This window comes from Schistocerca cancellata, chromosome 5, assembly GCF_023864275.1.
Source record: "Schistocerca cancellata isolate TAMUIC-IGC-003103 chromosome 5, iqSchCanc2.1, whole genome shotgun sequence".
Lineage (NCBI taxonomy): Eukaryota > Metazoa > Arthropoda > Insecta > Orthoptera > Acrididae > Schistocerca > Schistocerca cancellata.
In genome coordinates, this window is record NC_064630.1 from 747,444,002 (window position 1) to 747,516,090 (window position 72,089).

Consider the following 72,089-nt stretch of genomic DNA (forward strand, 5'->3'; position numbering starts at 1 on the left):
GGCCGGCCAAACCAGTCCCATAGCTAATCAGTTGTGCGCCGCAGGACAAGGAAATAACGTTCACAAATTGTATATGCAGTTGGTATTTAAGGAACGAAGTTCATTCGAGAACGAAAATGAGAAATCTGTTAGCAGTTTCCTGTACCAGCTCCACGTTCCGAAGCCATCCAGGAAACTGTAGGTAGTTTTGTAGCGCGCCACACTTTCTGGCCACCCCGCATACATATAAATACTTCAGTTAGTCGTGAGTCACTCTAGAGACACGTGTTACGAAGCATCCCCCCCCCCTTTCCCCAGCCGGTACACTGGATTGATCGACTGTTTTTAGTTGCTGAGCCAAATGTTGACCGATTTTGGAAATTCAAAATGCTAACATAATCTCCATGAAAAGGGCTATTCTGAAAAATAATATCGAATAAAATCAGAAATCATTAGATATTACAGCATTACATTTAACATTAGATATTCAGTTTCTCACTTTAAAAATTCTCAGTTAATATTATCTGTCGTTCATGACATGTGAAATTCCTCTTTCCATACGTAATTATGTCGGCGATTGTATTCTTCGGTATTTTATCGCTGAATGCTGCAAATAATTTCGTAGTAGTCCTCTGAGAGGCCACAATATTCTTTCTGCGAGCCATGTTAATCACATTGATAAGTTAGTTCATTACAAAATTAAATGGACGTCTTTCAACTGTGTAACTCATTTAAAATCAAGAAATGAATCATATGCTTTCAGATAATTACTTAGTCGATCCAGTTTCCACATTTCTTGGGAAATATGTCATTACTTCCATTTTTTATATAAAAATTCGTAGGTTAACATGACTATATAACAGGGAATGAGTCAAATGGTTATTTTTTCGATTAGTTTCAGATACAACAAAAATAAAATAAGGCACATAAAATTTTACTACAGAAGTTAGGCCTGTAGATTTGTGTAAGTTGGCAGAGTTTTTGAAAACTGAAATGGCCAGCATTTTTTTTCCAGTTCCTATAAACAGTTTGTTCCTCCAGTTTGTGTACAAATGTATTGGTATCCCACGCCGTCACTGGCCTACCGTCTAGTTAGAAATCTCAGCTGTTTTTCTGTCTATCGTCGATAGCTATCACTTTGATCTTGTGGCGTTTATTCGACATCCACATCCATGTTTACTACAATTTTATTGCTATGTTTTAATGCACAGTGTACAAAGATTTTGTTACGGGAGGGTAGCGAGCAGGTAGGATCACAAAGCAGAATCATTGAACGACGCGCCAGTTACTCTCATAGCGTGTGATCGGCAAGGCGAAAATGAACTGTGTCGTACTGGAGCAGAGACAGAGAGAGAGAGAGAGAGACAGTGGGGATTCACCTAAACCTCTGGTCGTCAAGGACTGAATCTTTTGTTGTTTATACTTAGTGTTTATTTCTTGATATAAGGCTCCGCGCTGATGACTTTACTTACGCTGAGAAGTTGTTCATTTCAGTAGCACTCAATTACTGAGGAAATGCGAATTATAAATTTTAGTTAATATCATTGCTTATGATGAAAAGGATGGACCAAGTGTGCCTTGAGAGGGCAGGAGCAAAACTGCTAATATAGCTCTTTACTGGTCTACGTTAGGTTTCCCAGGATGTTACATAAGAATCGGTGTATAAAATCTGCTGTCATGTAAATACCGAACAGTCTGCTGAAATATTGCCTCGGATGACGCAATTGTGAGATGTTGTGTTAATCGAAGGTGGTCTACGATCCGGTCTCGAGGCGGCAACAAGCGAAGTCTTGTCTGAAGTGGATCTCTGCGTAAAGTACGATTTTATGTGCATTCGAAGATCGGTGCTCTGGAATTAGTGATTAATGACCGAAAAACTTGACATAAATATTAACGATAGACTGGCTATGGGAATCGTTTTACTTATTTTGCGACTGGACAAATAATGTAGAACAAAATCAGCCAGCATTCTAATTTTACGATTCCCTTACGCTTCGCACGAAACCTACTCACCTGCCACATTATTACGCACTGTTTATTGCACAGGGTTAGAGCCCGCGACCGTGGGTACCAAGTTGGCCACAGTTCAGTTACGAGAAGCTGAAGAGGGTTAGCGGGGGAGGGGTAGGATCACTAAGTGTTTTCATGTACGTATGCGGCAGTCAGTATTTACATCTACATGTACATGTATACTCTGCAAATGACATTTAAGTGCCTTAGAGAGAGTTCATTGAACCTGTGATGTCACCGCCAGACACCACACTTGCTAGGTGGTAGCCTTTAAATCGGCCGCGGTCCGCTAGTATACGACGGACCCGCGTGTCGCCACTGTCAGTGATTGCAGACCGAGCGCCACCACACGGCAGGTCTAGTGAGACGTCCTAGCACTCGCCCCAGTTGTACAGCCGACTTAGCGAGCAATGGTTCACTGACAAATTACGCTCTCATTTGCCGAGACGATAGTTAGCATAGCCTTCAGCTACGTCATTTGCTACGACCTAGCAAGGCGCCATTTATCCTTTGCTATGTATGTTGTGAAGCATGTACCATCAGACCGATGTACACCAATTATGGATTAAAGTTAAGTATTACATCAACTACGTACTTTATTTGCTACTATAAAGTCCCTTAACTGTTCCAGGCCTCACGCCAGCCTTTCGGCTTCCTCGCATAGTGACTTGGCTGTCTTGCCAAGTCACAACAGAACCACCTTCACAATTCTCTAATTATTCCAGTTTCGCGGAAGGAATGAAAAACTATATCTTTCTATACGAGCTCTGATTTCCCTTAATTTATCATCGTGGTCGTTTTTCCCCACGTAGGTCGGTGTCAAGAAAATATTTTCGCATTCGGTGAAGAAAGTTGGTGATTGGTATTTCGTGAGAAGCTCCGGCACAACAAAAAATGCCTTTGTTTTACTGATGTCCACCCCAAATCCTGTATCATTTCAGTGACTGTCTCTCCTCTATTTCCCGATAGTAAAAAAAAAAAAAAAAGCGTGGTGCCCTTCTTTGAACTTTTTTATGTACTCCGTCAGTCCTATCTGGTAAGGATCCCACACCGCACAGCAGTATTCTAAAAGAGGATGGACGAGCGTAGTGTAGGCAGTCTCCTTAGTAGATCTATTACATTTTCTGTGTCCTGCCAGTAAAACACAGTCGTTGGTTAGCCTCCCCCACAACATTTTCTACGTGTTCCTTCCAATTCAAGTTGTTCGTAATTGTAATTCTTAGGTATTTAGTTCATTTTACGGCCTTTGTATTTGACTGATTTATCTTGTAACCGAGGTTTAACGGATTCTTTTTAACACTCATGTGATGACCTCACACTTTTCGTTATTTGGGGTCAATTGCTAATTTTCACACCATACAGATATCTTATCTAAATAATTTTGCAATTTGTTTTGACAGCATCATCTGCAAACAACCTTAGACGGATGCACACATTGTTTCCCAAATCGTTTACACAGGTAAGGAACAGAAAAGGGCCTATAACGCTACCTTGGGGAACTCCAGAAATCTCTTCTGTTTTGCTTGATGACTTTCCGTCAGTTACTACGAACTGTGACCTCTCTGACAGGAAGTCACGAATCCAGTCACATAACTCAGACGATATTCCATAAGCAAGCAATTTCACTACAAGCCGTTTGTGTGGTACAGTGTCAAAAGCCTTCCGGAAATCCAGAAATACGAAATCAGTCTGAAATCCCTTGTAAATAGCACTGAATACTTCATGGGAATAAAGAGCTGGATGTGTTTCGCAGGAATGATGATTTCTAAATCCATGTTGACTGTGTGTCACAAGAGCGTTCTCTTCGAGGTAATTCATGATGTTCGAACACAATATATGTTCCAAAATGCTACTGCATATCGACGTTAATGATATGGTCCTGTAATTTAGTGGATTACTCCTACTACCTATCTTGAATATTGATATGACCTGTGCTACATTCCGGTCTTTGGGTGAGGATCTTTCGTCGAGCAAACGCTTGTATATGATTGTTAAGTATGGAGCAATTGCATCAGCATACTCTGAAAAGAACAGAATTGGTATACAGTCTGGATCAGAAGACTTGACTGAGTGAGGTGACGCAGTGGTTAGCACACTGGACTCGCATTCGGGACGACGACGGTTCAATCCCGCGTCCGGCCATCCTGATTTAGATTTTCCGTGACTTCCCTAAATCGCTCCAGGCAAGTGCTGGGATAGTTCCTTTGAAAGGGCACTGCCGACTTCCTTCTCCGTCCTTCCGTACTCAGATGAGACGGATGACAACGCTGTCTGATCTCCTCCGCCACAACAACCCAACCCAGATGACTTGCTTTTATTAAGTGATTCAAGTTGCTTCACTGCTCCGAGGTCCGGCCCGATAGCTGAGTGGTCAGCGTGACGCATTGCCCTCCTACTGGCCCAGGTTCTATTCCCGGCTGGGTCGGGGATTTTCTACGCTCAGGGACTGGGGGTTGTGCTGTCTTCATCATCATTTCATCCCCATTTGGCGAGCAGGTCGCCCAATGTGGCATCGAATGTAATAAGACCTGAACCAAGGCGGCCGGACCTGCCCCGCAAGGGGCGTCACGGCCGATGACGCCAAACGCTCATTTCCATTTTCCACTTGGCTGTAAATGGTTCAAATGGCTCGGAGCACTATGGAAGTTCTGAGGTCATGAGTCCCATAGAACTTTTTTTTTTTTTTTGGTCATCAGTCTACTGACTGGTTTGATGCGGCCCGCCACGAATTCCTTTCCTGTGCTAACCTCTTCATCTCAGAGTAGCACTTGCAACCTAAGTCCTCAATTATTTGCTTGACGTATTCCAATCTCTGTCTTCCTGTACAGTTTTTGCCCTCTACAGCTCCCTCTAGTACCATGGAAGTCATTCCCTCATGTCTTGGCAGATGTCCTATCATCCTGTCCCTTCTCCTTATCAGTGTTTTCCACATATTCCTTTCCTCTCCGATTCTGCGTAGAACCTACTCATTCCTTACCTTATCAGTCCACCTAATTTTCAACATTCGTCTATAGCACCACATCTCAAATGCTTCGATTCTCTTCTGTTCCGGTTTTCCCACAGTCCATGTTTCACTACCATACAATGCTGTACTCCAGACGTACATCCTCAGTAATTTCTTCCTCAAATTAAGGCCGGTATTTGATATTAGTAGACTTCTCTTGGCCAGAAATGCCTTTTTTGCCATAGCGAGTCTGCTTTTGATGTCCTCCTTGCTCCGTCCGTCATTGGTTATTTTACTGCCTAGGTAGCAGAATTCCTTCATTGACTTCGTGACCATCAATCTTGATGTTAAGTTTCTCGCTGTTCTCATTTCTACTACTTCTCATTACCTTCGTCTTTCTCCGATTTACTCTCAAACCATACTGTGTACTCATTAGACTATTCATTCCGTTCAGCATATCATTTAATTCTTCTTCACTTTCACTCAGGATAGCAATGTCATCAGCGAATCGTATCATTGATATCCTTTCACCTTGTATTTTAATTCCACTCCTGAACCATAGAACTTAAAACTACTTAAACCTAACAAACCTAAGGACATCACACACATCCATGCCCGAGGCAGGATTCGAACCTGTGAACGTATCGGTTGCGCAGTTCCAGACTGTAGCGCCTAGAACCGCTCGGCCACTGCGGCTGGCCATTTTCCACTTCTCCGAGAAAATTTTCTTCTACGTTACTCATGTTGGCAGCTGTTCTTTATTCGAATTCTGGAATATTTACTTCGTCTTCCTTCGTGAGTTCATTTCGGAAGGCTGTGTTAAGTAACTCTGTTTTGGCAGCACTGTCTTCCATAGTACCTCCATTGCTATTGCGCAGAGAATTCATTGATTGTGTCTTGCCGTTAGCGTACTCCACATGCGACCAGAATCTCTTTGGATTTTCTGCCAGCTTTCGAGACAAAGTTTCGTTGTGGAAACTATTATAAGCTTCTACACAACGAAACTTTGTTTCGAAACCTGGCAGATAATCCAAAGTGATTCGGGTCGTGTGTGAAGTATGCTAACGGAAAGATACAATTTCGGACAATTATTCCCCTGCCTGTGTGATACAACATTCGTGTGCTGATTTGAGGGAGGAACCACAGTACTACCTTCCTCAGTGAAACAGTTTCGGAATAGTGCGTCTGATATTTTAGCATTCTCTCTGTCATCCTCCGTCTGGCTTTGGCTACGTTTAAACCGGCAACTAAACCATAATCATCCGTATCCCAGTGCGACAGTTCTTCGGTCTTGCTGAAATCGTAGTCCCGTCACTGGAAAACAGGTGGAGATATGTATGGAAGAATGAAACTGGGCTGGTGTGGTTAAACACAGCACGGATGGCAACTGCCGAGTTCCGTGGCGGCATTCGAGGCCATGGCAAAGGGCCTGCAGGCAACTTATACTAACTGCGGCTGCCTGCAGCTTACGACCTCACGAGCTGACACAGGAGCGCAATTCTACTGGCTGCCGCAGCCAACAGGTGCTCCCGAGTTCTGCGACTGCGCATCGGCGATCAGCTGTGTCAGCTAGACCCTCTACCGCACGAGTCTGCGGTCACAGGGACAACGATGTCGGTGGATTGCACCGACGACCGACATCGGCAGACAACAGACAGTATTTTCAGATCACCACGGGTACAGCGTAGCCGATCACACATCCGAACTTACGGATTTCAGGGGACAATCGGGGAAATCAGTTTAGTTTCTTTGGTCATATCGGCCGACAAAACATGAGACACGAACTGTGAGTAATTTAGTTCATTTCATCCTGGGGATGAAAGATATCATAATCGGGATATAGTTCAGACAGATTCTATGGACTGAAATCGCAGGTTTATTCGAAACCATAAGTGGACAAAATCTTTATCGGAAATATTAGGCGCAGGTAATAATCACGAAAAATACTGTGCCCATTTGACAAGGAGCCGGCCGCGGTGGTCTAGCGGTTCCAGGCGCTCAGTCCGCAACCGCGCGACTGCTACGGTCGCAGGTTCGAATCCTGCCTCGGGCATGGATGTGTGTGATGTCCTTAGGTTAGTTAGGTTTAATTAGTTCTAAGTTCTAGGGGACTGATGACCACAGATGTTTAGTTCCATAGTGCTCAGAGCCATTTGAACCATTTGACAAGGATGGCGAATCTTAAGAAAATAACTATAGTGGATGTTTTTGGGCTGTGGTGTGGTAGATAGACATTACTGCTCACTGGCCTTCTTACGCCAGCAAGGTGCTGATACGTTACATGAAGTGCGTTTCAAATGTAATGCTACGTACGTGTTTCCAGTTTTCAGTGCTTTATATTTCAGAGTGTCTTGATGTATACTGTATGTTTGTCTTTCACACGTGTGCTGAATGACTGTCATTGGAGATTAATTGACGTATATCTCCACAACTTCAAATAAGTTAGCGTCTGTAGTCTTGTTTACCGATGGCACCACGAATCATCTCTAGTACGTTAAGTCGAACAACCATACGTGAAACACTTTCGGGTAGTGAAAGCAAATTTCGAGTACTTGTAGAGATGTGATTCGAGCTTTGCTGAAAAAACCCGATACTCACGTAATAGATGCAGTTGCGGCTCAAGTAGAATTAGAAAGGTCATTTCGATGTTTGACATCCGGCAATTACATCTGTCCAATAATTAGACTAATACCACGTTCTGAAAAGTACAGTTTCAAATTTTTTGTGTGGCATCTTAGGTGTTGTTTACAGTGCCCTAAAGACTAATTTAAAAGATAATATTTTCGGTCTTGCATGCTAAGTTACGAATACAAAATTTATTCTATAACGAATTTTGGACCTACACGTCGTGAAAGTGCAATAAAAGAAACTGTAAAGTAGATATTCTTTTTCTTCTTTAGTACTGCACCACTTGATGGGCCTTTGCCGCCTCAGTAATCTTTCGTCAAACATCTCTGTTCTCTGATTTTCTCTACCATCCTCCGATCTCCATCTTGGTAACTTCGGCCAGCACATCATCAATCAATCTACATCTTGGTCGTCCCTTCCTTCTGGTGTAACAAATGCATCAGCCTTTCATTATTCATGAGGGTATCCTGTCATCTGCCATCTTCTCCACAGGTCATAACCATCGCATTGTATGACATTTAACGCATTTCATTATATCTTGTATAAGATGTTATATTTGAGGATTGTGCCTTATTGTCCAACCCTCGGCCTCTCTCACGAGCCCATAAGTTTTCTCCAGGATTTTCCTTTCAAATGCTCTTAGGTTTTTCATATATGCTTCTGTCATAGTCCACATTTCAGATCCGTATTTAACCACTGTCGTACAAGAGAATAACATACTCTTAACCCAGTTGATGTTATGATCAGAGATGTTCACATAAGTTTACGTAATAGAGTCTGTTTCCTGCTTGTACCCTTTCTCTAATAGATTGTCTCATATTATTATCGCTGGTGAAGAGGACACCAAAATGATGGAAGCAGCTAACAGCTATAAAACATTTATTAGGTGCCTCCGTTTCATGTGTTGTTCTTCTTACCTTAGAATTGAACATTACCGTGTATTCGGTATTAGTTTCGTTTACCTTATGTCCAATTTTTGCTCCTTTTGCTTCCACTATTTCGTACATTTGCTGAAGGGCGTTTACATCTCTTGCCACAAATGCTGTATCATCTTCGTATGCATATATCTGACTGGATTTCATCATCATTGTTCCTCTAACGTCTATTTTTTGTATCAGACTGTGCAGTGCTAAGTTTAACAGGACTGCAGAGAGACCATCACAGTGGTTCACTCCACCTGTAAAATTAAGGCTCTTGGTCAACTTTTTGCTCACTTTTACTTTTGCCTTTGTGTGTTTGTATTGTTTATTGAACCAGGGACCTAGAAGAGTCCACCCACCTCACCGCCGCCCCACACTGAACACAATGTTATTGTGCGGGTCAGCTCCCATTCGACCCCCCTCCCGGGAACGTCTCATACCTGACGAGTGTAGCCCCAATGTTTGCGTGATAGAGTAATTATGGTGTATGCGTATGTGGAGACAGTGTTTGTGCAGCAATCGCTAACATAGTGTAACTGAGGCGGAATAAGGGGAATCAGCCCGCACTCGCCGAGGCAGATGGTAAACCGCCTTAAAAACCATCCACAGGCTGGCCGGCACACCGAACCTCGACCCTAATCTGCCAGGCGGTTCGCGCTGGGGACCGGTACTCCTTCCCTATCGAGAAGAAGCTTGTTCAAAATGGTTCAAATGGCTCTGAGCTCTATGGGACTTAACATCAGTCCCCTAAGACTTAGATCAACTTAAACCTAACTAACCTAAGGCCGGTATTACACTATCAAATTTCTTTGTCCAATATCTTTGTCAAAGATATTTGATAGTGTAATAGGGACTTTGTCAAATGTCGTCCAATATTTGATCAAATCTAGGGCCTCGCTGTATATTTGATCAAAGAAACCGCTTGTCTTCTGTTCACTGCAATGTGACATGTTACCACATGGAGCGCTAGCATCGCTACAGCGTACTGTCGTCTGTAGTGTTTTTATAACCATTGCCGGTAAATACAATTGGTGTGTGCCTACAACTACAAAATTAATAGAGATGTCTGAAGCTGATGAGGCGCTTTACAACGTGAGGCACCCTGAATACAAAAATACATTAAGAAGATTGGAGACCTAACCTGATCTAACCTAACCTAACCTAACATAACCCTCTCCTGTAGCAAGGAATGGGAGTGTTATAGTGAGCCTGTCTTCAGAAGATGTAGCAGTTCTTAAGTGAATATTGTGCTTTGTGATATGAGGATACACTTCATTGAGCACATACTGAAATGTATGCTCATCCATTCTTAAGTAATTGATATACGACTTGACGTCTTCCACTGTAAGCTCACGTAACAAGTTTTGTTGAATGCTTTTATCGTGTCGTCGTAAAACCCACGGCTTCACCCAGATTAGATTAGTTTTTCGTTCCATAGATCCATGCTGAGGAGAGCCTCGTGGATGTGGAACATGTCGATTTTTTTAAGCTGAAATAACAATACTAATAGTATGAATAAATACAATACATCATTTGTTTCTATTAAAAATTTCGCCAATGGAGTAGAAGGAGTTGGCCAGTAGTAAGTCTTTCAGGCTCCTTTTAAACTGATCTTTATTTCTAACTAAATTTTTTATGTTTCCTGGCAAATTATTGAAGATGAGTGTTCCTGAGTAGTGGACCCCTTTTTGAACTAAAGTAAGTTGGTTGGTTTGTGGGATTAAAGGGACCAGACTGCGATGGTCATTGGTCCCTTTTTCCAAATACTAAAAACACCCACAGAGAATAAAAACGAGTAACAGAATAGATCACAGACGCTTTTAAGTCCTTGTGCAGATCATTTTTGTTCCTGGTATTGTATGTATGAACTGAGTTGTTTGTTGGAAAAAGAGATATATTATTTACGACAAATTTCATTAAGAAGTAAATATACTGAGAGGCAGTAGTTAGTATACCCAGTTCTTTGAAGAGGTTTCTGCAGGAGGTCCGTGAATTTACTCCACAAATAATACGTATTACACGCTTTTGGACCTTGAAAACTTGTTTGACTTCAAGATTTACCCCAAAATATTATCCCATATGACATTATGGAATGAAAGTATGCAAGCTTTTTCATTTTTATGTTTCCTATGTCTGCTAACCCTCGAATTGCAAATACAGATTTGTTAAGGCCTTTCTGCAGTTCTGTGGTGTGCTCCACCCAACTGAATTTACTATCAAGTTGTAATCCCAGGACTTTTAAGACTGTCAACCTCGTATGTATGGTTCCATTTTTTCCCCCACTTCTTTTCCGCATGTGCACACAATGCAATTGGAGTACGTAGAACTGCTGCGGTTAGTAACAAGTTGTTGTCAGCCATCTTGAACTTTGACGAAAAATTTGATGACAGTGTAATACCCCCTCTAGCGCTACGTCAAAGATCTTTGTCAAATATATTTGACGGAATATTGGATCACACCTTTGATCAAATCTTTGACAAAGAAATTTGATAGTGTAATACCGGCCTAAGGACATCACGCACATCCATGCCCGAGGCAGGATTCGAACCTGCGACCGTAGCAGCAGCGCGGTTCTGGACTGAAGCGCCTAGAAGCGCTCGGTCACAGTGGCCGGTGCAGCGCGTTAGACTGTGTGGCTAGCTTGGCGGGCTGCCCTTTGTGTCCTTCATTGTTAACTCAACTAATCTACTTAGCTTGTCAGATGCCCTATTACTTTGGTACATTATATGATGTTGGCCTATAAACACTACCAAAAACTTGTTTAACATAAATAAGCAGCAAGTGCAGATGTATGACATATTCATAAAATTTCTCAATTATTTGTCTACTAACAAACAACTGCCTCTTTTTGGTCAGGAACCAGAGGGGTGGGGTAGGTTTCTCAGAAGATTGGTTTATCCCCAGGGGTCATAAACCAGTTAACAAAACAATAGGTTAAGGAAATATGGAAGGGCTCATAAATCAATCAAGTTCCCCCCTGAATGTATGTTTACCCCTGAATGTATGCAGCCTACACTAATAAATTGTCTCTGCTCTGCTATTGCACTACTACTGCATAGTTCATCCGAAATCGGTTGTAGAATAAAAAAAAAACAATTCTTTATGATGTAAAATATTACAGCTGATTTTAGAAATTCTTAATGAAACCATTCCTGTCAGATGTGTGGTAGATGTACTTTAAGAACAAATTTCGTGTTGTTTTGGAATGAGAGTGGCAGGGGGTGTGAATCTCTTGTCTCGTTTGATGTAGTGCACACCCACTTCCTCTCAAGGGTCATCCTTTTCATTCCAGTGAAGCACCTGCGTCTAGTGCCCTACATTATTTTTGCACATATTGTAAAACCAGCCTTCCCCGGCAAGTATTCCCTGTGCAGCTTCCTCTACTATATCTGCTTCTGCCTGTATAATCTAAGGGCCAATGTGATGTTCATAGCAGAGAATATGTCCCACTGTACCAGTTATCTGGGCTCCTTCCATTTCATTTTTGTTTGGAAAGCACGAAACATGAATGTTTGAATGTCACTCTGCATGCTGTAATTAATGTAATCTTCTCCTCATGATCCCTGTGGGAGCCATATGTAGAGGTTGTACTATATTCCTGGAATCATCACTTAAAGCCGGTTTTCTAAACATTATTAGTAGAATTTCTGAGGGTAGTTCCCACCTATATTTACGAGTCTGCCAGTTCAGTTCGTTTTATAGCTCTGTGACACTCTACTGCAGGTCAAATAAACCTGTAACCATTCCTACTGCCTTTCTCTGTACATGTTTAATATCCCCTACAAGTCCTATTTTGTACAGATCCCAAACACTTGAGCGGTATTCAAGAATTGGTAGCATGAGTGATTTGTAAGCAGTCTCCTTCGTAGACTGATGGCTTTCCTGTAGTACTTACAAATAAACCAAGACTCTGCTACCTCCTTTATCCACAACTGACTACCATGGAAGTTATTCCCTGATGTCTTGACAACATGTCTCAGCATCGTGGCCTTACTTGTAGTCAGTGATTTCGACACATTCCTTTCCTCATCGATTATGAGGAGAACCTCCTTATTTCATATCTTATCAGTCAGTTTCCAACACCTTTCCATAATACCACAGACCATACCCTTCGTTATCATCTGTTCCGATTTTCCCACAGTCGATGACGCACTTACTCAAGAGTGCAGATCTGCAGTATACTCTTGGCAATACGAAATGGGCCGCTGGAAAATCGCAGTCAGACTCAAAGTCTGGTACAGTGCTGACACGAATGAATTATAACACGCCATTTTTTTCATATTACATTGAGCACACAATGGAGATGAATCACTGCTTGAAATATTGCGCAAAACGGTCCTGTTTGTATTCTGGAACTACACTGTCTGACAAAAAAGGAATTAGTGCCCAAAAGTCATGGTTGGATGTCCACAACTGAGTACCATGGAAGTTATTCCCTGATGTCTTGACAATTTGTCTCAGCATCATGTCCTCCCTTGTAGTCAATGTTTTTGACTCATAGCCGGCAGGGGTGGCCAAGCGGTTAAAGGCGCTACAGTCTGGAACCGTGCGACCGCTACGGTCGCAGGTTCGAATCCTGCCTCGGGCATGGATGTGTGTGATGTCCTTAGGTTAGTTAGGTTTAAGTAATTCTAAGTTCTAGGGGACTGATGACCTTAGAAGTTAAGTCCCATAGTGCTCAGAGCCATTTGACTCATTCCTTTCCTCATTGATTATGAGGTGAATCTCCTTATTCCATACGTTATCAGTCAGATTCCGACGCCCTTCCATAATACTATCATACACCTACACATCATTAGCTGGTACGTAAATAAGATGCATTTCTCTGTGATAGGAGTAACAGCCACCAGTGCGCATCAGCACTGTTTCTGTCCAGTGTTGCTACTAGACATGCTGGGGTATGTATGGGGCGTGAACAGCTTCAGATGGTGAGTGGGGGACGTGAGGATAGTGTGTGCTCGTGTGAGAAAGGTGCAAAACAGACCTCATTGTGAGTCGCCACTTGACTGGTTGGTAGACTCGTGCAGTGTTCAGAATTATGGGGCATTCGGATGACACTGTTCTCCGATGCTGGGCTGTACAGGAACCCGAAATCAGGCGTAGTAGTCATCAAGATTCTAGTCGACCATGTCGGAGCATCAGAAGGGAGAATCGCTGTCTATTTTGCGTGGAGCACATCATAACCCCTTCGAATGAACGCCTCAAAAAATGGTTCAAATGGCTCTGAGCACTATGGGACTTAACATATGAGGTCATCAGTCCCCTAGAACTTAGACCTACTTAAATCTTACTAACCTAATGACATCACACACATCCATGCCCGAGGTAGGATTCGAACCTGCGACCGTGGCGGTCGCACGGTTCCAGACTGAAGCGCCTAGAACCGCTCGGCCCACCGGCAGGCGAAAGAACGCCCGCCATTCGAAAACAAGTAGTGGTCTCTCTGTGAAATTGCATATCAATCTGTGCTGTTGGTGGGCCAGTAGTATGAGCTAGACTAGGAAATTACAATCACATACGTAGGTTGCCGTCGAAACCACGTCACAAACGGCTGTATTCGGTGTGGTGACGTGACCGGGAAGCATCGACTGGCGGTGAACGGCGTCGCTTTGGATTCAGCGATGAATCGCGGTCCTGCGCCACTATCGTTCACCAACATCAGCGAGTACGACGGCACCTGGGGAGGGTTCGTATTCTTCCAATGTTTAGGAAAGACACAGCGGTGTTATTACTCCTGGCATCATTGCATGGGTAGCCACCAGGTATGACATGCGGGCACGGCTGGTAGTGATTGAAGGGACTCAGACGGCACAGTGATACATCCTGTGACCTCATGAGTTACCTCATACGCTACTATATCAAGGTGCAATTCGTCAGCAAAACAATGCTCGTTCATAGATTTCGCGTATATCTGCGAAATCTGTGCGTGATTTTCAGGTAGTTTTCCAATGGTGTTGACGCAGTGGTCACATTGATTCCCATCAGATCACCGAACTTAAGTGCTGTCAGGTGATCGTCCCGTCTGCCGAGCGCCATTGACAAGCGGGGTGCGCTAAGTCCCAGTGAGGTGAACTGAGGTGTTACTTGGCTGAGAAGTAGTGACTCTGGTGTCTTAAACTGACATACAGCTGGGAGAGCGTTGTGCTAACCATATGCCCCTCCATATCTGCATCAAGTGACGCCTGTGGTCTGAGGATGACGCGGCGGCCGGTCGGTCCCATTGGGCCTTCATGGTCTGTTCGGCTGGAGTTAAGTTTAGTTTGAGGTAGTCCAGTGGCCAGTACGATCCCCAGATCTGTTTCCAATATCAAATGTTTGGAACCAGCTCGGTCCTTCCAAATGTTAGCATGAAGGACGAGTTACAACCATTGTAGGTCAGCTTGCCTCGGGAGAAGATGCAGCATATTTATGACAATTTTTCCAACTGAATCAGTGCTTGCATGCAGACTAGAGGTGGTGCAACTTCATACTGATAACTGGGCACACACTAACGAGTTCTATGCAAATTCGACGCGATCTTTTAATCACCGAAGTACACCCTGTGCCCTCACAAATTGTGTAGTTTCAGTTTGTTTCCTTAGACCCTGCTGGGTGCTTGGCTTTTGTGTCGGGCAGTTCATTCCAGAATACACTTTTCTGAAAGTTAAATACACTCTTATTAGTTATACACATGCTACATATACTCTTACAAGAAAAATTTTTGCTACTTGTCAGTGTATCTGAACTGCCAACTTGTAGGCTTTCTATTTAAAGGAGCAGAAGCTTCATTCGATGTTACTTTCAACATTTTTTTCTTTCTTCTTGCTGTAAGAGAAACGTACCATATGTAAATCATGCCTCCATTTCGATTATGTGTAGGCAGTTTTCCGCAGTAAATAAGACCTTAAGCTTATGAGGGTCATTTGTGAAGGTGAGTAGATAAAAATAGCCGCAAAAATTGCTATTAGTTCGCACATATGGGACGGCTGTGACGCCTGGAAATGATGATAATAATAATAATTGTTGCTGTTGTCCAGTCCAAGGACTGGTTTGACGCAGTTCTCCATGTTCCTCAATCCTGTGCAATCCTCTTCATCCCCGAATAAGCACTGCAACCTAAATCCATCTGAGTCTGCTTACTGTGATCATCTTTTGTCTCCTTCTACGATTTTTACCTTTCCACATTTCCTTCCGGTACTAAACTGGTGATCCCTTGATGTCCCAGATGCGTCGTACAACCTATCCCTTCTTCTAGTCGGGTTGTGCCACAAATTTCGTTACTACCCAGTTCTGCTTAGTATCTCCTCATTAGTTGCATGATCTACCCATACAATTTTCAGCATTCTTCTGTAGCATCACATTTGAAGAGTTTCTATTATCTACTTGTTAAGCTGTTAGTTGTCAATAATTGGCAATAATAGTAAATAATATGTCAATCATCTTACTGAATTCAAACCTGAGTTATCAGAGAAAGAGAAATTCTTAGAAAAATCCCACTTGCTATACATGCATGACCTAAAATTGTATGGATATCTGAAATTGTTATCCAGGTTGAAAAATGCCGTCCGATTCTTGAGCAGTGACATCAGTTGGAAATTGGGTCAGAAAAATTCACGCACTGGCACTAATTAAGAGTAAAATCTCGGAGTTAGCTTATTGATATGCTAGAAGACTACATACCGCTAGGCATTTTGCAATTGGAGGATATAAAGAACATTGCAGGGATATGAAACTGAATGATCACATAGGCTCAGTCGTGGGTAAAGCTGTCGGTAGGCTTAAACTTATTGCTAGAATACTGGGGAAGTACAATCAGTCTACAAAGCAAATTGCTTACAAGTCAGTCATGCGGCCTATCCTACAATATTGCTAAGGTGTGTGGGACCCATACCAAATAGGACTGCCACGGTATATTGAATGTACACAGAACAATGGACTTTGCTGTTGGTGGGGAGGCTTTCGTGCCTCAGCGATACAGATAGCCGTACCACAGGTGCAGCCACAATGGAGGGGTATCTGTTGAGAGGCCAGACAAACGTATGGTTCCTGAAGAAGTGCAAGCAGCCTTTTCAGTAGTTGCAGGGGCAGCAGTCTGGATGATTGACTGATCTGGCCTGTACCAGAACAGCCGTGCAAGGCTAGAAAAACTTAAGAAAGAAAATGGATAGGTTAAAGTTAGATATAGTGGGGATTAGTGAAGTTCGGTGGAAGGAGGTACAGAACTTCTGGACAGTTGAATACGTGGTTATAAATACAAAATCAAATAATGGTATTGTAGGAGTAGGTCTAATAATGAATAATAATTTAGGAACGCGGATAAGATAGTATGAATGGCATAATGAAGGCGTTTTTGTAGCCAAGATACACAAGAAGCCAATGTCAATCACTGTAGTACAAGTTTATATGCCAACTAGCTCCGCAGATGAGCAGTTTGACGAAGTGTATGATGAGATAAAAGAAATCATTCGAATAGTTTAGGTAGAAGAAAATTTAATAGTCATGAGAGAATGAAATTCGACAGTAGGTAAAGGAAGAGAAGGAAAAGAAGTAGGTGAATATGGACAGGGGAAAAGGAAGGAATGAGGAAGCTGCCTGGTAGAATTTTACACAGAGCATAATTTACTCATAGCTAACACTTGGTTTGAGAACCATGAAAGAAGGTTGTATATGTGAAAGAGACCTGGAGATACTGAAAGGTTTCAGATTGATTATATAGTGGTAAGACAGAGATTTCGCAATCAGGTTTTACATTGTAAGACAATTTCAGGGACAGATGTTTATTGGTTATGAACTGCAGATTAAATTCGAAGAAACTGCGAAAAGGCAGGAATTTAAGGAGATGGGACCTGTATAAACTGAAAGAACCAGAGGTCGTAGAGAATTTCAGAGGGAATCTTAAAAAACAATTGACAAGACCAGGGAAAATGAATACAGTACAAGAAGGATCTGTAGCTTTCAGAGACGAAATGGTGAAAGCAGCAGAGGATCAAGTAGATGAAAAGACGAGGGACAGTAGAAATTCTTGGGTAGCACAAGAGATACTGAATTTAATCGATGAAAGGAGAAAATATAAAAATGCAATAAATGAAGCGCGCGATAGGAAATACAAACGTCTCAAAATCAGATCGACATGAAGTGCAAAATGGCTAAGCGGGGATGGCCCAAGCAAAGAAGGGAAAGCAGAAAGTTGTAAGGAGTATAAAAATGGTCTATACAAGGGAGATGTACTTGAGGGCAATGTTATGTAAATGTAAGAGGACGTTAATGAGGAATGAAAAGGAGAGTTAGAAACTGCGAGAAGAATTTGACAAAGTACCGAAAGACTTAAGTCGAAACAAGGTCCCGAGAGAATGTAACTTTCCGTTAAAGCTTCTGATAGCCTTGGGAGAGCCACCCATGACAAAACCCTTCCAGGTGGTGAGCAAGATGTATGAGATAGGCGAAATACCCTTAGACGTCAGCAGATGCTGACTGGTGTGAAAATTACCGAATTATCAGTTTAATATGTCACGGTTGCAAATACTAACATGAATCCCTTTCAGGAGAATGGGAAAAAGATCAGTTTGGATTCCAGAGGAGTGTAGAAACACGCGAGGCAATACTGACCCTACGACTTCTCATAGGAGGTAGGATAAGGAAGGGCAAACCTAAGTTTATAATATTAGTAGACTTAGAGAAAGCTTTTGACAATGTTGATTTCTATACTCTCTTTCAAATTCTAAAAGTGACACGAGTAAAATACAGGGAGTCAAAGACTATATACAATTTTTACAGATACAAGATGGCCGATATAAGAGTCGAGGAGCACAAAAGATAAACAGTGTTTGAGAAGGGAGTGAGACAGGGTTGTAGTCTATCCCTGATGTCATTCAATCTGTATATTGAACAAACAGTAAAGGAAACAAAAGAAAAATTTGGAGTTTGAATTAAAGCCCGAGTAGACGAAATTAAAATGTGGAGGTTAGCTGATGACACTGTAATTCTGTCAGAGACAGCAAAGGATTTGGAAGAACAGATGAATGGAATGGATCCATCTACATCTACATCTACATTTATACTCCGCTAGCCACCCAGCGGTGTGTGGCGGAGGGCCCTTTACGTGCCACTGTCATTACCTCCCTTTCCTGTTCCAGTCGCGTATGGTTCGCAGGAAGAAAGACTGCCGGAAAGCCTCCATGCGCGCTCGAATCTCTCTAATTTTACATTCGTGATCTCCTCTGGAGGTATTCGTCGGGGGAAGCAATATATTCGATACGTCATCCAGAAACGCACCCTCTCGAAACCTGGACAGCAAGCTGCACCGCGATGCAGAGCGCCTCTCTTGCAGAGTCTGACACTTGAGTTTGCTAAACATCTCCGTAACGCTATCACGCTTACCAAATAACCCTGTGACGAAACGCGCCGCTCTTCTTTGGATCTTCTCTATCTCCTCTGTCAACCCGACCTGGTACAGGTCCCACACTGATGAGCAGTACTCAAGTATAGGTCGAACGAGTGTTTTGTAAGCCACCTCCTTTGTTGATGGACTACATTTTCTAAGGATTCCCCCAACGAATCTCAACCTGGCACCCGCCTTACCAACAATTAATTTTATATGATCATTCCACTTGAAATCGTTCCGCACGCATACTGCCAGATATTTTACAGAAGTAACTGCTACCAGTGTTTGTTCCGCTATCATATAATCATACAATGAAGGATCCTTCTTTCTATGTATTCGCAATACATTACATTTCTCTATGTTAAGGGTCAGTTGCCACTCCCTGCACCAAGTGCCTATCCGTTGCAGATCTTCCTGCATTTCGTTGCAATTTTCTAATGCTGCAACTTCTCTGTATACTACAGCAGCATCCGCGAAAAGCCGCATGCAACTTCCGACACTATCTTCTAGGTCATTTATATATATTGTGGTAAGCAATGGTCCCATAACACTCCTCTGTGGCACGCCAGAAGTTACTTTAACGTCTGTAGACGCCTCTCCATTGAGAACAATATGCTGTGTTCTTTTTGCTAAAAGCTCTTCAATCCAGCCACACAATTGGTCCGATATTCCGTAGGCTCTTACTTTGTTTATCAGGCGACAGTGCGAAACTGTATCGAACGCCTTCCGGAAGTCAAGGTAAATATCATCTACCGAGTTGGGTCTCACACGATCGCTGTTTCCGGAATCCATGTTGATTCCTACAGAGTAGATTCTGGGTTTCCAGAAATGATACGCGAGCAAAAAACATGTTCTAAAATTCTACAACAGATCGATGTCAGAGATGTAGGTCTATAGTTTTGCGCATATGCTCGACGACCCTTCTTGAAGACTAAGACTACCTGTGCTCTTTTCCAATCATTTTAACCATGCGTTCCTCTAGAGACTTGCGGCTGTTAAAAGGGGGGCAAGTTCTTTCGCGTACTCTCTGTAGAATCGAATTGGTATCCCGTCAGGTCCAGTGGACTTTCCTCTGTTGAGTGATTTCAGTACCTTTTCTATTCCTTGGACACTTATTTCGATGTCACCCATTTTTTCGTTTGTGCGAGGATTTAGAGGAGGAACTTCAGTGGTGGCTTCCTCTGTGAAACAGCTTTAGAAGAAGGCGTTTAGTATTTCAGCTTTACGCGTGTCTAAGTCTGTTTCAATGCCATCATCATCCAAGAGTGTCTGGATATGCTGTTTCGAGTCACTTACTGATTTAACGTAAGACCAGAACGTCCTAGGATTTTCTGTCAAGCCGGTACATAGAATTTCACTTTCGAATTCACTGAACGCTTCAAGCATAGCCCTCCTTACGCTAACTTTGACATCGTTTAGCTTCTGTTTGTCTGAGAGGTTTTGGCTGCGTTTAAACATGCAGTGAAGCTCTCTTTGCTTTTACGATTGCATTTTACGATTGCCTTGAACTTTTTCCATAAACACTCAACAATGTCAGTGTCAGAACAGAAATTTTCGTTTAGATGTTAGGTAGTCGGAAATCTGCCTTCTGTTACTCTTGCTAAACAGATAAACCTTCCCCCCTTTTTTTATATTCCTATTTACTTCCATATTCAGGGATGCTGCAACGGCCTTATGATGACTGATTCCCTGTTCTGCGCTTACAGAGTCGAAAAGTTCGGGTCTGTTTGTTATCAGTAGGTCCAAGATCCTATCTCCACGAGTCGGTTCTCTGTTTAATTGCTCGAGGTAATTTTCGGATAGTGCACTCAGTATACTGTCACTCGATACTCTGTCCATACCCCCCATCCTAAACATCTGTGTCTTGCAAGGAGAATAAAAGATGAACATCAAAAAAAGCAAAACAATAAGAATGGAATGTGGTCGAATTAAATCAGGTGATTCTGAGGGAATTAGATTAGAAAATGAGACACTTAAAGTAGTAGAGGAGTCTTGCTACTTGGGTAGAAAAATAACTGATGATGGCCGACGTAGAGAGGATATTACATGTAAACTAAGAGTGGCAAGGAATGCGTTTCTGAAGAAGAGAAATTTGTCAATATCGAGTATAGATTTAAGTGTTAGGAAGTCCATTCTGAAAGTATTTGCATGGAGTGTAGCCATGCATGGAAGTGAAAGATGGACGATAAACAGTTTAGACAAGAAGACAATAGAAGTTTTTGAAGTATGATGCTACAGAAGAATGCTGAAGATTAGATGGGTAGGCGACGTAACTAATGAGGACATACTGAACTGAACTGGGGAGAAGAGAAATTTTTGTTACAATCTGACTAGATGAAGGGATCAGTTGGTAGGATGCATTCCGAAGATCACCAGTTCAGTACTGGAGGGAAGTGTGGAGGATAAATGTCGCAAAAGGAGAGTAAGAGATGAGTACAGTAAGCAGATTCCGAAGAGTTTAGGTTGCAGTAGTTACTTGGAAATGAACAGGCTTGCACAGGATAGATTAGCAGGGACAGGTGCATCAAACCAGTCTTTCGAGAGAAAGATCTCAACAACAACAACAAAGGTCTGGCACACAAAAAGCGTGGTATATAAAAAGTACACAGAAAGAGTCAGAAACGAATTTGAAAAACAAATTTTATAGTGTTAATGCAATGGAGGTACTGCGAACTGGAGACAGGTAGTGTTGGATAATTTGGACAGAAAAAGAAGAAAACTCATTACAATTCACCATGTACTACAGACACGTATTGACTTCTAAAGGCTGTGATTGCTCAGGAAAGCAGGAAGTAGAGGGCTCCTGCAAGTGAGGCAGGAAAAGGAAGAGAAGCATGCATAGGTAGAGTGTGAAAGGCAGGAAATAATTAAATCATAGAAGTCAAGAACAAGAAGCTTCTCAAGGTACAGCAAACTAGGGATTGATAGTAACACACTACGCACCAAAGCACTGCGTGGGTAGTTTTGGTTAAGATCAATGGCATGATAGATAAACAAAGGATTTGTCTTGTTTGACTGACAGAAACCTAACAAAGGAAACTGAAGCACAGGAAAAAGGCACAAAAATTAACACCATCAACATCTCACTTAAAAAATAAACAGAAAAACCAAAGAACAGACTCTCCAAAGAAGCGAAGGAGACAGCTGACCACAGCTTGAGATGCTGCAATAAGATTGCTCAGATTGATTACAAGCAGGTGTATAAAATTGTAGCACTAATTATCGACTGGAAATCATGCCAAAATTACCGTCTGCCTGGTTCAAATAGGTAGTGGCTCCAAAAGACAGAAAAAGTTGTCGAAAAATAGGATTCCAGAGTACTACAGGACTTCCGATTCCGGTCAGATCGACTGTTGGGATACTGTGCACCAGACAACAAGGTTATGGTGCCTACGAAAGTGTGGATCAATGTCCGTACCATTCTAAGTGATAGCAGAATCGGCGAGAAAAGCTGGAAAAACTTACCAGACACGAGGGCTTGAAAATCTTCCTACAGCAACTCTGGTGCAAAGGCACAAGGAGGCTGTTCTGTCGCGCTTGATAGTGGAAGCAAGACTTCAGAAAAAATGGAGACACCTTCTCAGATTATGTTGACCTGATGAAAGCGATCGACAGTGGAGATGCAAGATGTTCAAAAGTCTGTGAAAAAGTAGGTAAGCTATAGGGAAACAACAATAGTATACAATATGTAAGAAAGGATGCAACAGGGAATAATAAGAATGAAAGACCAAAAAGAAAGTGTTGGTGTTAATAAGGGGGTGAGTCAAGGATACTGCCTTTCGCTCTTACTGTTCAGTCTATAAATTTGTGCTACGTCCGACCTTTGTATCTGCACAGCACGTGTACTAATGTGTGCAAACTTAGCTTACCGCTTAGCGCGCAAATGGACAAAATGTCTGAACTGTCCTCTCAAGCCCAGGATGTCAGACAGACATTGTAAATAAATATGAACCTGGCCCTGTGAGGCAGCTAATATCAGGTGCGAATCGTAACAAAAAACTTTAGAAATGCAGCAGTCATGTAACTAGAATGCATGAATTAATAAAGATGAAAGTTTGGGGTCTATTATAGGAAGAATAAGCAGCTATTCCCTTTTTTTAAGTTCCACATATAATTTATCAACTGTGCTTTCAGGGGTAAGTGATACCCAACAATCATGTTCAAGTACTTTTGACGCACAATAACAAAATATTTAATTTAATTCTTGGACATATTGAAATGATGATTATTAAAATCGTTATCTCTACACATGAAAGATTTTTTATCACAGGAAAGAATGATTATTAAAAATCCTCATCAGCTCATCTAAATCTACGTTGTCATAGCTGGTCAGTGCAATGAGTTGGTGGAGAATAAATGTACTTTTTGAACCAACGAAAAAAAAAGACTCTCATGTTCGCAATATGAGGGTAGGTTAGTATCCAAGCTTTTGATATTCAATGGTCAAAGCATATGCAAGTTGGAGTTAGCAAAATCTAGACTTAACGTTTACTGAGGCCTAACACACGGTGGTACTATACAAGCCATATCAGCAACGGCATTGTCTCCGTGCTGGATCTGAAACGCTAATTCCCTACTCTGGCCTTGACTGAATCACTCAGTCGCAACTTTCCTGCGGTCAGTAGAACGTTAATCTTCCATAGTCTAAATAAAGGCTATTGCACACTTGCAATGGGTTGGAGCGACGTGCACAATTTCTTTGCCTGCAAAAATTCCCGCAGGAATAATTAATTACTGCTTTGCTGTCTGTCACCACGATACATGAAGCATATCGTCCTCACTTCGCAGAAAGCAAACTCTCAACGACTTCGCTTATTTCCACACACTGGTGCGGTCCGCCACGAGAAGAGAGAGAGAGAGAGAGAGAGAGAGATTTTAGGTCTCAAAATGCTTTTATATAATGGGGATCTCCCCACCATGTCGCGTCTGCATCGCCAAGAATGGCTTCAGCCAATCACCGTCTCGCTAGAGGTAAATACATTTTTATTTTTATTTCTGGGTCGCAGCCTAGCCCTGTTAATGACATGAAGCCACTTATGCTCGGTCCCGGCCTTATTTACGTTAAAAAGAATACTGTATTGTTGTGGCCTTACCCCTTTCTGCGCTGAAGCTCGCCACCCTCTTGTTAAATGGGAGTTTTACGATATCATTAACCACCTGCTCGGTTCGTCTCCAAAATGCGTTTCACTTTAACTTGTTTGTTTATGCCAGTCCATATATTGGTAGATATTGTTTTGTTAGTTTTTGGTACATAAGATTAACTGCAATTGCCTTTTGTTAATGTAATATAATTATACAGTTTGCATGATGAGACCAATGAGAATGGTCAGAGGATGATCAACTTAGCTATCTCAAAGAACCTGAGAGTAAGTTCGACTTACTTCGAACACAAGAGAATACGTAAGGGAACATGGTGTTCACCAGATGGAAGAACCACCAACCAAATGGATCACATCTTGGTGGACCAGTGCTATAGTCATAGAGTCATGGACGTCAGTTCGTATAGAAGAGCCGACTGTGCGTCAGACCACTTCCTCGTTGTGTGCAGGCTTAAACTCATGTCCACCTACATGCATAAGAGGAAGTGGACACTAGAACCTGCTTTGAGTGTTGAGAAATTACGAGGCAGTGCCATTAAAGAACAATATGGTATAGAAACTAAAAACCGTTTTGAGATCGTAGAGACCCTGGAACCAAGAGAGAACGTGGAGGAAAGGTGGAAAGAAATAAATTCCACGGTATTAAGTGTAGCAGAGGATATATTGGGAAGAAGGAAGGTAATGAAGAAGAGGAAATGGTTCAACGAGACATGCCAGAAGGCTACAGAAAAGAGAAGGAAGATGGGGGAGAGTGGCTAGTTGACAGGGAGAATGAGCAGAAAAGGGAACATTTTATCAAGATCAGAAGGGAGGTAGAGCAAATCCGAAGAGCAGAGAAGAGAATATATCTAACCAGTTTGCTAGAACAAGTTGAGGTAGAGAGACAAAAGAAGAATTCAAGGCGGTTCTTCCAATACATAAAAAATCGGAAACGTGGATTTCAGAGTCAAACCTTTTCATTAGAGGTAAGAACGGCAGCTTGATATATGACAAGGAAATAATGGTAGAAAGATGGAAAGAATACTTCTCAGAACTGTTGAATCGCCCAGACCAAGATGAGATATTACCTGCAAACATTACAGAGGAAAGGAAAGATGAAGAAGAATGGGAAGCAAGTGAAGAAGATGTGAAGATCGCAATAAAAGGACTCATAAACAACAATTCCCCAGGATAGAACAGAATAACATCAGAATTAATCAAGGATGGAGATGAGAGCTTACACTTAGATATATATAAACTGATCCAGTTGATATGGGAGAAGGAGACACTGCCAGAAGAAAGGAAATTGGCTATAATATGCCAAATATACAAGAAGGGAAGCAAAATGGGATGCGAAAACTGCAGAGGAATCAGCTTGTTGAATGTAACGTATAAGGTGCCGTCCATCATTATCCTCTGCAACCATTCATAGAGAACGACATACAGGAGTATCAAGTTGACTAGAAAAACACTGGGAATATGATAAAGATGTCTACAGCCTGTTAGTCGGTTTTCAATGTGCATATGACAGCATCCACAGGAATAGCCTATACAATGCAATGTGTGACTACAGAATCCCTGAGAAGTTAGTGAGAATGGTGCAAGCTTGTATGGAAGGGCCAAATCAGCAGTACGTTTCCGAGGAGCCACATCAGAAACATTCGAGACTGAGACAGACCTCAAACAAGGGGATACTCTCTCATGTGTTCTGTTTAATGTCATCTTAGAAAAATTAATAAAAGAGTGTAGGCAACAGAAGTGGGCTGGAGTAGAGATTGGCAGTAACTTCAACTGTCTCACATATGCAGATGACATAGGACTACTAAGTTGACTACTGAGTTGAAAGAAATGTACTAGAAAATGGACAAATATACACAAAAGGTAGAGCTCAAAGTGAATCGAGACAAAACAGAGTTCATGCAATTAGGAAGAAGACAAGAGCAGGAAGAATTTCTTGAGATAGATGGCAAGAGGTTCAAGACAGTACACCAGTTCAAATACTTGGGATCTTGGTTTATCACGGACAACATGAAAATGGACATCAAAGAAAGAATAGCAGTGTGAATGAAATGCATGCATTCCCTCAGTGAGACGCTCGGCTCTAAATCGATCTCAGTGAACACTAAGATAAAAATCTACAACACAGTGATATGCCCAGCAGTAATGTACGGTTCAGAAACATGGAGCATGACTAAGCGAGAAAGGGAAAGCTATTAATATTTGAAAGAAGAGTAATGAGGAAGATATGGAGACGAGTTCTAGATAACGGAGAATGGAGGAGAAGGAGAAATGTGAATGCATTTGGAGAACAGCATGGTGAATCATTCATGGAGATATTCGGAAGCGAAGGGACTCGAAGAGTATGAAATGTTTTGCTAAAGAATGATACTGAAAATCAGGAGGACTTATGATACAAGAAATGAGGATATTTCCCACAGAATCATCAAAGAGGAGATCATACGAAAAACAAGGACAAGAAATGAGAAATAGGATACATGTTAAGCCATGAAGGAATACCTTCCATGGTAATAAAGAGACCTGTAGAAGAGAAATATTGTAGGTGAAGACGGAGCCTGGAACACATCCACTAAATAATTGAGGACGTGAGTTACAAGTGCCACTCTGAAATGAAGAGGAACCTAACATGAATTCGTGGCGGGCCGTATCGAACCAATCAGTAAAGAACTAACACTTTTTTTATAATAAATGGGCTAATGGGACGTAGGACTTGTGTTAGATCTAGTGTGTGTCTGTAAACAACTTAGTGCGACAAAAAACGGTTTACTGCCGATCTGTCTTTGTGACAAACTTTGCTTCAGCATCGGAAAACCATCTAGTAAAATGACAGCCTATCATCGATCCTCGAAAACAGAAAGGAAACCTGTCCGTTTGTCATGTAGGAGGGTGAGTGCCTCTAAAGTATTCAGCTCCCGCTGCACTCGATGTTTAATCAAGTTTCCCGCGCGCTGGAATCGTCTCCGTGTTTTCAATTAATATCGCTTTCTCAGCGAAGTTCTACCTGCGCGGTGTTCCTTATGATATCTCCGAAGGCAAAAGCAGCAGAAGTGACGGGGTTATGCTATGGGCACTGCCTTAACCATTAGCTGCAGATGTGATTCGTCGAACTTTGTCTCTGTTATTTCAGTTGTTAGTATTTTTTTTTAATCCAAAGACTGTACGGCATTAAGAGGGTTCGACTTATGTAATCACAAGGAAGCTGAGAGTGAGAGAACGTACGGCCGAGTCCAAAAAGTTCTGCAACAAAAGGACCGAAGCAGTTGTCTTACAGCCGTGTGCAGTACTGTCTCCATTTCTTGTTGGGGAACGTTCGAGTGAAATTGCTCTGTGGTGGAAGGATTAAATAAAACAAGCACCATGAGAGAGAAAGATCATCACTGGTTTCCTATTCCAGTTAAGGAGAGATTCAGTAGGACGCTCTAACCGTCTATAAGCCAGTGCATTCATGTGTCGCAAATATTCAGCTGTCTTTCCATTTCAGCCTATTCCAGAAAATGTTAACGTAATGTTGTTGCTCAGAGTATTATATTTTCCAAATCTTTCACTAGCAGGAAAGGGACATGGTTCCGTTCTCATTTTTTGTGTAGGAGCTGTTCCAGCAGTACTTGGAAATGCGTCAGCAACGTTAACTGGCTAGCACACACCACAACCCAGAGGCAAACACAGCCGCCTTGTTCAGCTCCAAAACCATATCGGAAGTAAGGCAAACAGAAAAAAATCATCGGTCACAAACGTAAACTCTTAACTCCAGAGACCACGTAAGTGTTTTCTTTTCCATGACACTCTAAACTCAAAATAAAAATCCATAATCTATGCTGTCATAAGGCCTTTTTTGTAGAATGAAGGAACTGCACAACAGGTGCTGAGTCACCAAACTCTTATTGCATGCATGACCTGCTTCAGAACAGTTAAAGTTCCTTCACCTGGTGTACAAGAATAAAATCACTTAACCATATGAGGTCATCTTCACCTCAATGTTGTCACAGAACTAAAGCTCCGTGTCGAAAGAGTGAAAGGGGGACATACATTCCATAAGAACCGTTGCCACGTGCAGCCCGACCTATCGTGCGCCGACTGCTAGACCACCAGCACAGACATGTACGTAAGTACGATACTGTGAAGGCTGTTTTGTTCAGCACTACATCTGAATTTTACAGGGACTGCCATATCTTATTTATCCGCCCGTACCTGCCAAGTTTCTTTCAATTAAAACGTCAGCCCCGTACGGGGATATACGTAATGAATGTACTAGTGCAAGGTTTTAGACACACGGTTGACGACATGTTGTGTTAGGGTGTGGCCGTGAGTCGTGCTCGGATAGCCTAGTGGTAAGGCGACCGATGGCAGTAATAGGGGGTATCTTACTTCGAGTCCCAGAGTGGCACAAACTTTAATTGTACTCATTTCATTGCCGGCCGCTGTGGCCGAGGGGTTCCAGGCGCTTCAGTCCGGAACCGCGCTGCTGCTACAGTCGCAGGTTCGAATCCTGCTTCGGGCATGGGTGTGTGGAATGACCTTAGGTTAATTACACTACTGGCCATTAAAATTGCTACACCACGAAGATGACGTGCTTCAGATGCTAAATTTAACCGACAGGGAGAAGATGCTGTGATATGTAAATGATTAGCTTATCAGAGCATTCACACAAGGTTGGCGCCGGTGGCGACACCTACAACGTGCTGACTTGAGGAAAGTTTCCAACCGATTTCTCATACACAAATAGCAGTTGACCGGCGTTGCCTGGTGAAACGTTGTTGTGATGCCTCGTGTAAGGAGAAGAAATGCGTACCATCACGTTTCCGACTTTGATAAAGGTCGGATTGTAGCCTATCGCGATTGCGGTTTATCGTAACGCGACATTGCTGCGCCGGCCGAAGTGGCCGAGCGGTTCTAGGCGCTACAGTTTGGAACCGCGCGACCGCTACGGTTGCAGGTTCGAATCCTGCCTCGGGCATGGATGTGTGTGCTGTCATTAGGTTAGTTAGGTTAAAGTAGTTCTAAGTTCTACGGGACTCATGACCACAGCAGTTAAGTCCCATAGTGCTCAGAGCCATTTGAACCATTTGACATTGCTGCTTGCGTTGGTCGAGATCCAGTGACTGTTAGCAGAATATAGAATCGGTGGGTTCAGGAGGGTAATACGGTACGCCGTGCTGGATCCCAACGGCCTCGTATCACTAGCAGTCGAGATGACAGTCATCTTATCCGCATGGCTGTAACGGATCGTGCAGCCACGTCTCGATCCCTGAGTCAACAGATGGGGACGTTTGCAAGACAACAACCATCTGCTCAAACAGTTTGACGACGTTTGCAGCAGCATGGACTGTCAGCTTCGAGAACATGGCTGCGGTTACCCTTGACGCTACATCACAGATAAGAGCGCCTGCGATGGTGTACTCAACGACGAATCTGGGTGCACGAATGGCAAAATGCAATTTTTTTCGGATGAATCCAGGTTCTGTTTACAGCATCATAATGGTCGCACCCGTGTTTGGCGACATCGTGGTGAACGCACAGTGGAAGCGTGTATTCGTCATCGCCATACTGGCGTATCACCCGGCGTGATGGTATGGGGTGCCAGAGGTAACACGTGTCGGTCACCTCTTGTCCGCATTGAACAGTGGCTGTACCCTTCGTTCGATCCCTGCGAATCCTACATTTCAGCAGGATAATGCACGACCGCATGTTGCAGGTCCTGTTCGGGCCTTTCTGGATACAGAAAATGTTCGACGGCTGCCCTGGCCAGTTCATTCTCCATTCGTCTGGTCAATAGTGGCCGAGCAACTGGCTCGTCGCAATACGCTAGTCACTACTCTTGATGAACTGTGTTGAAGCTGCACGGGCAGCTGTACTTGTACACGCCATCTAAGCTCTGTTTGACTCAATGGCCAGGCGTATCAAGGCCGTTATTACGGCCAGAGGTGGTTGTTCTGGGCACTGATTTCTCAGGATTTATGCACCCAAATTGCGTTAAAATCTAATCACATGTGTGTTTTAGTATAATGTATTGGTCCAATGAATACCCGTTTTATCATCTGCATTTCTTCTTGGTGTAGCAATTTTAATGGTCAGTAGTGTAGGTTTACGTAGTTCTAAGTGTAGGGGACTAATGACTTCAGTCCCATAAAGCTTAGAGCCATTTGATCCATTTTGAACCCATTTCATTACGCTGCTGATTAGTGTCCGTAGTTGCAATTGCGTATACATTTCATGTGTGCAAGTAGTCCACCTATAATTTCTGATGAGTGAGTTTGTGTGTATCAATAGATGTGACATATAAGGCCCAATCTTTTTGTTGCATCGACTTAGAAGCTTAAATTATTTACACCGCCGAGAGAAAATAGGTCTTTATATTTGACATAAATTTCAACTTTATACATGTACCTGTCCCTGAGAAAAAGGCGTCTTATCACTCTCACAGACAAGCAGACAAACGTATAACTAAATGAGCCTGTAACGGTTTCTTTTGTACTGACTATGACAGGAGCTCCAAAAAAGATATGCTAACAATTGAAATGGGCTGGGTGACCAATAAATAGCGAATAAATATTTGAATGATGTGCTTTCGGTTTGAGTTTCTATTAAAAGTCAATTTCCTTTACTACACACACAGGTCCGCAATCTACGTCTGCTTGGATGCAAGGATGAACATATAACTAATGTCGTCAAACATCCCTCGCCGCTATTGCTACAGTAGTACGAGTAGAACATTACAGACTTTTAAACATAGAACCGCATTAATCGAACACTGAGTTTTGATGGAGCTATGAAGTAAAATCGGGAATAATCTTTCATCTTTGTTTTAGCGTAACTTTACACTGAAGTTTAAATACGTTTCAAAGCTCAAGCACATATTCAACTAACGAGCTCCCGATTTCCTTCGATGTAATGAAATAGCAATTTCAGTGCAGACGACAGAATTTGTACAACGCTCTCTACATAATCCAAACGCCTGATAACTGAATAATGATTAAAGAAAAGCGACAAGACATGTCTCGGGATCACAGTTATATCTCTGTCACCACGACTCGCGGTTTTGCTTATAGGGATATGAATTCGTTGTGAAAATAAATTCATAAAATTTAAATATATCGAATTAATATTTTTTGGAAATTTGCTGTAAGTTTCTATGAGACAGAACTGCTGAGGTCATCAGTCCCTACGCTTATTCAATGCTTAATCTAACACAAACAATCTTACGCTAAGGATGACACACACACCTATGCCCGAGGGAGAGCTCGAAACTCCGATGGGGGAGGGGAGCCGCGCGAACAGTGGCAGTGTGCCTAAGACCGCTCGGCTACAACGTCCTGCCCTAGCGCATACAAAGACGTATCAGTCTGAACAAACAAGGCCCTGTAAAGGATGTTGAGTGGTTGCAAGCATATGCAGACAAGACAACGGAGAAATTTTAAATGTATTTCGCCGTTCGCAGCATCCTTCTTCCAACGGAAAGCGTTGCACCTGTAGTTCCCGATTCTCTTTCTCGTATTACCTGACAATATCAAAGCGACGGTACTGCAAACGTAATTATAGAAGGTACTTGCACGTATCTGAGAATTTCACAAACTGATAGAAAAGTAATACGCACAAATTTCGTAAAGACTCAATTCTCTCATTTAAGTACATTGAGAGGAGTACACTATTTTATAAAAAGTATCCGAACACCTATTGCTAGACACTAATACGGAGTGTAGCCACTCCTCGCCTTTATGGAGGGTTCAATTTTGCTGAGCCTCTGTGCTGAGGCTGGGGAACCGCTTCTTACCATCCGGCGCAAGCTCCTCATGGTGAGTCAAGGGTGTAAGTGCCTCGCAACCCGCCGGCCGCTTTGGCCGAGCAGTTCTATGCGCTTCAGTCCGGAACCGCGCTGCTGCTACGATCGCAAGTTCGGATCCCGCTTCGGGCATGGATGTGTGTGATGTCCCTAAGTTAGTTAGGCTTAGGTAGTTCTAAGTCTAGGAGACTGATGACCCCATAGTACTTAGAGCCATTTGAACCTCGCAGCTCCAACTTCAACGGCACAAAATGCTGTTCTTTGTCCACATCTGGAGCGTTTTTTTTCCAATCTTCCGCCAGCCCCGATACCATTTGGGATCCGCATGCAGCGTGTCACTCGTTGTAGCTTCAGTCGGACCCCTAATACAGGGTTCTAACCGTCTGCCACCCTGGTTACTGGAGAGGCCCAAGAGTGATGTTAGATCTGGTGCGGTAAAGCATAGATAGCTCTCCTGCTTCCCTCTTTAATGCGGTTATTTCTGCCCTTTTTTATTTGGTCACCACGACCATGTAGCTGTTTTTAAGGATGGGATAAGCAGGGTGACTCCGTTGGTTGCTATGTCATTTTCGCAGATCGTGTCCTCAAAGAGAGACTGCCTCCAGAATTTACCATCTTCGACTGACAATTACATACGATCTTGAGGGTACTGGAGCAGAAGAGACAATCTCCCAGTGTTAGATTTCTCTTCTGTTCAGTTTCTCTGAGCGCCCTTTACTTTCTCCAACGGTTGTACCCAGCCGTTAAAATAACCCAGAAAAATCCAGGAAGCTCTGCTACGACTATAGCGACTGGAGAAGGAGGTATCTTTCTGCTGGGTACCTGGGCACAAGGGAATTGTGGGGAACGAAAGGACGAATTGAGCAGCCAAAGAGGCGTGTCCTGACGGTCAGGTCTTCCGGTGCCCTATCCCCCTGCATGCTCTCACCTCGCTGTTGAGGTATAAAGTCCTGTGTCGCTGGGAAGACGAGTGGCTGGAAGTGACCGGCAACAAGCTCCGAGTCGTTATGCCCACTCGGCCGTCGAGTACTTCCTTCCAGCCACGTCGACGGGACAAGGTCCTTCTTACTCTACTTCGCATAGATCACAGACCTACGATGCATGGATACTAACTCCGGCGAGAGGACTCCCCAATGTGTGCTGCCTGTGCCGTGCAGATCATGGGGCTGCCCGTGGCGTTCAGATTATGGGGGTGCCTGTGGCATGCAGATCACGGGGCTGCCTGTGGCGTGCAGATCATGGGGCTGCCGGTGGCATTCAGACGATGGGGTTGCCTATAGCGTGCAGATGATGAGGCTGCCTGTGGCGTGCAGATCATGGGGCTGCCTGTGGCGTGCAGATGATGGGGCTGCCTGTGGCGTGCAGATGATGGGGCTGCCTGTGGCGTGCAGATCATGGGGCTGCCTGTGGCATGCAGATCATGGGGCTGCCTGTGGCGTGCAGATGATGGGGCTGCCTGTGGCGTGCAGATGATGGGGCTGCCTGTGGCGTGCAGATGATGGGGCTGCCTGTGGCATGCAGATCATGAGGCTGCCTGTGGAATGCAGATGATGGGGCTGCCTGTGGCGTGACGATCATGGGACTGCCTGTGGCGTGCAGATTATAGGGCTGCCTGTGGCGTGCAGATCATGGGGCTGCCTGTGGCGTGCAGATCATGGGGATACCTGTGGCGTGCAGATGATGGGGCTGCCTGTGGCATGCAGATGATGGGGCTGCCTGTAGCGTGCAGATGCTGGGGCTGCCTGTGGCGTGCAGATCATGGGGCTGCCTGTGGCGTGCAGATCATGGGGCTGAATGTGGCGTGCAGATTTTAGGACTGCCTGTGGCGTGCAGATTATAGGGCTGCCAGTGGAGTGCAGATCATGGTCCTGCCTGTGGCGTGCAGATCATGGGACTGCCTGTGGCGTGCAGATGATAGGGCTGCCTGTGGCGTGCAGATCATGGGGCTGCCTGTGGTGTGCAGATCACAGGGCTGCCTGTGGTATGCAGATCATGGGGCTGCCTGTAACGTGCAGATGATGGGGCTGCCTGTGGCGTGCTGATCATGGGACTGCCTGTGGCGTGCAGATGATGGGGCTGCCTGTGGCGTGTAGAAGATGGGGCTGCCTGTGGCGTGTAGATCATGGGGCTGCCTGTAGCGTGCAGATCATAGGGCTGCCTGTGGTATGCAGATCATGGGGCTGCCTGTAACGTGCAGATGATTGGGCTGCCTGTGGCGTGCAGATCATGGGACTGCCTGTGGCGTGCAGATGATGGGGCTGCCTGTGGCGTCCATATCATGGGGCTGCCTGTGGCGTGTAGAAGATGGGGCTGCCTGTGGCGTGTAGATCATGGTCCTGCCTGTGGCGTGCTGATGATGGGGCTGCCTGTGGCGTGCAGATGATGAGGCTGCCAGTGGCGTACAGATTATAGGGCTGCCTGTGGCGTGCAGATCACGGGGCTGCCTGTGGCGTGCAGATGATGGGGCTGCCTGTGGCGTGCGGATCATGTGACTGCCTGTGGCGTGCAGATTATAGGGCTGCCTGTGGCGTGCAGATCATGGGGCTGCCTGTGGCGTGCAGATCATGGGGATACCTGTGGCGTGCAGATGATGGGGCTGCCTGTGGCATGCAGATGATGGGGCTGCCTGTAGCGTGCAGATGCTGGGGCTGCCTGTGGCGTGCAGATCATGGGGCTGCCTGTGGCGTGCAGATCATAGGGCTGAATGTGGCGTGCAGATTTTAGGACTGCCTGTGGCGTGCAGATTATAGGGCTGCCAGTGGAGTGCAGATCATGGTCCTGCCTGTGGCGTGCAGATCATGGGACTGCCTGTGGCGTGCAGATGATAGGGCTGCCTGTGGCGTGCAGATCATGGGGCTGCCTGTGGTGTGCAGATCACAGGGCTGCCTGTGGTATGCAGATCATGGGGCTGCCTGTAACGTGCAGATGATGGGGCTGCCTGTGGCGTGCAGATCATGGGACTGCCTGTGGCGTGCAGATGATGGGGCTGCCTGTGGCGTGTAGAAGATGGGGCTGCCTGTGGCGTGTAGATCATGGGGCTGCCTGTAGCGTGCAGATCATAGGGCTGCCTGTGGTATGCAGATCATGGGGCTGCCTGTAACGTGCAGATGATTGGGCTGCCTGTGGCGTGCAGATCATGGGACTGCCTGTGGCGTGCAGATGATGGGGCTGCCTGTGGCGTCCATATCATGGGGCTGCCTGTGGCGTGTAGAAGATGGGTCTGCCTGTGGCGTGTAGATCATGGTCCTGCCTGTGGCGTGCTGATGATGGGGCTGCCTGTGGCGTGCAGATGATGAGGCTGCCAGTGGCGTACAGATTATAGGGCTGCCTGTGGCGTGCAGATCACGGGGCTGCCTGTGGCGTGCAGATGATGGGGCTGCCTGTGGCGTGCAGATCATGTGACTGCCTGTGGCGTGCACATCATAGGGCTGCCTGTGGTATGCAGATCATGGGGCTGCCTGTAACGTGCAGATGATGGGGCTGCCTGTGGCGTGCAGATCATGGGGCTGCCTGTGGCGTGTAGAAGATGGGGCTGCCTGTGGCGTGTAGATCATGGTCCTGCCTGTGGCGTGCTGATGATGGGGCTGCCTGTGGCGTGCAGATGATGAGGCTGCCAGTGGCGTACAGATTATAGGGCTGCCTGTGGCGTGCAGATCATGGGGCTGCCTGTGGCGTGCTGATGATGGGGCTGCCTGTGGCGTTCAGATGATGAGGCTGCCAGTGGCGTAGAGATTATAGGGCTGCCTGTGGCGTGCAGATCACGGGGCTGCCTGTGGCGTGCAGATGATGGGGCTGCCTGTGGCGTGCAGATCATGGGGCTGCCTGTGGCGTGCAGATCATAGGGCTGCCTGTGGTATGCAGATCATGGGGCTGCCTGTAACGTGCAGATGATGGGGCTGCCTGTGGCGTGCAGATGATGGGGCTGCCTGTGGCGTGCAGATCATGGGGCTGCCTGTGGCATGCAGATCACGGGGCTGCCTGTGGCGTGCAGATGATGGGGCTGCCTGTGGCGTGCAGATGATGGGGCTGCCTGTGGCGTGCAGATGATGGGGCTGCCTGTGGCATGCAGATCATGGGGCTGCCTGTGGCATGCAGATGATGGGGCTGCCTGTGGCGTGCAGATCATGGGACTGCCTGTGGCGTGCAGATTATAGGGCTGCCTGTGGCGTGCAGATCATGGGGCTGCCTGTGGCGTGCAGATCATGGGGATACCTGTGGCGTGCAGATGATGGGGCTGCCTGTGGCATGCAGATGATGGGGCTGCCTGTAGCGTGCAGATGCTGGGGCTGCCTGTGGCGTGCAGATCATGGGGCTGCCTGTGGCGTGCAGATCATGGGGCTGAATGTGGCTTGCAGATTTTAGGACTGCCTGTGGCGTGCAGATTATAGGGCTGCCAGTGGAGTGCAGATCATTGTCCTGCCTGTGGCGTGCAGATCATGGGACTGCCTGTGGCGTGCAGATGATAGGGCTGCCTGTGGCGTGCAGATCATGGGGCTGCCTGTGGTGTGCAGATCATAGGGCTGCCTGTGGTATGCAGATCATGGGGCTGCCTGTAACGTGCAGATGATGGGGCTGCCTGTGGCGTGCAGATCATGGGACTGCCTGTGGCGTGCAGATGATGGGGCTGCCTGTGGCGTGCAGATGATGGGGCTGCCTGTGGCGTGCAGATCATGGGGCTGCCTGTGGCGTGCAGATCATAGGGCTGCCTGTGGTATGCAGATCATGGGGCTGCCTGTAACGTGCAGATGATGGGGCTGCCTGTGGCGTGCAGATGATGGGGCTGCCTGTGGCGTGCAGATCATGGGGCTGCCTGTGGCATGCAGATCACGGGGCTGCCTGTGGCGTGCAGATGATGGGGCTGCCTGTGGCGTGCAGATGATGGGGCTGCCTGTGGCGTGCAGATGATGGGGCTGCCTGTGGCATGCAGATCATGGGGCTGCCTGTGGCATGCAGATGATGGGGCTGCCTGTGGCGTGCAGATCATGGGACTGCCTGTGGCGTGCAGATTATAGGGCTGCCTGTGGTATGCAGATCATGGGGCTGCCTGTAACGTGCAGATGATGGGGCTGCCTGTGGCGTGCAGATCATGGGACTGCCTGTGGCGTGCAGATGATGGGGCTGCCTGTGGCGTGTAGAAGATGGGGCTGCCTGTGGCGTGTAGATCATGGTCCTGCCTGTGGCGTGCTGATGATGGGGCTGCCGGTGGCGTGCAGATGATGAGGCTGCCAGTGGCGTACAGATTATAGGGCTGCCTGTGGCGTGCAGATCACGGGGCTGCCTGTGGCGTGCAGATGATGGGGCTGCCTGTGGCGTGCAGATCATGGGGCTGCCTGTGGCGTGCAGATCATAGGGCTGCCTGTGGTATGCAGATCATGGGGCTGCCTGTAACGTGCAGATTATGGGGCTGCCTGTGGCGTGCAGATCATAGGGCTGCCTGTGGCGTGCAGATCATGGGGCTGCCTGTGGCGTGCAGATCATGGGGATACCTGTGGCGTGCAGATGATGGGGCTGCCTGTGGCATGCAGATGATGGGGCTGCCTGTAGCGTGCAGATGCTGGGGCTGCCTGTGGCGTGCAGATCATGGGGCTGCCTGTGGCGTGCAGATCATAGGGCTGAATGTGGCGTGCAGATTTTAGGACTGCCTGTGGCGTGCAGATTATAGGGCTGCCAGTGGAGTGCAGATCATGGTCCTGCCTGTGGCGTGCAGATCATGGGACTGCCTGTGGCGTGCAGATGATAGGGCTGCCTGTGGCGTGCAGATCATGGGGCTGCCTGTGGTGTGCAGATCACAGGGCTGCCTGTGGTATGCAGATCATGGGGCTGCCTGTAACGTGCAGATGATGGGGCTGCCTGTGGCGTGCAGATCATGGGACTGCCTGTGGCGTGCAGATGATGGGGCTGCCTGTGGCGTGTAGAAGATGGGGCTGCCTGTGGCGTGTAGATCATGGGGCTGCCTGTAGCGTGCAGATCATAGGGCTGCCTGTGGTATGCAGATCATGGGGCTGCCTGTAACGTGCAGATGATTGGGCTGCCTGTGGCGTGCAGATCATGGGACTGCCTGTGGCGTGCAGATGATGGGGCTGCCTGTGGCGTCCATATCATGGGGCTGCCTGTGGCGTGTAGAAGATGGGTCTGCCTGTGGCGTGTAGATCATGGTCCTGCCTGTGGCGTGCTGATGATGGGGCTGCCTGTGGCGTGCAGATGATGAGGCTGCCAGTGGCGTACAGATTATAGGGCTGCCTGTGGCGTGCAGATCACGGGGCTGCCTGTGGCGTGCAGATGATGGGGCTGCCTGTGGCGTGCAGATCATGTGACTGCCTGTGGCGTGCACATCATAGGGCTGCCTGTGGTATGCAGATCATGGGGCTGCCTGTAACGTGCAGATGATGGGGCTGCCTGTGGCGTGCAGATCATGGGGCTGCCTGTGGCGTGTAGAAGATGGGGCTGCCTGTGGCGTGTAGATCATGGTCCTGCCTGTGGCGTGCTGATGATGGGGCTGCCTGTGGCGTGCAGATGATGAGGCTGCCAGTGGCGTACAGATTATAGGGCTGCCTGTGGCGTGCAGATCATGGGGCTGCCTGTGGCGTGCTGATGATGGGGCTGCCTGTGGCGTTCAGATGATGAGGCTGCCAGTGGCGTAGAGATTATAGGGCTGCCTGTGGCGTGCAGATCACGGGGCTGCCTGTGGCGTGCAGATGATGGGGCTGCCTGTGGCGTGCAGATCATGGGGCTGCCTGTGGCGTGCAGATCATAGGGCTGCCTGTGGTATGCAGATCATGGGGCTGCCTGTAACGTGCAGATGATGGGGCTGCCTGTGGCGTGCAGATGATGGGGCTGCCTGTGGCGTGCAGATCATGGGGCTGCCTGTGGCATGCAGATCACGGGGCTGCCTGTGGCGTGCAGATGATGGGGCTGCCTGTGGCGTGCAGATGATGGGGCTGCCTGTGGCGTGCAGATGATGGGGCTGCCTGTGGCATGCAGATCATGGGGCTGCCTGTGGCATGCAGATGATGGGGCTGCCTGTGGCGTGCAGATCATGGGACTGCCTGTGGCGTGCAGATTATAGGGCTGCCTGTGGCGTGCAGATCATGGGGCTGCCTGTGGCGTGCAGATCATGGGGATACCTGTGGCGTGCAGATGATGGGGCTGCCTGTGGCATGCAGATGATGGGGCTGCCTGTAGCGTGCAGATGCTGGGGCTGCCTGTGGCGTGCAGATCATGGGGCTGCCTGTGGCGTGCAGATCATGGGGCTGAATGTGGCTTGCAGATTTTAGGACTGCCTGTGGCGTGCAGATTATAGGGCTGCCAGTGGAGTGCAGATCATTGTCCTGCCTGTGGCGTGCAGATCATGGGACTGCCTGTGGCGTGCAGATGATAGGGCTGCCTGTGGCGTGCAGATCATGGGGCTGCCTGTGGTGTGCAGATCATAGGGCTGCCTGTGGTATGCAGATCATGGGGCTGCCTGTAACGTGCAGATGATGGGGCTGCCTGTGGCGTGCAGATCATGGGACTGCCTGTGGCGTGCAGATGATGGGGCTGCCTGTGGCGTGCAGATGATGGGGCTGCCTGTGGCGTGCAGATCATGGGGCTGCCTGTGGCGTGCAGATCATAGGGCTGCCTGTGGTATGCAGATCATGGGGCTGCCTGTAACGTGCAGATGATGGGGCTGCCTGTGGCGTGCAGATGATGGGGCTGCCTGTGGCGTGCAGATCATGGGGCTGCCTGTGGCATGCAGATCACGGGGCTGCCTGTGGCGTGCAGATGATGGGGCTGCCTGTGGCGTGCAGATGATGGGGCTGCCTGTGGTGTGCAGATGATGGGGCTGCCTGTGGCATGCAGATCATGGGGCTGCCTGTGGCATGCAGATGATGGGGCTGCCTGTGGCGTGCAGATCATGGGACTGCCTGTGGCGTGCAGATTATAGGGCTGCCTGTGGTATGCAGATCATGGGGCTGCCTGTAACGTGCAGATGATGGGGCTGCCTGTGGCGTGCAGATCATGGGACTGCCTGTGGCGTGCAGATGATGGGGCTGCCTGTGGCGTGTAGAAGATGGGGCTGCCTGTGGCGTGTAGATCATGGTCCTGCCTGTGGCGTGCTGATGATGGGGCTGCCTGTGGCGTGCAGATGATGAGGCTGCCAGTGGCGTACAGATTATAGGGCTGCCTGTGGCGTGCAGATCACGGGGCTGCCTGTGGCGTGCAGATGATGGGGCTGCCTGTGGCGTGCAGATCATGGGGCTGCCTGTGGCGTGCAGATCATAGGGCTGCCTGTGGTATGCAGATCATGGGGCTGCCTGTAACGTGCAGATTATGGGGCTGCCTGTGGCGTGCAGATCATAGGGCTGCCTGTGGCGTGCAGATCATGGGGCTGCCTGTGGCGTGCATATCATGGGGCTGCCTGTGGCGTGCAGATGATGGGGCTGCCTGTGGCGTGCAGATGATGAGGCTGCCTGTGGCGTACAGATTATAGGGCTGCATGTGGCGTGCAGATCACGGGGCTGCCAGTGGCGTGCAGATGATGGGGCTGCCTGTGGCGTGCAGATCATAGGGCTGCCTGTGGCGTGCAGATCATGGGGCTGCCTGTGGCGTGCAGATCACGGGGCTGCCTGTGGCGTGCAGATGATGGGGCTGCCTGTGGCGTGCAGATGATGAGGTTGCCTGTGGCGTACAGATTATAGGGCTGCCTGTGGCGTGCAGATCTCGGGGCTGACTGTGGCGTGCAGATGATGGGGCTGCCTGTGGCGTGCAGATCATGTGACTGCCTGTGGCGTGCAGATCATAGGGCTGCCTGTGGTATGCAGATCATGGGGCTGCCTGTAACATGCAGATGAAGGGGCTGCCTGTGGCGTGCAGATCATGGCGCTGCCTGTGGCGTGCAGATCACGGGGCTGCCTGTGGCGTGCAGATCACAGGGCTGCCTGTGGCGTGCAGATGGTGGGGCTGCCTGTGGCGTGCAGATCACGGGGCTGCCTGTAACGTGCAGATGATGGGGCTGCCTGTGGCGTGCAGATCATAGGGCTGCCTGTGGCGTGCAGATCATGGGGCTGCCTGTGGCGTGCAGATCACGGGGCTGCCTGTGGCGTGCAGATGATGAGGCTGCCTGTGGCGTACAGATTATAGGGCTGCCTGTGGCGTGCAGATCACGGGGCTGCCTGTAACGTGCAGATGATGGGGCTGCCTGTGGCGTGCATTTCATAGGGCTGCCTGTGGCGTGCAGATCATGGGGCTACCTGTGGCGTGCAGATCACGGGGCTGCCTGTGGCGTGCAGATGATGGGGCTGCCTGTGGCGTGCAGATGATGAGGCTGCCTGTGGCGTACAGATTATAGGGCTGCCTGTGGCGTGCAGATCACGGGGTTGCCTGTGGCGTGCAGATGATGGGGCTGCCTGTGGCGTGCAGATCATGTGACTGCCTGTGGCGTGCAGATCATAGGGCTGCCTGTGGTATGCAGATCATGGGGCTGCCTGTAACGTGCAGATGATGGGGCTGCCTGTGGCGTGCAGATCATGGGGCTGCCTGTGGCGTGCAGATCACGGGGCTGCCTGTGGCGTGCAGATCACGGGGCTGCCTGTGGCGTGCAGATCATGGGGCTGCCTGTGGCGTGCAGATCATAGGGCTGCCTGTGGTATGCAGATCATGGGGCTGCCTGTAAGGTGCAGATGATGGGGCTGCCTGTAACGTGCAGATCATGGTCCTGCCTGTGGCGTGCAGATCATGGGACTGCCTGTGGCGTGCAGATGATGAGGCTGCCAGTGGCGTACAGATTATAGGGCTGCCTGTGGCGTGCATATCATGGGGCTGCCTGTGGCGTGTAGAAGATGGGGCTGCCTGTGGCGTGTAGATCATGGTCCTGCCAGTGGTGTGCTGATGATGGGGCTGCCTGTGGCGTGCAGATGATGAGGCTGCCAGTGGCGTACAGATTATAGGGCTGCCTGTGGCGTGCAGATCACGGGGCTGCCTGTGGCGTGCTGATGATGGGGCTGCCTGTGGCGTGCAGATGATGAGGCTGCCAGTGGCGTACAGATTATAGGGCTGCCTGTGGCGTGCAGATCACGGGGCTGCCTGTGGCGTGCAGATGATGGGGCTGCCTGTGGCGTGCAGATCATGGGGCTGCCTGTGGCGTGCAGATGATGAGGCTGCCTGTGGCGTACAGATTATAGGGCTGCATGTGGCGTGCAGATCACGGGGCTGCCAGTGGCGTGCAGATGATGGGGCTGCCTGTGGCGTGCAGATCATAGGGCTGCCTGTGGCGTGCAGATCATGGGGCTGCCTGTGGCGTGCAGATCACGGGGCTGCCTGTGGCGTGCAGATGATGGGGCTGCCTGTGGCGTGCAGATGATGAGGTTGCCTGTGGCGTACAGATTATAGGGCTGCCTGTGGCGTGCAGATCTCGGGGCTGACTGTGGCGTGCAGATGATGGGGCTGCCTGTGGCGTGCAGATCATGTGACTGCCTGTGGCGTGCAGATCATAGGGCTGCCTGTGGTATGCAGATCATGGGGCTGCCTGTAACATGCAGATGAAGGGGCTGCCTGTGGCGTGCAGATCATGGCGCTGCCTGTGGCGTGCAGATCACGGGGCTGCCTGTGGCGTGCAGATCACAGGGCTGCCTGTGGCGTGCAGATGGTGGGGCTGCCTGTGGCGTGCAGATCACGGGGCTGCCTGTAACGTGCAGATGATGGGGCTGCCTGTGGCGTGCAGATCATAGGGCTGCCTGTGGCGTGCAGATCATGGGGCTGCCTGTGGCGTGCAGATCACGGGGCTGCCTGTGGCGTGCAGATGATGAGGCTGCCTGTGGCGTACAGATTATAGGGCTGCCTGTGGCGTGCAGATCACGGGGCTGCCTGTAACGTGCAGATGATGGGGCTGCCTGTGGCGTGCATTTCATAGGGCTGCCTGTGGCGTGCAGATCATGGGGCTACCTGTGGCGTGCAGATCACGGGGCTGCCTGTGGCGTGCAGATGATGGGGCTGCCTGTGGCGTGCAGATGATGAGGCTGCCTGTGGCGTACAGATTATAGGGCTGCCTGTGGCGTGCAGATCACGGGGTTGCCTGTGGCGTGCAGATGATGGGGCTGCCTGTGGCGTGCAGATCATGTGACTGCCTGTGGCGTGCAGATCATAGGGCTGCCTGTGGTATGCAGATCATGGGGCTGCCTGTAACGTGCAGATGATGGGGCTGCCTGTGGCGTGCAGATCATGGGGCTGCCTGTGGCGTGCAGATCACGGGGCTGCCTGTGGCGTGCAGATCACGGGGCTGCCTGTGGCGTGCAGATCATGGGGCTGCCTGTGGCGTGCAGATCATAGGGCTGCCTGTGGTATGCAGATCATGGGGCTGCCTGTAAGGTGCAGATGATGGGGCTGCCTGTGGCGTGCAGATCATGGTCCTGCCTGTGGCGTGCAGATCATGGGACTGCCTGTGGCGTGCAGATGATGAGGCTGCCAGTGGCGTACAGATTATAGGGCTGCCTGTGGCGTGCATATCATGGGGCTGCCTGTGGCGTGTAGAAGATGGGGCTGCCTGTGGCGTGTAGATCATGGTCCTGCCAGTGGTGTGCTGATGATGGGGCTGCCTGTGGCGTGCAGATGATGAGGCTGCCAGTGGCGTACAGATTATAGGGCTGCCTGTGGCGTGCAGATCACGGGGCTGCCTGTGGCGTGCTGATGATGGGGCTGCCTGTGGCGTGCAGATGATGAGGCTGCCAGTGGCGTACAGATTATAGGGCTGCCTGTGGCGTGCAGATCACGGGGCTGCCTGTGGCGTGCAGATGATGGGGCTGCCTGTGGCGTGCAGATCATGGGGCTGCCTGTGGCGTGCAGATCATGGGGCTGCCTGTGGCGTGCAGATCATGGTCCTGCCTGTGGCGTGCAGATCATGGGACTGCCTGTGGCGTGCAGATGATGAGGCTGCCAGTGGCGTGCAGATCATGGGACTGCCTGTAGCGTGCAGATGATGGGGTTGCCTGTGGCGTGCAGATCATGGGGCTGCCTGTGGCGTGCAGATCATAGGGCTGCCTGTGGTATGCAGATCATGGGGCTGCCTGTAACGTGCAGATGATTGGGCTGCCTATGGCGTGCAGATCATGGGACTGCCTGTGGCGTGCAGATGATGGGGCTGCATGTGGCGTGCATATCATGGGGCTGCCTGTGGCGTGTAGAAGATGGGGCTTCCTGTGGCGTGTAGATCATGGTCCTGCCTGTGGCGTGCTGATGATGGGGCTGCCTGTGGCGTGCAGATGATGAGGCTGCCAGTGGCGTACAGATTATAGGGCTGCCTGTGGCGTGCAGATCACGGGGCTGCCTGTGGCGTGCAGATGATGGGGCTGCCTGTGGCGTGCAGATGATGGAGCTGCCTGTGGCGTGCAGATGATGGGGCTGTCTGTGGCGTGTAGAAGATGGGGCTGCCTGTGGCGTGTAGATCATGGTCCTGCCTGTGGCGTGCTGATGATGGGGCTGCCTGTGGCGTGCAGATGATGAGGCTGCCAGTGGCGTACAGATTATAGGGCTGCCTGTGGCGTGCAGATCACGGGGCTGCCTGTGGCGTGCTGATGATGGGGCTGCCTGTGGCGTGCAGATGATGAGGCTGCCAGTGGCGTACAGATTATAGGGCTGCCTGTGGCGTGCAGATCACGGGGCTGCCTGTGGCGTGCTGATGATGGGGCTGCCTGTGGCGTGCAGATGATGAGGCTGGCAGTGGCGTACAGATTATAGGGCTGCCTGTGGCGTGCAGATCACGGGGCTGCCTGTGGCGTGCAGATGATGGGGCTGCCTGTGGCGTGCAGATCATGGGGCTGCCTGTGGCGTGCAGATCATAGGGCTGCCTGTGGTATGCAGATCATGGGGCAGCTTGTGGCGTGCAGATCATGTGACTGCCTGTGGCGTGCAGATTATAGGGCTGCCTGTGGCGTGCTGATGATAGGGCTGCCTGTGGCGTGCAGATCATGGGGCTGCCTGTGGCGTGCAGATCATGGGGCTGCCTGTGGTATGCAGATCATGGGGCTGCCTGTAACGTGCAGATGATGGGGCTGCCTGTGGCGTGCAGATCATGGGACTGCCTGTGGCGTGCAGATGATGGGGCTGCCTGTGGCGTGCATAACATGGGGCTGACTGTGGCGTGTAGATGATGGGGCTGACTGTGGCGTGTAGATCATGGTCCTGCCTGTGGCGTGCTGATGATGGGGCTGCCTGTGGCGTGCAGATGATGAGGCTGCCTGTGGCGTACAGATTATAGGGCTGTCTGTGGCGTGCAGATGATGGGGCTGCCTGTGGCGTGCAGATGATGGGGTTGCCTGTGGCGTGCAGATGATGGAGCTGCCTGTGGAATGCAGATGATGGCGCTGCCTGTAGCGTGCAGATCATGGTCCTGCCTGTGGCGTGCAGATGATGGGGCTGCCTGTGGCGTTCAGATCATGGGACTGCCTGTGGCGTGCAGATCATGGGACTGACTGCCTGTGGCGTGCAGATGATGGGGCTGCCTGTGGCGTGCAGATGATGAGGCTGCCAGTGGCGTACAGATTATAGGGCTGCCTGTGGCGTGCAGATCACGGGGCTGCCTGTGGCGTGCTGATGATGGGGCTGCCTGTGGCGTGCAGATGATGAGGCTGCCAGTGGCGTACAGATTATTTGGCTGCCTGTGGCGTGCAGATGATGGGGCTGCCTGTGGCGTGCAGATGATGGGGCTGCCTGTGGCGTGTAGATCATGGTCCTGCCAGTGGTGTGCTGATGATGGGGCTGCCTGTGGCGTGCAAATGATGAGGCTGCCAGTGGCGTACAGATTATAGGGCTGCCTGTGGCGTGCAGATCACGGGGCTGCCTGTGGCGTGCTGATGATGGGGCTGCCTGTGGCGTGCAGATGATGAGGCTGCCAGTGGCGTACAGATTATAGGGCTGCCTGTGGCGTGCAGATCACGGGGCTGCCTGTGGCGTGCAGATGATGGGGCTGCCTGTGGTATGCAGATCATGGGGCTGCCTGTAACGTGCAGATCATGGGGCTGCCTGTGGCGTGCAGATCATGGTCCTGCCTGTGGCGTGCAGATCATGGGACTGCCTGTGGCGTGCAGATGATGAGGCTGCCAGTGGCGTGCAGATCATGGGACTGCCTGTAGCGTGCAGATGATGGGGTTGCCTGTGGCGTGCAGATCATGGGGCTGCCTGTGGCGTGCAGATCATAGGGCTGCCTGTGGTATGCAGATCATGGGGCTGCCTGTAACGTGCAGATGATTGGGCTGCCTATGGCGTGCAGATCATGGGACTGCCTGTGGCGTGCAGATGATGGGGCTGCCTGTGGCGTGCATATCATGGGGCTGCCTGTGGCGTGTAGAAGATGGGGCTTCCTGTGGCGTGTAGATCATGGTCCTGCCTGTGGCGTGCTGATGATGGGGCTGCCTGTGGCGTGCAGATGATGAGGCTGCCAGTGGCGTACAGATTATAGGGCTGCCTGTGGCGTGCAGATCACGGGGCTGCCTGTGGCGTGCAGATGATGGGGCTGCCTGTGGCGTGCAGATGATGGAGCTGCCTGTGGCGTGCAGATGATGGGGCTGTCTGTGGCGTGTAGAAGATGGGGCTGCCTGTGGCGTGTAGATCATGGTCCTGCCTGTGGCGTGCTGATGATGGGGCTGCCTGTGGCGTGCAGATGATGAGGCTGCCAGTGGCGTACAGATTATAGGGCTGCCTGTGGCGTGCAGATCACGGGGCTGCCTGTGGCGTGCTGATGATGGGGCTTCCTGTGGCGTGCAGATGATGAGGCTGCCAGTGGCGTACAGATTATAGGGCTGCCTGTGGCGTGCAGATCACGGGGCTGCCTGTGGCGTGCTGATGATGGGGCTGCCTGTGGCGTGCAGATGATGAGGCTGGCAGTGGCGTACAGATTATAGGGCTGCCTGTGGCGTGCAGATCACGGGGCTGCCTGTGGCGTGCAGATGATGGGGCTGCCTGTGGCGTGCAGATCATGGGGCTGCCTGTGGCGTACAGATTATAGGGCTGCCTGTGGCGTGCAGATCACGGGGCTGCCTGTGGCGTGCAGATGATGGGGCTGCCTGTGGCATGCAGATGATGAGGCTGGCAGTGGCGTACAGATTATAGGGCTGCCTGTGGCGTGCAGATCACGGGGCTGCCTGTGGTATGCAGATCATGGGGCAGCTTGTGGCGTGCAGATCATGTGACTGCCTGTGGCGTGCAGATTATAGGGCTGCCTGTGGCGTGCTGATGATAGGGCTGCCTGTGGCGTGCAGATCATGGGGCTGCCTGTGGCGTGCAGATCATGGGGCAGCCTGTGGTATGCAGATCATGGGGCTGCCTGTAACGTGCAGATGATGGGGCTGCCTGTGGCGTGCAGATCATGGGACTGCCTGTGGCGTGCAGATGATGGGGCTGCCTGTGGCGTGCATAACATGGGGCTGACTGTGGCGTGTAGATGATGGGGCTGACTGTGGCGTGTAGATCATGGGCCTGCCTGTGGCGTGCTGATGATGGGGCTGCCTGTGGCGTGCAGATGATGAGGCTGCCTGTGGCGTACAGATTATAGGGCTGCCTGTGGCGTGCAGATGATGGGGCTGCCTGTGGCGTGCAGATGATGGGGTTGCCTGTGGCGTGCAGATGATGGAGCTGCCTGTGGAATGCAGATGATGGCGCTGCCTGTAGCGTGCAGATCATGGTCCTGCCTGTGGCGTGCAGATGATGGGGCTGCCTGTGGCGTTCAGATCATGGGACTGCCTGTGGCGTGCAGATCATGGGACTGACTGCCTGTGGCGTGCAGATGATGGGGCTGCCTGTGGCATGCAGATCATGGGACTGCCTGTGGCTTGCAGATCATGGGACTGCCTGTGGCGTGCAGATCACGGGACTGCCTCTGACGTGCAGATGATTGGGCTGCTTGTGGCATGCAGATCATGGGGCTGCCTGTGGCGTGGAGATGAAGGGGACTGCTTGTAGAGTGCAGATGATGGTGCTGCCTGTGGCGTGCAGATGCTGGGGCTGCCAGTGGCGTGCAGATCACGGGGCGCCACGTTTTGTTGGACTGCATTTTATTTGCCCGACCAGCGGACTTCGGCAGACGTGCACTCTATTTTAGGTAATGAGCAAACATGTGGGGTTTTGCCCACTCGTCTCGTATAGGGTGCCTAAAGGATACTGCGTTCTTGAAATGCTATACAACAATTAAAGCAAAGTCACATTAATAGTTTTTATTACAAATAAGAAGAATGACAATACTTAATTTGCAATTTACAATAGTGTCGCAAGCGATGGGTTACATGCAACATAAATCCGATTCCTTAGCTATATATAACGTTCATGCAAGTGTGACACGCAGTTTGCGGATCATTTCTATCTGCTATCGTAGCACTCTCTGCTAGGCTGCGTTGGCTCTGTGCGAATACTGTTCCAATGCTGAGTCGATACCAAGGCTGGCAGGAGAGGCGCCTATATTCTCCTCTTTTGTAGGCCGCTCCTGTCGTGGTACGATCCTAATCAGCGCACCAATGGCCAACGTCGTTTCACCGCCTTCTCTTCTCTTGCGTTCTTTGTCTTCGTGTCGTCGCTTGTGGTTACGCCAGAAGAAATCGAATGTGGTTCGCGGCTTAAACTTTTGTGTATTGTCCAACGTTTTTAAAGTGAATTTGGGGAGACGTTTTTAATGTGTCATCAGGATGGCTGGCTCACCCAAGTTCCTTGTAAGTGGTCGGCCAGTCACATTTCCCTGTGCTTTTCTTTTAGCTCTTCTGTGTTTTGTTTTCCCTGTGTTTTAATTTCTTGACTAGCTGTCTTCCCTCCTCATTTTCTTTATTGCATGTGAGAGTGCCTGTGAGACACAGTGACTGTGTAGTCATTTCGAGTGCGTCCTCGTACAACAATTTTAGTCTTTCTCCACATTCGTTTGTTTTCATAAGTGTAAGGTCGCTGATGACCTTCCTCTTGGGCACCCATCAGATCCAAACACACACACATACACAAACACACACACACACACCCACACAGGCACACACCTGAATTTTGCTGGGGACACTTTCAGTGTGATGTTAGAATGTCTGTGGAGGAATGGCAGCGCATTCTTTCTCAAGAAACGATAGTAGAGAAGTCAGTGATGTTGGACGTTAGAATCTCTAGCGAAGTCGGCGTTCTAAATCATCTCAAAGGTGTTTCGCTGTGTTCAAGTGGGGCCTTTGCACAGGTCAGTCAATTTCAGGACTCACTGATGCTGTTTAATGCATATTTTTCCACGTGTAGCAATTCCTTGAGCACCATAAGCGGAAAGCAGACCAGACCGTAACCATACACAAACTCTATACAGTAACAGCATCTCCTCCGTACTTCTCTTGTCGCTGAGCATTGAGGAGAGAAGTTTGTTTCTTATCAGCAGCTGTTCGACCGTTGTAACCCATTCTTTTTAAGCCTTGGATGCATGCTGGGGGCTTTTTAACGCCGAGAGTGAATCAATCATCCCTTTAATCATATTAGAACCGTATATAATTGAACACTATTTTATGCATTCCTTCAAAACACTTCTGAGATTGAGGAACATGAAAAAGTTGTATCTAATGTAGCAAGGATTGTATGAAAACAGTGTTTTCTTAATGTTATGCACACAACGCATGAAGGATGTTTTTCAGGCGTGTCTAATGCTTTTGCAAGCGGTTTTCTGCCAGTCTATGAATGCTTGTACTAGAGATGGAGGCCCCCCCCACGCCAACACCGGCGTTATGGCCAACACAAAAGATCTACTGCCATCTCTGTATAAAGGCTAGTTTCCACTAGAGTGTGGTCACGCACCGGCCAAAGTGGCCGAGCGGTTCTAGGTGCTACAGTCTGGACCCGCGCGACCGCTACGCCCGCAGGTTCGAATCCTGACTCAGGCATGGATGTGTGTGATGTCCTTAGGTTAGTTAGGTTTAAGTAGTTCTAAGTTCTAGGGGACTGATGACCTGAGAAGTTAAGTCCCATAGTGCTCAGAGCCATTTGAACCAATTTTTTGAGGTCTCGCAGGATGTGGGTACTGCAATGCTTACGTAAGTCTGGTTAAGGTTAACCATTAATACGCGCTCATCAGGAAATAGACTGGGACGAAAGTTGAACGAAGGGTAGCCATTTGAAGGGCAGAGGAAAAAGTGTGCCAAGGCAAGAGCCCTGGGAAGAAAACCTCTGCTGTAGATGGGTCGGGTTGTAGCAGCCGTAGCGGTTTTCTTGCTACTCGTGACTGGTCATCAAAGAGTAGTCTTTTTTAGTAGTGGGTATCATGCAGGTCGATACCTTTGTCGGTGTGCGGTGGTGTTACTCGGCGTGTGCCGCTAAGTGCCGGTGTTAATATCTCGGACAGCATCACCATACCTGTAACAGTTATGTTCATCGTCGTTTTATGTCCTATAGGTCATATATCAGTTCCACAGTGTACAGTAATGTTGGCGGTTTGTTTGTGCGTCAGAGTGCGAGCTCGTCGGTTTCCCTGCTGTAGCGTGTTGGTCGGCGTTAATATCAGCTGGCATATCCGGTCAAAGTTGGTGATTTGCAGGGGCTTGCCAACTTTGTCGCTTGTGGGTGTATGTCAGCTGGCCATAGGTGCTTATGCCCTAGCTAGTAGTGTCTTTGGCCGCTTATGTTTCCACCTATGAATGCTGGTACTCGTGATATTTTTATACTGACAATTGTTGTATGTGCAAGACTGTAGCAATGACAATAATGGACTTCCAGCTCATTGCTTAAGTTGACCTCAGAAGTGAAAGATCTTGCTCTCATACCTGTTGTAAGTAGTTATCTTTGTTCTTGAATCCTGCCTAGTCGTCAATGATGGGGTGATGGGCAGGACAACAGTTCAAGCAAACCGTATTAATGAGTTTTATTATGAAAAATAATTGACAAAACTTAACTTGGTGTTGAACAGATGTGTCGCAAGCAAATGGCGCTTTGCTTGCGACAAAACAAGAAATCCCTTCAGTATAATAATTCCAAGTTTGAGCTACATAGAATGTGAGAGCAAAGTAATGAGCTATTCAGGTCGCTGGTCTTGAAGCTTGTTGTAGATCTGAACCGCGGACTGTCGAGCGCCTCGCTGATGTTCTCTTTGCATAGAGGCCGCTGCCGCCGCGTTGTCGTCCTGGAGATGGGTCAGTCAGTGTGCAATTGACTGATGTCTTCTTCACAGCCCTCTTTGCTTTCTCATTCCAGGCGGTTGACTTTACGCTGTAACATTTGTTATGCTTTCTGTTGCCTCTCTTCCCTTTTTCTCAGACAAGGTAACTATTTAGACTTTCTTTCTAACCAAGGGACGTTCGTTTCTTACAGCATGGAATCATATGGTATTTCTCGAAAAAGACAACCTACTTTTGCTATAAATGTAGATGACCCAAACGCTTCAGCGATTACTTCTGAATGGTTGGACGAATGTGGATCTAATAGTGCTTCCGAAGGTGAAATGAATCCTGCTTATAGACAAATGTCGGACAGCTCAGAATCCGGAGAAAGATGTAACGAATCTTGCGACGTAAATGATGCAGGCTTACCAAGGAGAAAGCCTGGCCTGCTAATGTAGCGTATCCTGCAGATTCAGGGAGTGTGGCAAGTACACAGGTAATATGCCAAGCACAAACCAGCCAGAAAATCCAAAGAGGTCCATCCCAGCGTGCAAACTTTCTTAGCAGACGCGACGGAATTCAATGGAGCAAAACATCCCTCCTTCTAGCAGAACACTTACTCGTAATATAATGAAAGTTTCTCCAGGTCGTGTCAGGGGAACAAATACACAAACGCCAAATGATGCTCTGAGTTACGTCATTACATATAATATTGTGCGTGAAGTAGCTGACTACACTAATCAGGAAGGACGGAGCTCAACAGCTATAAAAGATCAAACGTGGCGTAATGTTACAAACGTGGAAATCAATCTATTTTTTGGAGTTCTGCTATTAGGAGGCAGTTACAGGAGCTGGGATGGTCTTATAAGAAAATTATTTCACGACTCTACGGTAGCCCTGCTTATACGGTAACGGTTTGTACGAGTATAAACAGGTTTGAAGAAATAAGGTGAGCCATAAGTTTCACGATAAAAGCACTCGACAATCCAGGAGCCAAGATGATAGTATGGCAGATTTCCACAATGTGTGGGAACTCTTCGTTAACATTTGCAGACAAAAATTATATCTGGAGAGAACTCCACAACAGGTGAGCAGTTAGTGTCTTTCAGAGGATGTTGCCGATTTCTACGATTTATTCCAACATAGTCACGAAAATATGAAATGAAGACTTTCTGGCCCTGCGACTCTATGACATTATACGTTATAGGTGGGCTGGTGCACTCAGGAAAAAGTCCGAGTCTCCTTCATCAAGGTAATGTTGGAGTTCACCCCAAAAAAAGCGCTTAGCGGAAGCTGAAGTAATATCACGATGGATACTTACTTTACCAGTGTTTCCCTCTTTCAGTGCTATTGAACGACAGAATTAGAGCAGTTAGTGCTCTTCACCATAACAAACCACACATTCCCTGAAATGAAACCATGTAAGACACTGGAAGGTTTGTCTTCAACATTTAGATTCAGAAATGATTTCACTGTTGTTAGTTATGCACCTAAGAGGAATGAGAGAGTGTTACCCCTAAGCTCCACGCAACACGACGCCACCCTTGGTGAGACACACAGAAGGAAGTACACAGAAATAATTTTCCTTTTATAACAAAACTAAATCAGATGTTGTTTCTCTTGAAAAAGGAGACGTACTTACAATGTTGAAGGAGAGCAAGAAGGTGACTGCTTGTTTTATGGCCTAATGTAATGGGTTTTGTAGCTATAGACGCTTTCTGTTTATTCACAAATCTACATCCAGATTATCAGAATGGAAAATCACATAAAAAGAGAGACTTTTTTGAAATACTTGCCTCTGGAACTTATTCATCCTCATATGGAGTCCACAGCCAAACCTCAAAATTTGCAAAGAAATTTCCTATAAGTATTGGCTAGATGTGGACGTGAAAAGCGGCCAGGAAGGTTATCACCCTCCAGAGAACAATGTCCAGGAGGAGATGCTTTTTGCGTCCACATAAAATGCAAAGGAAAATTGCTCAGTGCTGTTCAAAATGTTGTAACAATGTACGAAGTGAACACAGTGTGCTTTTTTGCGAAAACTTCTTCCAGTAATGTTTAGATATTTGTGCAAGCAGTCTAATCTTTATTTGGAAAAATGCTGTGTAGCTTAAGTTTTGTTGTGCTTACGTAATGCGCAACTTAGCCGTTTTCTTTCATTCTGCCTTACATTTATATGCTTTATCAATATTTATTTGCACTGTAGCTCTCCAGTGTGCAATCCCTAGTTTATATAAATGCTATTATATTATACGCAAAAATAATAAAATTAGTAATGATTAAATTGAACTTACTCCATTGAAATTAATGTCCAAACTTTTTGTTTCATGTTTTTCTAATTCAAACTAACTACAGATGTGTTTCATTAGACTGTGTTTACTCGTTTATGAAAATAATTTTTCATAGTAAATCTAACAAGGCTAAAAAATAACGATATTTGTAGAAATTTCAATAGGGGCTTCTGAAGCCCTCATCACCTACTAACGTCAATACGAAAACTCGTGCATCCGAGGGTTAACTACTTAACGCACAGTCAGTGTGCCAGCTGGGCTCCTGGTAGTACTCTGGAACCCACGGGCGATTCCTTCCGCAGATGCATTCGACTTTGTGAAACCGCCGTCCACAATGCTGTACACCCCCTGTCCGTCAGTACACGAGGTCTGCTTGGTCCTGCGTTTCCCAGAACGCAATGACGTCAGCAGTAGTCGATTTGGACAGCTTTAGAACGGTTGAAATGTCGCTGATGGATACGTTACTCAAGTGACCCGCATTCGAAGTCACAGACCTCTCCTGAACGACCCGTTCTGCTATTTTGCGTCTCTGTCGGCAACACAGTACTCCCTGCCTCCTCTCACACTGGCTGTGTCGCCCATCACGACGTCTTGTTGTCAACTTCGCCTGACGTGGGGGTGCCCAGATACTTGTCATCACATTGTGTACGAACAAACTGATAATTCAGACTGAGATTTTGACTCTGCAGCGGAGTGTGCGCCGATATGAAACTTCCTGGTAGATTAAAACTGTGTGCCCGACCGAGACTCGAACTCGGGACCTTTGCCTTTCGCGGGCAAGTGCACTACCACTTGCCCGCGAAAGGCAAAGGTCCCGAGTTCGACTCTCGGTCGGGCACACAGTTTTAATCTGCCAGGAAGTTTCAAACTGATAATTATTGAACTACGTGAAATCAAATCGTCATACGAGGTTTCGACAATAAAGAAATGAGACTGATTTTCTTTGCAAGATGTGGCAACCCTGCAGTCTTGAATAGGCACAATATCTTTGACCTTGGTCTATAATCTGCTTCTAGTCCAAGCGGCACATCGATGCAACTGCACAGTCGTGAGTTGTGCTGTAATAAGTTAACACGTGTTTGTGTCTTTCGTCACGGAAATAGAACCGCATAATTTTGCGCAACGGTATGCCACTTCTTTTTGCGTTAAATTGGGTGAAAACGCGACGATAACTTACGGGAAGCTTCAGAAGGCTTTAGGAGAGGAGTTTATGTCAAGAGCTCAAGTTCTTCATTGGCATAAAATGTTCAGTGAAGGCAGAATGGATACTGAAGATGAAGACCACAGTGGGCGACTATCAACCTCACAGACGCATGTCAGCTTGGCCAGCATGCTTGAACTCGTATGATCTGATCGAAGATTACCCGTGAAAATGATTGCAGAAGAGCTGAACATCGATCGAGAAACGGTTCGTCTAATAATAACTGAAGATCTTGGTATGAGAAAGATTTGTGCAAAAATGGTCTGCATCACGATAATGCTCCATGCCATACTGCTCTGTCAGTACAGCAATTTTTAACCTCAAAACAAATTTCAGTACTACCACAGCCACCTTATTCACCAGATATCGCACCATGCGACTTTTTTTCTATTTCCAAAACGGCAGTCAAGGGACACAATTTTTAAACAACACAAGATGTCCAAAAGCTTTGACAAGGGTGTTGGAGGATATTACAGAAGATGAGTTCCAGAAATGTTACCATCAATGGCAGAAGCGCTGGAAAAGTGTGTGCAATCAGAAGGGAACTACTTTGAAGGAGACAACACTAAACTTGACTAAAACGGTAATCAACATTTTTTTCCTCATCAGTCTCATTACTTTACTGTCGCACCTCGTAACTTCAGAACGGTTTACGTTAGGACTTTCCAACTGTACGGTTGGCCGCGGGGCATGACATCTACATCTACATCACAGTCCGTATGCCACCTAACGGTGTGTGGCGGGAATCAGTGTGCGAATGAGAACGCCCCTTGTTGTTTTCGGCCATTTGCGCGCGAAAATGTCACGGTTCAGTGTGCCTGAGCGCATAGCGCTTGTGCAGGCCTACTACGCGAGCAGTAACAGCCCAACCGCGCCCCGAATGAAGTTTACGACCGAGTTCAAGCTGAAAACAGCCGGTCTAAATATGTCAACAATCAAGAATTTGATTCGCAACTTTGAGAGAACGGGTAGTGTTGGTGATGACCGTGCTGAAAGTACTGATCGTCCAAAAAGAATGGAAACGCCTGAAAACATAGAAAAGACACGCGCTCTGTTTCAAACCAGCCCCAGAAAATTGGTCAGACGAGCTGCACAACAGATGCGAATCAAGAGGGAGGCACTGTGAGAAATTGTTGTTGCAGACCTGCATCTCTTCCCAGACAAAATTCAAACCCATCAGCCACTAAGCCCCTGGGACACGGAACAGTCGTTTTGTTTCGCTAATACTATTGTACACACAGTTGAATATGGTTTGGTATAGCGACGAAACCCACTTTCATTTGGATGCGTTCCACGATAAGTAAAACTGGCGCATTTGGGTGACCTAGAATCCGCATTTCGCGATCGAGAAGTCTCTTCAACCTCAAGGGTGACTGTGTGGTGCGCAGTTACGGAATAGTGGTGGGATATTCATTCATGGCACCGTGACTACAGATCAGTACGTGAAGTTTTTGGAGGATGATTTCATCCGCATTGTCCAAAGTGGCCCTGAATTCAAAAAGAAATAGTTCATACAAAATGGAGCTGGACTCTATCTTAGCAGGAGAGTGTTTGATGACCTGGAGGAGCACTTTGGGGACAGCATTCTAGCTCTGGGATACCCAGAGGCCACTGGCATAGGTCTCTATTGGCCACCTCATTCTCAGCATCTGAATACATGCCACTCCTTTCTTTGGGGCTATTTTAAAGACAAGGCGTACCATTTCTGAGATGAAAACAGCCATTTAGGAGGTCATCGACGGAATCAGTGTTCCGACACTTCAGCGGGCGATGCAGAATTTCGTTATTCGTCTGCGCCACATCATCGCCAATGATGGCAGTCATATCGAACATGTCATACCCTAGATCCGAATACCTTTAGTGACGTTTACAAGTTGAATAAAGCGGTTGTACGTCATAGTTAGTAACTAATTAACGTTTTTTTTCGTATTGTTCAATAATTGTCACCCTGTATGATAGCAGCCGCAAGTATGAATTAATGAACAATTTTAACGTGATGTGAGTTATGTGACCCTATTCTAGTGGTATTGAAACTTAGTCAAGGCTTATTACAACAAACTTTATGCAACCAATTGGCTGTACACATCATTTATTGAAAGTTTATCTACCTTTCCAGATGTCAGCCATTTTTAAAATCGTGGTGTATAAATGATGCAATGCGAACCATATGGGCTGAAAGAACAGACAAAACGTTTTAAGAAAAATAGATGTTTCAGAAAATGAAATTTGCAGACAAACCACAGTCTAATAGGTCTGAATTGTTCTTTAATCAAGTCTCAAATTACTGTGTATTCTATGAAAAAATAATGTATGCGTTTCACATTATGAAATATTAATTAATATTTAGGATTATACTGATTATTAACGCTACCTTAAGTAGTTTCTGTAGATGGCCTAGTGAGAATCGTGTGTTTAGACAGTTACAAGTTCCAAATTAGTGTGAAACTAGAACCAGAACATAAAGAACATATAGTAAATGGATCACAGACACAATTGTTACTTATTCCACCAGTTCATGGTTCACATTACAGAACGTAGCATGACATTCTCAATGGACAGAAGTCTTACGAAGTAAGAGTGATTTCAGGTGTGCCGCAGGGGAGTGTCGTAGGACCGTTGCTATTCACAATATATGTATAAATGACCTTGTGGATAACATCGGAAGTTCATTGAGGTTTTTTGCGGATGATTCTGTAGTATATCGAGAGGTTGTAACAATGGAAAATTCTACTGAAAAGCAGGAGGATTTGCAGCGAATTGATGCATAGTGCAGGGAATGGCAATTGAATCTCAATGTAGACAAGTGTGATGTGCTGCGAATACATAGAAAGAAAGATCCTTTATCATTTAGCTACAATATGGCAGGTCAGCAACTGGAAGCATTTAATTTTATAAATTATCTCGGAGTAGGCATTAGGAGTGATTTAAAATGGAATGACCATATAAAATTAATCGTCGGTAAAGTAGATGCCAGACTGAGATTCATTGGAAGAATCCTAAGGAAATGCTGACCGAAAACAAAGGAAATAAGTTACAGTACACTTGTTTGCCCACTGCTTGAATACCGCTCAGCGGTGTGGGATCCGTACCAGAAATGGTTGATAGAAGAGATAGAGAAGTTCCAACGGAGAGCAGCGCACTTCGTTACAGGGTCATTTAGTAATCGCGAAAGCGTTACGAAGATGATAGATAAACTCCAGTGGAAGACTCTGCAAGAGAGACGCTCTGTAGCTCGGTACGGGCTTTTGTTGAAGTTTCGAGAACTTACCTTCACCGAAGAGTCAAGCAATATGTTGCTCTCTCCTACGTATATCTCGCCAAGAGACCTTGAGGATAAAATCAGAGAGATTAGAGCACACACAGAGGCATCCCGCCAGTCTTTCTTTCCACGAACAATACGAGAGTGAAATAGAAGGGAGAACCGATAGAGGTACTCAAAGTACCCTCCGCCACACACTGTCAGGTGGCTTGCGGAGTATGATGTAGATTTAGATGTAGATTTTCGTTATGGACATTCTGTGAATTTAGATTCAGATAAAAATGTCGATGTACTACTGATTATGAAGTATTACTGCTATATACATGATGTAGGCACTAAATTATGTTGCAACCGTAGAGAAAATTGCACAGACGGAAGCAATAAAATTATGCTTTGTACTTTGGGCCCTTATGGAAATGAATTTCCGAGATACTGGTGAGTCACCTTTTCGTGAATCTTCATAGAAACAATCTGGGTCTACAGATTTAGATAAAAGTGGTTCACGAAGAGATCAACACATTTCAGGAGCATGCATGCATGCTAGTCTCAAAATCGATGATGGTGTGCACTGGGTGCTTATGGTCCTCTGGACCCCCTTTGTTGTATTTACCAGATTCTGTTAACATCAAACATAAAAGAATCAAGAAGAGGACTTCCCTACCACTGACTGGAGTAGCTGTTACTAAGGGGCTTGCTTGCACCAACACACAGTTTTGCCACAGGGCGAAACAAGGTTACACAACAACTAGTGCACAAATTACAGCAACACAGAACATGTTAATGTAAATTATACATTGTAAACATGCGAAAATGTTTGGCAGTGTAAGTCAACGTTTACTTACACTGTGCTGTCTTTAACTCTGGTCTAATGCAGACGCCAGTGAACGATTACTAAGATCACAGATAGAGCGTCCAGTTTGGGCAAGGGCCTATAGATAGAGTTCCGATGCTGTCTTGACGCACTGTCGCTGAGAGTGACGCATAATGATGTGACGAAAGTCATGGGATAGCAATATGCATGTATACAGATGGCGGTGGTAGCGCGTACACAAGGTGCAAGAGAGCAGAGCATTGGCAAGCTGTCCTTTGTACTCAGGTGATTCATGTGAAAACGTGTCTGACGTGATTATGGCCGCACGACAGGAATTAACAGACTTGGAGCGCTGAGTGATACACTCCTGGAAATGGAAAAAAGAACACATTGACACCGGTGTGTCAGACCCACCATACTTGCTCCGGACACTGCGAGAGGGCTGTACAAGCAATGATCACACGCACGGCACAGCGGACACACCAGGAACCGCGGTGTTGGCCGTCGAATGGCGCTAGCTGCGCAGCATTTGTGCACCGCCGCCGTCAGTGTCAGCCAGTTTGCCGTGGCATACGGAGCTCCATCGCAGTCTTTAACACTGGTAGCATGCCGCGACAGCGTGGACGTGAACCGTATGTGCAGTTGACGGACTTTGAGCGAGGGCGTATAGTGGGCATGCGGGAGGCCGGGTGGACGTACCGCCGAATTGCTCAACACGTGGGGCGTGAGGTCTCCACAGTACATCGCTGTTGTCGCCAGTGGTCGGCGGAAGATGCACGTGCCCGTCGACCTGGGACCGGACCGCAGCGACGCACGGATGCACGCCAAGACCGTAGGATCCTACGCAGTGCCGTAGGGGACCGCACCGCCACTTCCCAGCAAATTAGGGACACTGTTGCTCCTGGGATATCGGCAAGGACCATTCGCAACCGTCTCCATGAAGCTGGGCTACGGTCCCGCACACCGTTAGGCCGTCTTCCGCTCACGCCCCAACATCGTGCAGCCCGCCTCCAGTGGTGTCGCGACAGGCGTGAATGGAGGGACGAATGGAGACGTGTCGTCTTCAGCGATGAGAGTCGCTTCTGCCTTGGTGCCAATGATGGTCGTATGCGTGTTTGGCGCCGTGCAGGTGAGCGCCACAATCAGGACTGCATACGACCGAGGCACACAGGGCCAACACCCGGCATCATGGTGTGGGGAGCGATCTCCTACACTGGTCGTACACCACTGGTGATCGTCGAGGGGACACTGAATAGTGCACGGTACATCCAAACCGTCATCGAACCCATCGTTCTACCATTCCTAGACCGGCAAGGGAACTTGCTGTTCCAACAGGACAATGCACGTCCGCATGTATCCCGTGCCACCCAACGTGCTCTAGAAGGTATAAGTCAACTACCCTGGCCAGCAAGATCTCCGGATCTGTCCCCCATTGAGCATGTTTGGGACTGGATGAAGCGTCGTCTCACGCGGTCTGCACGTCCAGCACGAACGCTGGTCCAACTGAGGCGCCAGGTGGAAATGGCATGGCAAGCCGTTCCACAGGACTACATCCAGCATCTCTACGATCGTCTCCATGGGAGAATAGCAGCCTGCATTGCTGCGAAAGGTGGATATACACTGTACTAGTGCCGATATTGTGCATGCTCTGTTGCCTGTGTCTATGTGACTGTGGTTCTGTCAGTGTGATCATGTGATGTATCTGACCCCAGGAATGTGTCAATAAAGTTTCCCCTTCCTGGGACAATGAATTCACGGTGTTCTTATTTCAATTTCCAGGAGTGTAGTTGGAGCTAGAACGCATGGGACATTACATTACGGAAATCTTTAGATAATTCAATATTCCGAGAGTGTTCCGAGAGTACGAAATGTCAGGCATTACCTCTCACCATGGACAACCAGTGGCCGACGGCGTCACTTGACGACTGAGAGGAGCATCAATCGCGTATAGTTGCCATGCTAATATGGAAGCAACACTGCCGGAAATAACTGCAGAAATCAATGTGAGACGTACGACGAACCTATCCGTTAGGACAGTGCGTCGAAATTTGGCGTTAATGTGTTATGACAGCAGGTGACCGACTCAAGTGCCTCTGCTAGCGGCACGACATCGCCGACTGCGCCTTCTCTCCTGGGTTCGTGACCATGTCGGTTGGACCATAAACAACTGCAAAACCGTGGCCTGGTCAAATGTGTTGTGGGTTGGCAGGTTGAGAGGAAGCCGAAAGGCACGCGTTTTAGCTCACGCAGGCTGGCGTGAGGTCTGGAACAGGACAAGGAAATTAGACTTTAGCAAAAAAGAACGTAGCTGTTGGAATACTTAACTTTAATCCGTAAATGGTGAATGTCGCTCTTGACGGTAGATGTTTTACAGTATCAATAGTAACTGGTAATGGCGCCTTGCTAGGTCGTAGCAAATGACGTAGCTGAAGGCTATGCTATCGTCTCGGCAAATGAGAGCGTAATTTGTCAGTGAACCATCGCTAGCAAAGTCGGTTGTACAACTGGGGCGAGTGCTAGGAAGTCTCTCTCTAGACCTGTCGTGTGGCGGCGCTCGGTCTGCAATCACTGATAGTGGCGGCACGCGGGTCCGACGTATACTAACGGACCGCAGCCGATTTAAAGGCTACCACCTAGCAAGTGTGGTGTCTGGCTGTGACACCAAAAAATGAATCCCGGTTTCAGTTGACAATAGCTGATGGTAAGGTTTGAGTGTAGCGCAGACCGCACGAAGCCATGGGCCAAAGTTGTCAACAAGACACTGTGAAGCTGGTGGTGTCCGCCCCGGTAGCTGAGTGGTCAGCGCGACAGAATGTCAGTCCCAAGGGCTCGGGTTCGATCTCGGTTTGGTCGGAGATTTTATCCGCTCAGGGACTGGGTGTTGTGTTGTCCTAATCATCATCATTTCATCCCCACAGATGCGCAAGAAGCCGAAGTGGCGTCAAATTGAAAGACTTCCACCTGGCGAATGGTCTACCTGATGGGAGGCCCTGGTCACATGACATTTATTTAGCTGGTGGTGGCTCCAAAATGGTGTGGGCTGTGTGTTTACATGAAATGCTGAGCCGTGACGCCTGATATCTGTACTATCTAGTCCCCGTGTATCGGGATAATAACTCATGCGTGCACAGTCTGAAGAGGGTTCAGTCGAGCATGTAGTTCTAATTTTCATCTGCTATTCCATCTAGAGGACAGCAGAGGACGGGAATAAACAGAAAGAACTATAATGTAGTTAAGGATTCTGACCACCAGAGTCCAGTAGCGCATAGAGACATTAAAAAACAGGTCAAGAGAATGTTTTGTGAATTTTTATCTTTATTTCTTAAAGGCTTTTTTGTTTATTTATGTTTGTATGGTTTTTATACGCTTTTAGTAGTGTGAATGATGCGTGAATGTGGTCTAAAGTAAATAGGTAGGTTATTGTTCTACTGATGAACGCTGTACGAACTAGTGTGAGACAGTTTTAAGACAGTGTGAATACAGACGACGGGGAATTTTTTATCATAATATGTTAAGTAAGTTGATGGTAAAAGGAAAGCTAATTCGAGTGCAAATAAAAGTAGTTAGTAATGTAAAGTATAAACAAAATATCAGAATGTTAAATATTTATTTCGGGAAAAAGTACAGTCCGAAAGTGTGTTAGTTGTTGATTGGTTAGTCATGATAACCGCCGACTACCAGGAGAGAATAATGTTTATCTATTGGCCTTAAAGAAAACTGACCAGTCACAACGGAGTATTCATCGCGCGTCTTTTCTCCTGGGGATATAGAATGCTTACAGCAGTCTAAAATAGTAGGAGCCCAGACTTTCAATGGTACGGTCGTGTGTAGCATGGGTTCCGAAGGAAGTTGTAATTTGCCGGTTTTAGTTGTGCCACATATTTCGAAAGCGCTTTAACGTGAAGTCGTATTTATTCCGGTGTGTTTTTTAGAAATTACGGATTTTTAAGTAATTTTGTAAATGAGAAGAAGACAGTAACTCCGCGTGGCATATTGAGCAGATCGGTGACTAAAAGTGAGGGTGCATTCGACACCGAAAACTTAATACTAAGGCGAACATGTTCAGATTTCGGGAAATACGTTACCATAAACTTGCTAACGTGAATGGAATGGTTTGTGCGTGACTGTCTAGAGATCAGCACGGGCTTGGCGGTGAACGTGTAACTTACGAAGGTTCAGAATATACCGACATTTTGCCACTATTTCCACCTTTCGTTCAAAATTAAGACCTTTTCCCGATTCTTGGAATAGTTACGTTGCGTGCAGCCTGGTGCGAGTTGCAGTACGGTAGGTTTCTGCTATCCCGGCGGAGGTTCGAGTCCTCCCTCGGGCATGGGTAAGAGTTTGTCCTCATGAAAATTTAGGTTAAGTAGTGTGTAAGCTTAGGAGCTAATGACCTTAGCAGTTAAGTCCCACAAGATTTCAAAAACATCTGAACATTTTTTTTTAGGTTTCTGCTCCGCTTTCCTACCGGCGATCCGCTGCAACGAGTTCACAGGTACGTGCAGGTAAAGGACGAACGTAACCGCGCCGTCGCAATGCGATGGGTCTTGTGATCCAATTGGATTGCTCATTGACTGGAAATAGTTATTTTTAGCTACTTTGACACAAAAAATGGTTCAAATGGCTCTGAGCACTATGGGACTTAACTGCTGTGGTCATCAGTCCCCTAGAACTTAGAACTACTTAAACCTAACTAACCTAAGGACATCACACACATCCATGCCCGAGGCAGGATTGGAACCTGGGACCGTAGCGGTCGCGCGGTTCCAGACTGTAGCGCCTAGAACCGCTCGGCCACTTCGGCCGGCCTACTTGGACACAATTTGCAGCCAAACCGAGATGAAATTTTTTATGGATGATAATGCGCCGTGTCACCAGACCACAACTGTTCGCGACTGGTTTGAAGAACATTCTGGACAGTTCGAGCGAATGATCTGGTTACGCAGATCGTCCGACAAGAATCCCATCGAACATTTATGGGACATAATCGAGGTCAGTTCGTGCACAAAATCCTACACTGGCAGCACTTTCTCCCAGTTATGGACGGTTATAGAAGTAGAATGGATCACTACTTCTGTAGGGGACTTCCAACGATTTATTGAGTCCTTGCCACACTGAGTTGCTGCACTGCGCCGTGCAAAATGAGGTCCGACACGATACTGTGAAGTAATCTGTGACTTTTGTTACCTCAGTGTAGGAGCCGTGTGTCTTCATATATCCTCATTTTGAGAGAAGTTGTACACTTAAGAACTATTTGAGTGATGTCAGGCACACTGTCGTGTGGCACCCTTCCGGGACGTTGGCCTTGGCTGATGGGTGTCTGATTTGCAGTCTTCTTTCAATAGTTCCTTCTAGTTGTGGATGTGAGATTCGGCTGATTTTAACAATCCTACAGTTCTCGTGAGAGTTTCAGTTGGACGCGGAGATAAGGTACACCTCGCCACAATTATAACTGCTGGAACTGCGACTTAGCGACTTCTGAAATTGAGAACTCTCGCAGAAGGTCACGCATGGTCGCAACCCCCATAATTTTTTGGTTCTGTTACATTACTATCGGAACTTATAAGTGTCTCTCCCAAAAATGAGTATGTAGTTATCTTTAAGGGATGCCTTGAATTTATTACACTAGTGCAATGCTTGAACACTTTTCACAATACAGTCACCATTGTCTCCTGCTACACACACCCAGACATTTTTGTCTCTTGAGATAAGTAAACGCCTCGTTCGATCCTATAATAGGAAGACAAACAACGAATATATCGAAGTGAACTTAATATTTAAACTAAAAATATTAAAAATTAACTGTACTGCGCGCTGAATCATTAGAAGAGTTGTGTTTCAAAGTAGCAAAGATGAACAAGTGCTCATAGCTCTTACGGAATGCATTTTAGAACACATCTTTACTAGACTTTTTTTCTTGTTTTGGTCCATACTACCAGTTCCCAAAATATGGAATGCAAAGAACGTGCAGTAGAAGAGATTTGTTCCACAGTATCGAAGATAAAAAATTACTCGTAGCTCTTAAGGTATATATCTTCGACCCTATGTTGACTGAGACCTTTTATCTTCTAGTGTCGTGTACTTTCAAATGTACGCGTTTACGCCATTCATTATGATTGTAAGTAGGCTGTTTAGGTTTTTATGTTGATAACGTCACGTAGCACTCTGTATGAAAATCACTGACTGTGCTGTGTGCAGTCTGTGGCTGGGTGGCATTGCTGGAATTTGCTATTGTAGTGGTGGGCAGTTGGCTGTTAACAGCGCGTAGCGTTGCGCAGTTGGAGGTGAGCAGCCAGCAGTGGTGGATGTGGGGAGAGAGTTGGCGGAGTTTTGAGAGCGGATGATCTGGACGTGTGTCCATCAGAGAGAGTAAATTTGTAAGACTGGATGTCATGAACTGATATATAAGGACTTTTGAACACTATTAAGGTAAATACATTGCTCGTTCTCTATCAAAATCTTTCATTTGCTAACTATTCCTATCAGTAGTTAGTGCCTTAATGAGTTGTTAGAATCTTTTATTTAGCTGGCAATAGTGACGCCCGCTGTATTGCAGTAGTTCGAGTAACGAAGATTTTTTTGAGGTAAGTGATTCATGAAAGGTATAGGTTATTGTTAGTCAGGGCCATTCTGGGATTTTTGAAAGTCAGATTGCGTTGCGCCAAAAATATTGTGTGTCAGTTTAGTGTTGATCAGAATAAGTAAAGAGCGAAATGTTTGAGTAAGTTCAGTTATGCTCAGTTGTTTGAAAATCAAATAACGTAAGGAGTTTACCAGCACAGTAATTCAATAATTTTTCTAAGGGGACGTAACATATGTCGACCCTACCTCACTAGAATCTTATGATTTTGTTGTAGTTTGTGTAATTAGTGTAGCTTTTGTTTATTGCTAGCGTATAATTATAGAGAGAATTTCCTTTGTAGTTGTAGTTTTTCATTGTTGTGCAGTAAAACAGTTGTGGCAAGCATGTAGATTTGCACCAAGTATTTCGCAGCTGCGCTTGCAATTAACTAGATATTATTTTCAGTGCTATGTTAATGTGTTTTCTTATTTTTCTCTTCAAATTGTGCTTTTCTGTGTTATTGTGTGAAATATTGTGACAATAATGGCGTGTGAAAAACGTAACACTAGGCTCCAAAGTAAACTGAGAACTAATAATGACGACGAGCGTAGCTTATCAGCACCACTGTGTAATGAATTAACAGACATTCAAAGTAGTAATTTGGTAATTGGGCATAGGGAAATGGAGTGGGCGGCAAATAATGGCGTAGACAGTGAAACAAATAGTGAACAGGGAAGCATTATCGATCGATCGGTCGGCAACAGCTCGCCTCAGGACTCCGAAATGACAGGACACAATCTTGCAAATACTGTAGATTCAGGTTTTGCGTCCTCACCGTTTTCTCACGTAAGTCAAGACACATTTTCTGCTTTTCAAAATGCGAATATTGCCAGTTCAAATGCACTGCCAAATAGCACTGAGGAACATGTTTCAGACACCAGTCCATTGTCATTACAATTAATGCAACAAATGGGACAAAAGCTTCAAAAGGTAGACACAATGGAACAAAATCAGAGAAAAACACAGCAAAAGTTAGACACAATGGAACAAAATCTTCAAACGTTAGACGCAATGGTACAAAATCAAAAACAGTCGCAGCAACAGCTTCAAACGTTACACACCACGCTTGAACAAACACGTGAAGGTTTAACTGCTGAGTTACTTAAAGTCGAATCTAAATGTCAAAAAGTATGTAATGACGTAAAAACACAAATTTATGAGTATTTTCAACCTATTTTTTCGCGTCATGAAAATGCATTACAGAATCACGAAGCAGCCATGAAAGAACTCCAAACTATTGTTCTTGAAAATCACGACGTCTTGCAAGCTAAAACTGACTCAGTTGCATCTACTGATTCGGTTACGCAACTTGCAAAAACTCAGGAAAAATTAAAGGACACAGTAGATACGAATGGACACTCTTAAACTTGGTTCAGAAAAACACACTGAGGAAATCAGTTCACTATTGGAGAAAGTAGCCGAACTTTCGGATCAGTTCACTAACTTATCTACAAAGGTATGATCTGAATGACACAAGACCCGTAGCCTTCAATGACACAGAAGAATACGAACAAATTGGAAAATTCAAACAAAATCAGAATCAAATTAATACGCAACACAAAAGAGAAATCCGGGAAGTACAAGATCAGTTGGCACAAATAATACAAGAATTACATATTTCAGAGGATACTCGCGACCCAACACAGGAAGAGGGCCATCGAAATACGGAACAGCGACAAAATAATAACAGAGGGCACTTCAGAAATTATGAAAGATATTGGGAAGGTACACCGAATTTTGAGATGGAACCACCGGAACGAAGTAACAATGGCCGATATGCGACTCGCCGACATGATGATTTTGACTACAGGCTGTTCATTACCAGATGTAAATTCAAAACATTTAAGAATTCTGGCAACGACATTCATCCATAAGCATGGCTCCACCAATTTTCTTATTGTTTTCCTCCCAACTGGTCATTGGAGCACAGGTTAGAATTTATGTGTGGCTACTTAGAGAATGAACCAGCTGTAAGAATGCGATCGGTCATTCACGATTGTCACAGTGAAGGAGAATTTCATCATGCCTTCCTCTCAGCAAATTGGTCTCAAGCTACACAAGTCCAAGTAAAACATAGCATCATAATGATGAAACATTTCGAACAATCTGACTTTTCCAGTCTTGTGAAATATTTTGAAGACATGTTGCACAAGAATCAGTACCTGTCAAACCCATACAGCCCTTCAGAACTCATCCGCATTTCCTTAATCAAATTGCCTGAACATGTACGACATATTATTTTGGCAGGACGTTGCAAAGACGACATTGAAGCTTTTCAGGAACTGTTACAAGAATTGGAAATCGACGCTGACAATCGCGGGACGTGAAAACAGGAACACAACAATTACATGTCATACTTGAAAAAAGAGACAGCATTGGTCGTATATTTTTCTATTGATGGTTTCTCGATGATTGATGTATACTACTTGTTCGCACCTTACATTTGCACGGCATTTTAATTATTAAGTAACGGCAGTTTCGTACTGTGATTATTTTTTTATATATTTGACTCCTTGGTATTAACGTTATTATTTTTTATATTTTGACTCCTTGGTATTAACGTTTGTTACATAAATTACGAACGTTGTACTTTTGACTTCCCACGCCACATGGTGGGTGTTACGTTTTTTAAGAAAGACCTGTGTTACGCCTCTTTTTATGTTGTTCATGTATTATTCTGTGGCATTATCTTTTGCTTTGTACATGTTCTGCACTCTAACAACTTATCATCGATCTATTTTATGTTTTATAGTTTATAAAAAACAATATGCCAATGTATTTTAGATGTTTTCCTGCGTCTGCTATGTGTTGTACGCACATTTTAAATTTGAATTACTACACCATTCACAAAAGTACAAGATTTATTTAGTGTTAATAATTCGTAAAACCAATAACACTATGTCTTCACGTGACACATGTCACATAGAGGGCGTGTCAAGCCCTGTCACACCGAGGTCTGCTGAACAAGTGCAGGTAAACAGCGACCTCGGTCTATGTGAATGCCGTAAGCTTAGTAACAACAGTGCATCCCAATTTGTTATACAATATAGGTTTGTTTTAACAAGTGTTATGTTCATATGCAGATGTAATTGTGATTTTCTATGTTGTACTCTCTGATGTGAAAAAATTTTAACTTCTAGCACTGAAGATGGTCACTCAGTGACAGAAAATCGATTTTGCAATAGAAAAATATATGACCAATGCTGTCTCTTTTTTCAAGTATACCTGTTACCTGGTCGTAGTGCACAAGACAACATGGAGTCGCCAATCAATTACATGTCATATTCGTCACATGTCCACGATGAAAGAAATAATAACTGGACATGACAAGGATATTCTTACAACGTAAATCGTGACCAAAACAGACACCACCCATATGACAACCGTTGGCAGAGTAGTAATAACTACAGGGAAAGATCACCTCTCTGTGGTAATGACTATCACAGAGACAATCAGAGTAACAGACAATATGGGAACCAAAATAAATATTATCAAGGGAGACAGAATAACGTCAGACGCAATGGTCCACCATGCAGTTACGATTCCAGGAGAAATTCTCCACCACAAGACCGAATAAAAAAAACAATATAAACTACCGACAAAACGACAGACCAGAATTTCACCAGAACTGGCGGGATTCAAACAGGGCAGGGCCGTCTCAACAAGGTGAATCTATAGAAGTTAGATCTCCAAATCCCAATAACGATGTGCGCCAACAAAGAGACAATAGGCAATGACTCACAGTGCAGGCAGCCAAGTGCGCCAGCTGGGCTTGAGAAAAATAACATAGACGCTAACCTTGAGAAAAATTTTAGCATTTCTTACCGATGTATACAACATGATAAATGCTTTGAAGTTGAAACTCTGTGCACTAGAAAGGGTAAAAGATTGCAACACAGTTCATGTGTAAAACCGTTTATTGAGAGACAATCTGTTTTTTAACTTAGTCTTTGGTATAAAATTTTTCAGTTCATGTTACTAGTACTCTTTGTCTCACTTGGAAACTGTTATGCAACTATGTTTTAAAGTTAACTATCCAGTCAATAACCTAGGGAACTTATTTAGACAAGTAATCTCAAATGCATTGTTATAGTGAACAGAGGACACAGTGTTACTGTGTGTGTACATCCTTGTTTGTTAGTTGCACGATTACATAACGACTATAAGGCTTACATACTTAGAATGCTAATGAGATTTTAATGCAACATTTTGGTTCACTTGAAAAGACATTCTTTATTAGAAGTACTTTCTGTGAGATTAGAGATGACTTAGAATTTGGTTTCTTTGAGAGCTACATGATTATATCACGACGCTACTAATGTGTGATACAATTTACATTGTTGCTTTCGTGCTGTATTTGTTTTATATCTGCACAGTTTTTCAGAATTCTTCTGGAAAGTAAAACATGTTTTAGTAGTAAATTTTGTGGTATAGCTACAATGAGACAGCCTTTTTCATAGCACAACAATACGTTACAGTATAGTCCTTCCTTGATCATGGTACTGTTCGTAATAACTACGATATCCATACGCAAAGCAATTCACTTTTGTTAATTACGAGGTAAGTACATTGACTTCTACAAAATTTTGCTTACTGACGACGATAATTACGACACTTGGCACATTTTTTTACCCTTAAGTAATGACAGAGTTTATCTTACAACAAGACGCCCAGTTTAGCCCTACAGTACACGTATTTGAGTGATTAATTTTGTACTAAAAACATTTATTTTTAAAGATTTTTGAATTACAAAGATACAAAGGTTTTCCGTTATACATTTGCGGTAATCGGTAACACCTGAGGGTATAATTACATTAATCCTCAGGGGGGTACATGCTTACTTTGTGTACCATATGTTTGGCAAGCACAAGGATCTCTAGCTTATATGGCATTTGCTTATACAACTTTACACATCGTTACCCTATTTCTCTAACACAGAATTACACAGCTATCTGATCATTTAACTGAGAGAGACAAACAATTTTTACAACGTCAGTGACACATGTTTACGAACTTCACACTTATGAAATTGTATTTTGTCTGCACTGTGTGAACTGTTCATATTTTTTCGGATCCATTGTGATACTATGAGAGCTTTGAATGATTGTTTGGTATGGAATCATGATTTTAAAATACGTTTGAGGTAGATGACACTATTGAAATGCGCAGAGAATTGTTTTTAGGTTTTCAAATTATTGCAGAAAGCTACGACGTTTTTGAGATTTGACTGAGGTGTTATGATGTTATCATTACGACAACGATGTGTATTATGCTGTTGAGATATGTTTATGATCAATAAGCTATTGCTATATTAGGAATTTGATTATGCTACGTATTTATTATGAGGAAATACTGAAGAAGTGTTGACGAATATGTATATGTGTAATAAGGTAAGGAATGATGAGTAGTGGTTAGGGACTCTGATCTGTGAAAAAGGATGTTGGAAACCAAGAATCGTACTTTAAGAGTTATGAAATGTGTGTAAATATCTTAATGCATCACAGTGCCACTGAAAATTTTTTTGACACTGCTATGTTTATAGGATTTTGTTTCTACACATTTGTAACGCAAATTCTCAACTTGTGAATTTTTTTTATATGAGACTGTCACTGCTGTCGTAAATATATCAGTAAGGAAGTTAAGTGACCTTCACATAATGCGTCGTGGGCGCCCAGCTGTGCTACCTGCCTGGAGAAAAAGCCATTAGGTGAAAAAAAAGAGTCCATTAACCTCGCTATTCACATTCCTTTGTAGAAAGAATCGCAAATACGTCACGCTTATTACTTGGAAACATATCATACTTTGTGCTACTTACTGAAATGCTTATGAATTGATGGGAAATATTCTTACATCTGCACACCTGATTATGACAAGTGCGTTTCTAAGAGAGTTGAGAGAATTTCTACTGATTTATGAAATTCCACATGCCTATTGAAGGATTTTTTTATGGTTTGCTTTACATAGTTACTTATTTCATTTGATATCTGTTTTCCAGCTGTGTTACAGCATTGGTTTTATAAAATAAAATTAAATGCATTTGCTAACATGAACCCTTTCTGTCAACGGATCTATTAAATAACTATTTTATGTTCCACATTATTCGAAAAAGGAGCACTTGGAAAGGAAAGAACAATAAGAAGAGATTAATAACAGTAACTGCATACATAATTTTCATTTCAAGTATTTGATAATTTTTTTTTTAGAAAAAGTTGTGGTGCACCACTTTAATTACATAGACATTAATATGTGAATAGACATTTCCCTTTTCTGCATTTTTGTCTTTAGTGTACTATTTTTTCTGCTTGTGGGTTTGTCATGTTTAGATATAAGTTATTGCATTTGCTGCTGCTGTTTGCCAGGTATAGTGCTACTAAATTTCACTTTATATTACTCTGTTAAGCCAGTTTTACTACTGGTTAATTTTTCTTATTTGCTGCATATTGCCTTATATTAGTTGTAATATTGCATTTGCTTTGCTAATTTAGATTTACTGCTGCTTGCTTTGCCAATTTACATTTTCTTGTCATTGCTGTTTGTGTTAATTGTTTTGTGCTGCTGCATTGCCTCATCCATTAGTATATATATCTGAGCTTAAGTTAGCTTAAGAAGGAGTAGACTATATAAGATACTAACTATGGAGGATAGGGAAAGAATGCATTGAGAAGTCATGCGAAAAAAGTTTGTAAAAAGAAAGGGTACTGTGCAATGAAGCATAATTATTCAGAAAGGGGATATGAATAGAATACAGAAAGCAGGTATAGATAGGACATTTTGGGAATAATGATGAATGAAGGGAGATCTCCAAGAAGTAAATAAAGTTTTGTTTAGGGCAAAATACTGCAGTAAAAAAACCCTGTTCTTTCCTTTTGTGTTATTCCTCTATGTGTTTGTGTACCCTTGTGTATTTGTGTTTTTCCTGTCTTTATATGTTTATCTGATAAGAGTTTTGTTGTTGAATTTTTCTAATAATCTGTTATTTTCTTTGTAAAGATGTTTAGACATTATTTATTCTGTTCTGTTTTAATGCTCATGTGTGAAATTCTCCTTATTTTATATATTTACTTATGTGATAATTCCTGTAACACTGATGTATATGTTTATTTCTATTCTCTTGTAAGGCCTGTATTACT